This window comes from Bos javanicus, chromosome 24 (genome assembly GCF_032452875.1).
Source record: "Bos javanicus breed banteng chromosome 24, ARS-OSU_banteng_1.0, whole genome shotgun sequence".
NCBI classification, from domain to species: Eukaryota; Metazoa; Chordata; class Mammalia; order Artiodactyla; family Bovidae; genus Bos; species Bos javanicus.
The window spans coordinates 26,465,301-26,537,389 of record NC_083891.1 but is presented as its reverse complement, the minus strand read 5'-3'; positions in this window follow the sequence as shown (position 1 = coordinate 26,537,389).

The window sequence follows — 72,089 nt, the reverse complement described above, 5'->3', positions numbered from 1 at the left end:
TTTTTTTTTTAATAATTGTAAAGCAAAATTGATTTTTTTAACTTCTTTAAGGGTATTTGTTTAATTCAGTTTAAAGTCTCAGTGTTTTAATGATGAATTGGTATCTTTCACCTTGGTTGAAAACTCTAACACACCTAAGTATTGACTACTTCAACCATGTGGTAGTGAATGAGACCTAATTGCAACCTGCTGGCAGCAAGTAAATTGAATGATTGATTTTTTGATAAAGGAATACACCATTTTAAACATCTGAATCTACAAATCCACAGTTATGAAATAACAGCAGTCATTATCTGGCACCAAGCAGAGATTATGAAAGACAAGTGAAGAAAGTTTGTTCTGTTTTCACACTCAGAAATGTGCTTAGCTATTACCACTTATAAAAAGAAAGGGGAATCAATTGGCTTTGGTGGAACATAAAATTTTTAACCTACAGCATTTAAAAAAAAAAGTTTCAAGGCTGAGGTCATGTGAGTGTACTATACCCTTTCCTTTGACTATTTTCTAGGTATAAGTTATAAATAATGAACCTATTGGTGAAGCAAATACTTTTATATATGATCCTAATGTTTCTTTGAAATGAGAGAATCATCTGAAAATGAAGGCACTTCTGCTTCCTGAGATCATTTTGACATATATTTTATTGTCTTGATTTTGGGGTTTTCTGAAACACACACCCTATTCTTGCTTCTTGGAAGTCAACCAGAATGATTTTTGCCTCTGCCCAGGCATTTTGATTTTCAAGGAGCTTTCACTGAGTAGTCCTAATTTCACAACTGGTAAAAGTTACTTCTTCAGTCATTTAAGGTTAGATACCATTTTACTGGGCTTCCCTGGTAGCTCAGATGGTAAAGAATCCCCAGCAATGCAGGAGACACCAGTTCGATTCCTGGGTTAGGAAGATCCCCTGGAAAAGGGATAGGTTACTCACTCCAGTATTCTTGGGCTTCCCTGGTGGCTCAGATGGTAAAGAATCTGCCTGTAATGTGGGAGACCTAGGTTCAATCCCTGCATTAGGAAGATTCCCTGGAGAAGGGCATGACAACCCACTCGTTTTCTTTTTTAAATTAATTTATTTTAATTGGAGGCTAATTACTTTACAGTATTGTAGTGGTTTTGCCATACACTGACATGAATCAGCCATGGGTGTACATGTGTTCCCCATACTGAACCACCTTCCTCCCCATCCCATCCCTCAGGGTCACCCCAGTGAACCAGCCCTGAGTGCCCTGTCTCATGCGTCGAACATGGACTGGCAATCTATTTTACATATGGTAATATACATGTTTCAGTGCTATTCTCTCAAATCATCCCACCCTTGCCTTCTCCCTCAAAGCCCAAAAGTCTATTCTTTACATCTGTGTCTCTTTTGCTGTCTCGCATATAGGGTCATCATTACCACCTTTCTAAATTCCATATATATACATTAATATACTGTATTGGTGTTTTTCTTTCTGGCTTACTTCACTTGTATAATAGGCTCCAGTTTCATCCACCTCATTAGAACTGATTCAAATGCACTCTTTTTAATAGCTAAGTAATATTCCATTGTGTATATGTACCACAGCTTTCTTATCCATTCATCTGCTGATGGACATCTAGGTTGCTTCCATGTCCTGGCTATTGTAAACAGTGCTGCGATGAATATTGGGGTATACATGTCTCTTTCAATTCTGGTTTCCTTGGTGTGTATGTCCAGCAGTGGGATTGCCGGGTCATATGGCAGTTCTATTTCTTGCCTGGAGAATCCACATGGACATGGGAGCCTGGAGGGCTACAGTCCATGGAGTTTCAAAGAGTCAGACAAGACTGAGTGACTCAGCACACAGTACAGTGCCATTTTATTGGATATCCCCATGTCTATGCAGCTGCAAGTAAAAATGTGAAGCAAAATATAAGTATGAACATAAGTAGGTGATAATCAAGCACTTAACCATTTTATATCGCTGTATCTAGGGTCTATATTATAGACTTAGGAAATACAATCTGTAGAAAGTAATTGACAAAAATTGTTGCATTAGCATTTATCCAGGGAACTTATTAGAAGTATATTTATTTTTGAAAAATGAAAAGTAATTATATGTAGAAACTGCATTCATTCATCATTTAGCAAATATTTAAGAAGCTATGATATCATTACATTTGTTGTACTTTGCCAAATCAAAAAGTATAAAGGAAGGCTTCCTGGTGGCTCAGTGGCAGAGAATCTGCCTGCCAATGCAGGGGACACAGGTTCAATCCCTGGTCTGGGATAATCCCACATGCCTCAGGGCAGCTAAGCCCGTGCCCCACAACTCCTAAGCCTGCATTCTAGAGCCCATGAGCTGCAACTACTTTAAGGCCGGGTGCCTAAAGTCCGTGCCCCACAACAAGAGAAACCACTGTAATGAGAAGCCTGTGCACTGCAACTAGAGTAGGCCCCACTCTCTGCAGCTAGAAGAGAAAGGCTACCGGCAGCAACAAAGACCCTGTGCAGCCATAAATAAATACATCTTTTTAAAAGTATAAAAGATGTGTTTCTTGACCTTGAAGCCTAAGAAAGTGAAAGTGAAGTGGCTCAGTCATGTCTGACTCTTTGTGACCCCATGGACCTCTGCTCATGTGATTTTCCAGGCAAGAATACTGGAGTGGGTTGCCATTTCCTTCTCCAGGGGACCGTCCAGACCCAGGGATTGAACCTGGGTCTCCCGCATTGTGGGCAGACTCTTGCCTGTCTGAGCCACCAGGGAAGCCCTTTGAAGTCTAAAGGTTTTTTGTTTGTTTGTTTGTTTTTAAATACTACCTGCTACAGAGACAATGAGAAGGAATAAAGTATAATGAAAAAAAAAAAAAGTAAATGGCATGGCACAAGTAAGTACAATATAATTTAGCTAGGGACAAAATTATTGGCGAAGAATCATGGAGAATTGCATCTTAAATTTGATTTTGTAGTAAAAGTAAGATTTGTAGTAGCCAAGAGAAGGTGCTCATAAAGACCAATATGTGGAAGTGTGTGTGCACGCGCGCGTGTGTGTGCGTGCGTGAACACACATGCGTATGTGCTAGGGATGTTTATGAAGAATCCTGAACGTTTGCTTTTGTGGTTTAAGTTAGACTATGTGTAGAGATGGAGGGGTGATTGGGACACAGGAGGGGGGGAAATGGAGGCAGTAATATTTAAGTACATAAAAAAGTGTTATTGTAAAGCAATAATATTTAAGTACATAAAAAAGTGTTATTGTGAGGCAATAAAGAGAAAGTTTTTTTAGCAACTGGCAAACTAAAGACTTTCAATTAAAGAAAAAAATTAATACTGACCAAGCTAAAAAAAAAAAAATAGGTATAGAATTAGGAAGTCATCTGGTTGCAACCTCTAATCTTGGTTCTTTAAGGAAAGTTGAACAAATTTATTTCCCATTAATGGGGATGTATTCCTTGGCCAATTAGTATGGCAAAGTCTCAAAAGGTGTTTTCTAGGAAAAATAAATGTCTTTTAAGGAAAATATTATGCCATAATACAGATACAAGGAAACTTTATATATAACAGGACAACAGCCAAGTTCAAATAAACTCAGACATTCTAATTTTTTGTTTCATTCAGTTGAGCAGCCCGATCTTCCTGAAAATATTGAAGAATAATCTTTGAAAATAATCTGTCAGGGCTATAAACTAGTAACAGTTAAGAACATTAAACTCAGTGTTTCCCTATTTTGCTTAATTTCTTTTACTTTCTTCTTTTATGTGATTATTCAAAGTTTGTGTTATTTTTGGGTCATTCAGCCCTGCAGGCAACAATTCAGCTCAATTATTTTGCTTTCTGCTGTTGAAATTACCTCTTTTCAGCAATGATGCTTTTTTGAGATGTGAAACTCCCAGATGCTGCAATGATGAACATCATTTAAATACCTGAATAAACAAATTTATCCGAGGGCTATCAATTTTTCTTTTTGAAGCTCTCTGAAACATTTCTTAATGTATCAACCTTTGTTAACAACTTCATCATGTTTCTAATTAACTGCTGTGTCTCCTTCTAGGGTAAAAACTATGCTAACTAAATATTTCCATGGTTAGGAAGGAAGTAGAGGGAATTCTTTTTCAACTTCCTTTTCTAAAGATTAAGAGAAAAAGTCTGAAATAAGTACACATGCTCCATTCTTCTCATGTTTGGCAGTGTACTCTTCATCAATTTGCAGAAGTTACTCCTTGGTACCCAGCTCAATGCCTAGCATATAGCAGACCTTCAGCAACTTTGTTTCTTTGCCCTGTGAATCTTCTTATATAGTCCTCTCTAGAAACTAGCCCCCCTCTCCTTCACGCCTTGGATCCTCCTCTTAAGCATGTTTCTCTTTTCTGTTACATTTCATATTGTAACATCCCCGCTGTAGTCAAGCTCCTTGTTCCAGACAACATGATAATGTGCCTGAATCACCTTGCTGTGACCTCTGCTTCCTTCATTACCCTCCCTCTTTGTGAGGTGTCCTCCAACTGGGAGCACATCTTTCATATACAAACCAAACAATCCAGAGGCCACACCACCATGAATTAACCCTATCAGATTCTCTTCCACTCTGGATTATCATCTGCCTTCCCCAATCACTCAGGGCCAAATTTCAGACAAGAGACAGCCCCTATGCCCCAGAGCCCACTGAAATTATTCAAACGTAGCCAGTCCTAAGCCTTCTTACCTGCCCTTGTCTATTCCTTCTCACAAAACCACATCAAGGCTCTTGCTGATGTTTCTCCCTCTCTCTATATCTTGTGATGGGTCCATTTGATCCTTCATCAAAGGAGTGTTCCCTCTCCTTAGGAACCATGAATAACAAACTGTCTTTTCAGTGATAACCATCCCCTGATCTGTTGGCCTTTCTGTACCTCAAAATTTCCATTAACACACTCTAGTTTAAAACAGTCCCAGCATTTACTTTTTATTTATTTATTTATCTACTTTTTGCTCAGTATCTGCTCAGTTTCATTGAAACCTTCCCATAGTAGAGTATGTTTCTGTCTGTGCCTTGGATCTTCACCAAATCTCCAAACTTACCCTGAGTTCAGGGATTAGACATAAGGGTGAGTTGGCCCACCCTATCCTGATCTTTTCACTATTAAATCTGGTGAAATCCTAGTGCCTTCTGAATTTGGATGGTCTAGAGGCAACTCAAGCTCAATATATACTTCAGTTCAGTTCAGTTCAGTTCAGTTGCTCAGTCGTGTCCGACTCTTTGCGACCCCATGAATCGCAACACGCCAGGCCTCCCTGTCCATCACCAACTCCCGGAGTTCACTCAAACTCACGTTCATCGAGTCAGTGATGCCATCCAGCCATCTCATCCTCTGTCGTCCCCTTCTCCTCCTGTCCCCAATCCCTCAATATATACTTAGGGTTATTCAAAATCTCACTTGAACCTCTCCTCTGTCAGTAATTTATATCTCAGCTCTTAGACTAGGGTAGCAAGAACTATCTGAATATGTTCATTCCACCAATCTGCCATTATCCTAGTTCTAGTCCTATCATATTTTGTTTGGACTATGGCAATGAACCTCTCATTTGTTGTTTTGCCCTTATCATCACATTATTTTTCACATTGACTCCTATGTTTCTGAAATTTGAATGCAAACACAACCTTCAAGATAAAGCCCACAGTCTGTCACTTGACCTTTAATGTCCTTGATGGTCTAAGTATTGCCTAACTCTCAGCTTCACCTGCCATATTTCCCTGTCTTCATTTTCTTCACTAATAATGCTGAATTGCTTATAATTTCCTACCAAGGTGATGGAGTTTTATGCTTCATGCCTCTGTGATTGTCTTCCATCTGCCAACCACCTTCTCCAAAGTGTGGCCTTAGCTGAATCCAGCTCATTCTTTAAGACTTAATTCAAATATCATCTCTTCTAGAAAGACCTTCTCTGAACCTCCCTCACCTGGTGCCGTGCTTTTATAGTAACTACTGCCTTGAAATGCTGTGTGCAGTTTATACACACTCTTGAATATATTTCTTAAAGATTCTCAGCTGTATTGTATGTTTCAAGTTAATAATAATCATCTAGCTGAATATGCCTGGTGGAGTACCAGTAGACTCTGTACCTCAATTCCCTGGTCTCTTGGTACAAAGATTAATCAACATGTAGAGATTTAGTAAAAATATCTCCAATAAAAGACTCATCCTGAATGGCCTATCAGATTCATATTAATAAAAGCAGAAGCTAGTTAAATGCACAATGAGAATTAGGGTTCAAACAATTGGGAAGGTAATATTGATAAAAAATACTTGCAATATAAAATAGTTTCCAGGTTCCCTTTTACATTTATGTTCATCATATAAGTTTTACTTACTTCTATGCCATTCTAAAAATAAGTCTTTGTTCTTGGATTCACCTTTTGCCTTTAGGGTAGCATTTGTTTGTCTTAATGACTGGCTTGTGGACCAATGAATGGTATCTGGCAGTTACTACATTTAAAATGAAACTTTAGTCTCACATTGCTCTCTTCCAAGCTGGCTCTTGCTCACTGTTGAACCCTCACATTTTACTCTGTTCCTCCAGATTCACAGACATCAATATCAAAAAATTGTAGTTTATTTGTAAATTATCTTTTATCTATAAATTATCATTGATTATTTTAGTATATTAGATTAGATATAGTTGATGTTACTTTTATAAACTTATGTATAAATTTACATATATTTTTTATTATAACATTATATATACTCATAAATATTTAATGAGAAAATATATAAATTCTTTTTTCACTGCTTTTCTTTGTTCCATAAAACAAGAAGGAATTACATCAACTAAGATTAGGCAGAGTAAGAGGTTATGAAGATTTAGAAAGTGCACTAATAAGGAAAATATACAGAGTTGCCAAGCATAGCTGAGGACCCAGTATATATTTATATATATATATGTATATGTGTGTTAAAAGAAAGAAATGCATACACACACATGCACACGTACATATATTTAGTATTCTAAATCAATTTAAAAGCAAAGATAAATTTTATATAACAATATAAAATTCATGGAGAGCAATTTTAAAGATGAGTCTCTTTTGGAACCTCTTTTTTAAATAAAAAGAACAGACATTTTGAAAGTAGGTAATGACTGTTCTTTTTTAGATGCACTATTTTATCTCTTACTAAAATAAATTCACAGACTATAGTTCCTGAAACACCCTCTAAAAAAGTTAAATTTACAAATAGTTTTCTGGCACAGTGTTTCTTAGTAATGATTGGTTGCAATGGCCAATTGTTTCTCCATTGCATCCTAGAGTTCCTTAAAACCCTCAAGTGGATACCATCTGGTCCTGGTGATTAATTTACATTTGCTTTATGAACTTTGTGAAAGCACCCTGACTGTGGACCACTATTTGATCTTGTATATCCAATGTGCTCATTTCCTAGAACAAAGCCGATTTGGGAATCTCCCTAATAGTAATATCTTCCTAACTAAAGTATATGGCAAAGATTTACTTCTGTCTATCATGAAAGTGTTAGCTGCTCAGTCGTGTCCAACTTTATGCGACCCCATGGACTGTAGCCTGCCAAGCTCCTCTGTCCATGGGATTCTCCAGGCAAGAATCCTGGAGTGGGTAGCCATTCCCTTCACTAGGAGATCTTCCCTACAGGGATCGAACCTGGGTCTCCTGCATTGCAGGCAGATTCTTTACCATCTGAGCCACCAGGGAAGCCCTCTGTCTCTCATACCTCACATTTTTATCCTGTAGTATATTATTTGTCACAGAGTTGCCCAAAGATCCCAGTGATGATACACCAGCTGGATTTCTTCACTAGATAACAAAGAAATACTTTTTATTGGCTTGGAGTCTTTCATGAAATATCCTTTGTCAAGCCTTCTTATTTATAGTTTACATCAATGAACTTCTCTTTTTTTTCTCATTCTATCTGTGCACTCCTAGCACATATTTGCCAAGCAGTCTATTTTTTGCAAGTACTTGGTATTTTTAATAAATACCCACATTTTTGATGTTCATAAAAATTTGTATATCACTATTAACTAGACACTTTGTACATATTGATTCTGAAAAAGACCTCATACTTTCTTTTCTTGACATGTGAACATCAATTTTTTCCTCTTTAATCAGGTGTTGAACTGAGTTTTTGTAAAAACTATTGCTTAAAAAATTAAAGGCTATTATTATTAAGAAGAAATCTTATTCTTTTCTGTAAGTACATGAAATTCCTGATCTTATCAATTGTTTGCTTAGCTGCACACGCTGTTGAAACAATGAGACAGAAATGGTTTGGGCTTCCTTGTATAAGGAAGTATCCTGCTAAGTCACTTCAGTTGTGTCCACCTCTTTGTGACCCTATGGACTATAGCCTGCCAGGCTCTTCTGTCCATAGGATTCTCCAGGCATGAATACTGGACTAGATTGCTATGCCCTCCACCAGGGGATCTTTTTAACCCAGGGATCAAACCCATGTCTCTGAAGTCTCCTGCATTGGCAGGAGGGTTCTTTACTAGTGCCGCCTAGGAAGCCCATAAGTGAAAGTTACTCAGTCCTGTCTCATTCTGCTACCCCACGGACTATACAGTCCATGGAACTCTCCAGGCCAGAATACTGGAGTCGACAGGTGTTCCCTTCTCCAGGGGATCTTCCCAACTCAGGGATAGAATTCAGGTCTCCCAATTTGCAGGCAGATTCTTTACCAGCTGACCTATAAGGGAAGCCCATAGGACTAACTAAAAAGAAGCTTCTATACAGAGTCTCATATCATTTTTGAAATTCCACTGATTAATGAAAGTGAAGAGGAACTAAAAGGCCTCTTGATGAAAGTGAAAGAGGAGAGTGAAAAACTTGGCTTAAAGCTCAATATTCAGAAAACGAAGATCATGGCATCTGGTCCCATCACTTCATGGGAAATCGATGGGGAAACAGTGGAAACAGTGTCAGACTTTATTTTTCTGGGCTCCAAAATCACTGCAGATGGTGACTGTAGCCATGAAATTAAAAGATGCTTACTCCCTGGAAGGAAAGTTATGTCCAACCTAGATAGCATATTCAAAAGCAGAGACATTACTTTGCCAACAAAGGTCCGTCTAGTCAAGGCTATGGTTTTTCCTGTGGTCATGTATGGATGTGAGAGTTGGACTGTGAAGAAGGCTGAGCGCCAAAGAATTAATGCTTTTGAACTGTGGTGTTAGAGAAGACACTTGAGAGTCCCTTGGACTGCAAGGAGATCCAACCAGTCCATTCTGAAGGAGATCAGCCTGGGATTTCTTTGGAAGGAATGATGCTAAAGCTGAAACTCCAGTACTTTGGCCACCTCACTCGAAGAGTTGACTCATTGGAAAAGACTCTGATGCTGGGAGGGATTGTGGGCAGGAGGAGAAGGGGACGACAGAGGATGAGATGGCTGGATGGCATCACTGACTCGATGGACGTGAGTCTGGGTGAGCTCTGGGAGTTGGTGATGGACAGGGAGGCCTGGCAGGCTGTGATTCACGGGGTTGCAAAGAGTCGGACACGACTGAGTGACTGAACTGAACTGAACTGAGAAAGACTAAATTCAGATTAAATATTTCTATTAATTTGCAGCATATAGGACTAATTCAATAAATTATCTTTCTCTGAAGATCTCAAAACATTTAACAGCTTTATCACTAGAAATCTCATAATCTGAGCTGTGAGCTGGGAAAAGAAAAGGAGTGAGAGAGGTGGGACTGATCAGTATCACTTACCCCATGATTGCTAATTTCTGCTGCTGTCCTTATTCTGCTTGCAGATAGACATTTCAATATTTTCCACATGACACCACAAAGTATTTCCATACAGCAATATCCCACTAAAGCTCTTCACCTGTGCAAAATCCAAAAGTCATTTTACTTACAGCCATAGCTAGTCAGACATTTACAAATATCACAAAAAATAAAACTTTGATAATTGAGCAATTTTAATTCAGTATTCATCAGTGTAGGAATTATTGCTTTCTGTGCATCAACAACCAAATCTAATAAGTAAATGAAATTGGGAGCCATTAATGAACACAAAGGAAGTGTTAGCTGTGGAGGGAATAGTGAAAACTACGATTTGCCATAGTACTCATGTCAGCCAGGTAAATAACTGCTTATCATATTCTCCCTAAGGGATCAATTAAAACTGAATCTCAAATGATGAAATGTATTTTCAGCAATGGAAACAGACTCCTTTTGCCATTGCTCCTATTTTGTTTACATATCAGTTCAGTTCAGTTCAGTTGCTCAGTTGCGTCTGACTTTTTGTGACCCCATGGACAGGAGAATGCCATGCTTCCCTGTCCATCACCAACTCCCGGAGCTTACTCAAACTCATGTCCCATTGAGTCGGTGATGCCATCCAACCATCTCATCCTCTGTCATCCCCTTCTCCTCCCACCTTCAATCTTTCCTAGCATCAGGGTCTTTTCCAATGAGTCAGTTCTTTTCATCAGGTGGCCAAAGTATTGGAGTTTCAGCTTCAGTATCAATCCTTCCAGTGAATATTCAGGACTGATTTCCTTTAGGATGGACTGGTTGGATCACACTGCAGTCCAAGGGACTCTCAAGAGTCTTCTTGAACATCACAATTCAAAAGTATCAATTCTTCAGTGCTCAACTTTTTTTATAGTCTAACTCTTACATCCATACATGATCTCTGGAAAAACCATAGCTTTGACTAGACGAAACTTTGTTGACAAAATAATGTCTCTGTTTTTATATGCTGTCTAGGTTGACCATAGCTTTTCTTCCAAAGAGCAAGTGCCTTTTAATTTCATGGCTACAGTCACCATCTGCAGTGATTTTGGAGCCCCCCAAAATAAAGTCTCTCACTGTTTCCATTGTTTCCCCATCTATTTGCCATGAAGTGATGAGAGTGGATGCCATGATCTTAGTTTTCTGAGCATTGAGTTTTAAGCCAAGTTTTTCACTCTCCTCTTTCACTTTCATCAAGAGGCTCTTTAGTTCTTCTTCACTTTCTGCCATAAGGGTGGTGTCATCTGCATATCCAAGGTTATTGATATTTCTCCCGGCAATCTTGATTCCAGATTGTGCTTCATCCAGCCCAGCATTTCGTATGATGTACTCTTCATATAAGTTAAATAAGCAAGGTGACAATATACAGCCTGTTTGCCTATATTCATCAATATGTTTGCATATATTCATCATTAATTAGCATAATCATATTTTTCAATGTATTGTAATTAAGTAAAACATATTATTCCAAATTAAGAAAAAAATACCAATTACATGCATATGCACACATGCATATTCACAACACACATGTATATTTCACATGACTTTAATAGAACTACAGGTGAATTTTAACCTTGGATTTGTTGCTCACATGATGTGCAGCTTTAGGTAAATTATTTAAATGCTTGAATTTTAGAACTTGGAAAGTAGTTACGATAATTTACCTGAGATTGACGCTACTAACTGATGTTACTAAATTGCATTTACATGTTGGGGATTATGCTTGAAAGAGATAAAGATTGATTTGGTGTAATGACACTTGGCCATCTAGGAAAACAGTCATGGACCTCATTTCTTTCTGCAGACTTGATAACCAACTCTGCACCAATTCTTTTCCTCCTTGTCTTCTGCTTTTATGTTTTGAAGTTACACTCTTGTTTCTGTTCAATCACTATTTACTGTGGCCTACTGCAACCCCAAATTCACCTCTTCTTCCTGATTAAAATTTTACTCTCACCTTCCTCCTCTCATCTTTCTCATCTATGGAGAAGTTCTCATCTACACCTGTTTGGTGATTGTGGCTTCTTTGATCTGTTCCCAATATTAACACCTCTTTTTGAAAACATAAATTCTTTCTTAGTGACTTCTGCATTCACATAGAAAATCTGTTATAACCCACATAATAGTTATACATATTGGATTTTGTTGCCAGAAAGCACCATTTTTCTGCCTAATTCTTAGCAGTTATTGACTTTGTTACCTACCTTATTTTACACTATATATTTTACACAATATATTTTACACTTATTTTACACAATATATTTTAGAATATATTTTCTCAGATTGAGACTTTTGACCACTTATTTTACACAATATATTTTACACAATACTTATTTTACACAATATATTTTAGAATATATTTTCTCAGATTGAGACTTTTGACCACTTGAGATTTTCCTCTCTACCTTTAGTGTTCTATAAATAGTTGCTTTAATAGTGCCACAAATAGTACATGAGACATTTCTTCCTGAACACTTCTTTAGACTCAGCTTCTGTCAGAGGATGTATCAGTCATCTGCATGTGCCTTAACAACCAGCGCTGTGCTTTGATCTTGATGCACACTCAGTAAACTTAAAAAATTCAACTGAATAAGGAACTATTGAGAATTATAGAAGGAATTTCTATTTCCAATGATAACTGCATATGTCTTTCACCCATCCATCCCCATGGCCATTGAAGTGATAGGAATAATGTTTTGAACAATTAATGTATGACAGCCCTGGAAAATAGGAGAATTCCTTTAGCTGATTAAAAATGTGGGGGAATTTCTATTTTCAAAGAGTGATTTCAAAACAATACTGGGAACAGATCAAAGAAGCCACAGTCCCAAAACAGGTTGTAGGTGAGAACTTCTCCATAGATGAATGTCCTTCCTCCTTAGTTAACCTGAAGAAACTCTAATCTCAGAGTCATCTGGTAGGAAGAGTAATAGTGGCTTATGGGACAATCAACAAGTGAAGAGCAAGTATAGAGCAAGCATATATATATTATTGCTCTTTACTTTTTAAATTTTTTGATTGATATATGATTGCAGTTGTAATACATATATGTGTTTAGTGTACCAGAAGAAAATTTTTAAAAAAAACACATTTTAAATATCAAAGAAATAATAATTAATTTATATTAAATTTTTAAAAAAGAAAACAATAATTTTCCTTCTGGATTTGAATTGAAAAAAAAGAACAAGAACGTCCCATCTTCAGTAGGGGCTTCCCTAGTAGTTCAGTTGGTAAAGAATCTTCCTGAAATGCAGGGGATCAGGGTTTGATCCTTGGGTCAGGAAGATCCCCTGGAGGAGGAAATGGCCACCCACTCCAGTGCTCTTGCCTGGAGAATCCCACAGATAGAGGAGCCCATAGGCTACAGTCCCTGGGATCACAAAGAGTTGGATACAACTGTGCAACTAACTTTCAATCTTTAATGTGTAGATTTTATTTTCATTGCTATTTTTTTTTCATAGTGAATATATATTTGACAGACACAGTTTCCTTTTCTGACTTCCCTGCTAATTAAGTAATATGATCCAATGATCAACTGTGTTGGTCTCAATCAATAGAATCTCTATGAGTCCCTAATTTTCAAACCTCTGTGAAGCTAGCAGTCATGGTTTAGACCTGGCTAGCAGAGTACATTGGGAAGCTTGCTGGTAAATTCTGACAAATGGGACAGATGTTCCAGCACAGCCCTGTTTGCCCTTCATCCTGCCCTGAAAATAGATATGATGGCTGGAGCTACAGCAGCAATTTACATACAAGAGGAAATAAACATGAGTGTAAAACAGTACAACTGTCTGTGACATTATTGTGCAGCTGAATGGATGGATGGAGCTTCTCTGATGGCTCAGACAGTAAAGAATCTGCCTGCGATGCAGGAGACCTGGGTTCAATCTCTGGGTTGGGAAGATCCCTTGGAGGACGGCATGGCAACCCAGTCCCAGTATTCTTGCCTGGAGAATACCCATAGACAGAGGAGCCTGGTGGGCTACAGTCCATGGGGTCACAAAGAGTCGGACACAACTGAGCAATTAAGCATACTTGGTTTGTTGTGCAAACCTTACCTCAAGAATATTGGTTAGGTGACAAAATGCAATCCCCACTTGTTTAAATGAATGTTTTCTAGTTATCTGCTTGTTGTATTTTAAATTAATAACTTAAGGAAAAAGTTAACATTTCTAATTCCTCAGTTTTAAAAGTTTAATTGAATGTAAATTATAAAAGTGCCTACAGAGATAAACATTTTAATATGAATATGAAAACTAAACTTAACTTACAAACCAAGAGGGTTGACAATTTTCATGTTAAATTCCTATGAGCTTTTTATTGTTAAAAAATCTCAAAATTAACATTAATGACAAGATTGTGTCAGATTCCTATCAAGCCCATTCAAATGAAATCATTTCATAGCCCTCCACTGAGTCACTAAAATATTCTCAAATTTAAAAGAATGTCAGCTTTTTATCCAGTCAGCCCTAGAAGGAAAGTCTGTGATATGGATATCCTGGACTTTTGAAACTGACAGAAATGCCTAACTAACTGGGCACTGTTATAATGCAAAACACACCCTGTTTTGGTGACTTGGGGTCTGTCTATTCCTGTTTCTGACAAATGCTGGCACTATCAAGAAATAAAGGCTGTCAGTCCTCTTTGATGGGTAATTTTATAAGGGGCTAATTTTTCCACATTGCCTAATGAAATTTTGCTAGCAAATAAGTGCCTGAAACATATGGAGATAATGATCACTAGATTGAAAGGAACTGTTATCTTTAGAAATGTCAGAGTTGAAATTTTAAAGGGATAAAATTTAATATTTATATGTATATATATTTAAATAAATTGCTTTTGTCTAGTCAAACACATGTGTTAAGGCTAAAGAGAGAATCTGTGATAGTATCTACAACTGTTTGATAATTCATTAGCCAGGATCATGTTTGCATATTTTGCTTGCTTTTTTGGTTTACATCTTTCTTGCTCCATCCTGGTCACCTGAGTTTATTATTGGTATCATTTAATAGTAGTACGGTATTATACAGACCTAGATGAAGCTCTTTCTTTGTGTCTATAAAATAATTCAGCCTCACGATTATTATCTGTAGAGTATAATTATTTTATGTACACACTCTATCTCTCCAAATTGATTGTAGGCACTCAAAAGAGAGACTGCATGTTAACTTTATTTTAAAGTTCTGCCAGAAATAACTCAATATATTTATTATTAATGCTGATAATTATGGCATTTAATGATAGAGTAAAAATAGTATGCCTGCATTTTAAAGGCACTTATGAATTGCATACATGATTCACTTTTTGGTTGAGGGTTTGCTTCAATCAATATATTCTGTGTTATCACAGAATGGGAAATATCAGGTAGAAACTGGCTCATGCCAGAGTGTCTAAGTAAGTAAATTAACACTTATATATTCTCACCAAAGCAAGCCTAAGTAAAAAATAGCCTAAGTGGGGAGAGTATTGGTGGTGGTATTTTTAACAATGACCACAAGAGAGTCTCTGATTGGTTGAAAGAATGTTGCTGTTGTATCCCTAAGTTGTGTCTAACTCTTTTGAGACCCCACAGACTGTAGTTCACCAGGCTCCTCAGTCCATAGGATTTTCCAGGCAAAAATGCTGGAGTGGTTACCATTTCTTTCTCCAGGGGATCTTCCCAACCCAGGGATCGAAGCCAAGTCTCCTGCATTGGCAGGCACATTCTTTACTGACGAAAGACTGTAAGGCTAAATAAATAGACAAATAGATAGATAAACTTGCCTTGAAGTCTACAATTTTTTTTCCCAAAGACCAGGATATATACAACATACAAACAGTTGCATGTTGTATACACTCTTATCGATTAGACAAGACTTTCCAATCACACCTGAGTTTAATGTGAGAAAAATCCCAAGTGTCCATAGGTATAGACTTCAGCCCAGCCTTTCACACTTAGACTAGCACTTGCATCTCCTGGTTCCTTTCTTTATTTACCATTTTGTCTCAGACAGCTGATTTTATCCTTCTTGTTTATAAAGGAGGGCTATAAAAACAATGTAAGTAAACTAGACCATGTACACAGGAAACAGCACAGTGCTTTACGATTTGTCTCTCAAGAGACGCAGGAAGAGAGACTTACTATTTTCCCACATTTATTTAATGAAATGTTAGATGACATTTCCTGTTAGATTTGTAGATCAGATTTGGTCTTGGAATCAACATGATATCAAGAGTTAATGTCAGAGTGGGGAACAGTATTTATATGAATTAAAATTCAATGAAATTTCAGCAAAGGCTCAACAATATAACCGTAGTTCTTTTCTTCTCTATCACACAGATCATAAGGCTACCCCTTGGTTAATGTTTTACCTTACCTATAATCTCTAGACTCAAGAATGCAAAGGCATTTTGGTGACAAACCATTTATTTACAAGCAAATGATTATTTCCTTCTATTCATAGTGAACTCATCCTACTTTTGCTTACTCAGAGTAAGCAAAATCAAATTTTATACCATGTGAGCTTTCTTAAAATTTTAAAAATAAGATCTTTTGAGACTTGAATTCTTCCAATAGGACTATTCTGATTTAATCATAAATGTAGTGGTAAAAGGAAAAAAAATATATAGTCAAAGTTTTAGAATTACCTATTATGTTCTAGTCCAAATATGGAAATTTGACTTTTCTTTTTTGAGACTAGGCAAGTACATTTAATTATGTGATTGTGCCTTGTCCCTGTAAATAATGAGTAGGAAAATTCACTTAACCTGGTAAAATGTGAAAACACTGATTGTTTTCTAACAAACCCAGTCCCCAGTAATTATACTCAGTATGTACTAAGCTACAGTTTATATTTTTTCTTTAATGGGAGGTGAGAAATTCATTCTTAGTTCAAATTTTTGTAGCAGACAAACATGGATTTCGTTTATAGCTTCAAATGGTATCTCTTCTTCAAAACCACCCAAATAAATTTGCAGGGAAATAAAGCCAACATCGATAGCATATTTGGCCAAAGTGATGTCAAGAAAATTTGACAAAAACATTAGAAAAATAAAAGTCATAATAAAAACAATGAATTTAAAAATATTTCCTGAAAACATTATGTAGTAAAAGAAGGAGCATAGTAGCCAGAAGCAAGAGCACACAGGAGAAAATATCACTGTAATCCCTTGCTAATTCTCACAGATCTGAACTCTCTGTGGAAACTGAGATATGAAGCTCACTGGCCCTAGGCATATTTATAAAACATCAAAAGTGAAAAAGGTTACACTAAGTTTCAAGAAAGCTTGATCTTTATGTTAAAAAAAAAATGAGAAAGCCTAATCTTTTGCTAGCTCAGTGTAAGATGAGAGTTTTCCAGTCAAATCATGAATGTTAAGAAAATACTTTTCAAAACTGATATAGCATTTTTGAAAGTTTCAATCAGTTCATTCGCTCAGTCGTGTCCAACTCTTTGTGACCCCATGGATTGCAGCAAAACAGGCTTCCCTGTCCATCACCAACTCCCAGAGTTTACTCAAACTCATGTCCATTGAGTCGGTGATGCCATCCAACCATCTCATCCTCTGTCATCCCTTTCTCCTCCCACCTTCAATCTTTCTCAGCATCAGGGTCTTTTCCATTGAGTCTGTTCTTCTCATCAGGTGGCCAACGTATTGGAATTTCAGCTTCAGCATCAGTCCTTCCAATGAACATTCAGGACTGATTTCCCTTAAGGTTGACTGGCTGGATCTCCTTGCAGTCCAAGGGACTCCCAAGAGTCTTCTTCAGCACCACATTTCAAAAGCAACAATTCTTTGGCCCTCAGCTTTCTTTATACTCCAACTCTCACATCCATACATGACAACTGGAAAAACCATAGCCTTGACTAGATTGACCTTTGTTGGAAAAGTATATATAGCAAAACAATATTATTTAGAATATCAAAGAACACATAAAGCTACACTACTAAAATGGCATAGTTTTAACGATAACATATAACAGCTTTTTTATACAATAACATATCAGTTCAGTTCAGTTGCTCAGTCATGTCCGACTCTGTGACCCCATGAATCATAGCACGCCAGGCCTCCTTGTCCATCATCAACTCCCAGAGTTCACTCAGACTCACGTCCATCGAGTCAGTGATGCCATCCAGCCATCTCATCCTCTGTCGTCCCCTTCTCCTCCTGCCCACAATCCCTCCCAGCATCAGAGTCTTTTCCAATGAGTCAACTCTTCTCATGAGGTGGCCAAAGTACTGGAGTTTCAGCTTCAGCATCATTCCTTCCAAAGAAATCCCAGGGCTGATCTCCTTCAGAATGGACTGGTTGGATATCCTTGCAGTCCAAGGGACTCTCAAGAGTCTTCTCCAACATCACAGTGCAAAAGCATCAATTCTTCGGCGCTCAGCCTTCTTCACAGTCCAACTCTCACATCCATACATGACCACAGGAAAAAACATAGCCTTGACTAGATGAACCTTTGTTGGCAAAGTAATGTCTCTGCTTTTGAATATGCTATCTAGGTTGGTCATAACTTTCCTTCCAAGGAGTAAGCGTCTTTTAATTTCATGGCTGCACTGACCATCTGCAATAATTTTGGAGCCCCCCAAAATAAAGTCTGACACTGTTTCCCCATCAATTTCCCATGAAGTGATGGGACCGGATGCCATGATCTTCATTTTCTGAATGTTGAGCTTTAAGCCAACTTTTTCACTCCCCACTTTCACTTTCATCAAGAGGCTTTTTAGTCCCTCTTCACTTTCTGCCGTAAGGGTGGTGTCATCTGCATATCTGAGGTTATTGATATTTCTCCCAACAATCTTGATTCCAGCTTGTGCTTCTTCCAGTCCAGCGTTTCTCATGATGTACTCTGCATGTTAAATAAGCAGGGTGACAATATACAGCATTGATTTACTCCTTTTCCTTTTTGGAACCAGACTGTTGTTCCATGTCCAGTTCTAACTGTTGTTTCCTGACCTGCATGCAAATTTCTCAAGAGGCCGATCATGTGGTTGGGTATTCCCATCTCCTTCAGAATTTTCCAGTTTATTGTGATCCACACAGTCAAAGGCTTTGGCTTGGTCAATAAAGCAGAAATAGATGTTTTTCTGGAACTCTCTTGCTTTTTCTATGATCCAGCGGATGTTGGCAATTTGATCTCTGGTTCCTCTGCCTTTTCTAAAACCAGCTTGAACATCAGGAAGTTCACGATTCACATATTGCTAAAGCCTGGCTTGGAGAATTTTGAGCATTACTTTACTAGCATGTGAGATGAGTGCAATTGCATGGTAGTTTGAGCATTCTTTGGCATTGCCTTTATTTGGGATTGGAATGAAAACTAACTTTTTCCAGTCCTGTGGCCACTGCTGAGTTTTCCAAATTTGCTGGCATATTGAGTGCAGCACTTTCACAGCATCATCTTTCAGGATTTGAAATAGCTCAACTGGAATGCCATCATCTCCACTAGCTTTGTTCATAGTGATGCTTCCTAAGGCCCACTTGACTTCACATTCCAGGATGTCTGGCTCTAGGTCAGTGATCACACCATCGTGATTATCTAGGCCATGAAGATGTTTTTTGTACAGTTCTTCTGTGTATTCTTGCCACCTCTTCTTAATATCTTCTGCTTCTGTTAGGTCCTTACCATTTCTGTCCTTTATCGAGCCCATCATTACATGACATGTTCCCTTGGTATCTCTAATTTTCTTGAAGAGATCTCTAGTCTTTCCATTCTGTTGTTTTCCTCTATTTCTTTGCATTGATCGCTGAAGAAGGCTTTCTTATCTCTTCTTGCTATTCTTTGGAACTCTGCATTCAGATGCTTATATCTTTCCTTTTCTCTTTTGCTTTTCACTTCTCTTCTTTTCACAGCTATTTGTAAGGCCTCCCCAGACAGCCATTTTGTTTTTTTGCATTTTTTTTTCATGGAGATGGTCTTGATCCCTGTCTCCTGTACAATGTCATGAACCTCCATCCATAGTTCATCAGGCACTCTATCTATCAGATCTAGGCCCTTAAATCTATTTCTCACTTCCACTGTATAATCATAAGGGATTTGATTTAGGTCATACCTGAATGGTCTAGTGGTTTTCCCTACTTTCTTCAATTTAAGTCTGAACATATAATAGCAACTAAAAAAAATTTAAAGACTATATTTGATGATTTAGGTTATAAAACAATATCCTAGTGAACAAAATAAGTTATGTAAAAGATTTAACCATTTAGAGTTTTAAAGGATATTTTCCCTATAAGGTTGAATTGTAAAATAAGATATTTAGGATAGATTGAAAACAAAGTCATATAATAAATTTTGATCATTGAAGAAAATATGTGACTATTAAAATCCTAATAATAACCATCTCCCATAGATCTTAATGATAATTTTATACACAATATTATACTTCTGGATTTGGATGGTCATTGGTAAGATATTAAATGATGAAATTTCTACTGAAATTAATTCATCATTGTCTTTCAAATGAACAAAAGCAAAGTCATTTAGAAGATAAAAAGATGCATCATAGAGAGAGAATCATCATGAGTATTTGTTTTTGTTTTTAATTTTTACTTCTATCATGTTAAAGAACAAATAGCAGTTTTTTGTTGTTGTTGTTCCATTATTGTGTCTTATTCTTTGCAATCCCATGGACTGCAGCATGCCAGGCCTCCCTGTCCTTCACCATCTCCCAGAGCTTGCTCAAAATCATGTCCATTGAGTCAGTGATGCCATCCAACCATCTCATCCTCTGTTGTCCCCTTCTCATCCTGCCTTCAATTCTTTCCGGCATCAAGGTCTTTTGAAGGACTGAAATTTAGTCACCTACCACTTTAAATGAAGTATCCCCTTAGATTTTATGGCAATACTTCTCAAACTGAATGCATGTAAGGATCACCTGACTTACTAGATGAAAGTTAAATTTTTAGGTAATACCCCTGAGATATTGATCATTACAGGTCATCTAGAGACCTAGAATCTACAACTTTAACAAGTTCTCCAGGAGTTTGGGTTACAGTTGCATATTGGCTATATGTTTAAGAAACAGTATCCTAGAGACTCAAGTAAAAGCCCACTTCCCATATTTTTCCTCCCTGGTAGTAGAGAGAAGTCTTATACCCTTTTGAAATACAGAGAAAAGACTACTTCATTGTTGACTTAAAGAAAGTCATGGGGAACAGTCCAGCCACTAAAATCTATTCTCTTCTTGGCCCATAGTAATGACAGCTGTGACATGATTGCCCAGTGGGCCACATTTGCAGATAGGTGAGCATGTGATCAAGCTCTCACCAGTAGAAAATGATTAAAAGTTGTATGTCACATTTCTACTCTGTGCATTTAAGAATGGTGTCATGCTGAGACTTCCCTGTGTGGCCCAGTGTTTAAGAATCTGCCTTGCAAAGGAGAACATGGGTTTGACCCCTGGTGAGGGAACTAAGATCCCACATGCCATGGGGCAACTAGCCTTCATGCAGCAACAGCTGAGCCCATATGCCACAATTAGAGATGCCTGTGCATTGCAACAGGAGAAGGAAATGGCAACCCACTCCAGTATTCTTGCCTAGAGAATCCTGTGGATGGAGGAGCCTGGTGGACTGCTGTCCATAGGGAGTTGAAGGCATGCCATGGTGGGCCTGGAGAATCCCAGGGACAGAGGAGCCTGGTGGGCTGCCGCCTAAATGGGGTTGCACAAAGTCAGACAGACTGAAGCAGCTTAGCAGCAGCAGTGGCAGTACATTGCAACAAAATATCCCACATGCCACAACAAAGACCTCATGTGAAGCAACTAAGACCTGACACAACCAGGTAAATAATAAATATGTAAGTAAACATTTCTCCCCTCCTTCATGGGACTTGCAGGGTGATGATTAGAGAATTTAAAAGCCATGTTGCAAAGTAGGAAGAGCTGCCTATCCCCAAATGACTGTCACTTGTTGATGTAGATCTCCATTCCTGAACTAAGTGGGAGGGAAATCAACTCTATGTTTTAAAACCTCTGAAATAATGTTGACTCACTAATTAGTGATACTAGCTACTCTACAAAGTATAAAGAAAAATCTTATTTTTATAATACTTTTATTATTATTAATGTTGTTGCTGCTGTTGTTCACTCACTCATGTGCGATTCTTTGCAGCCCCATGAACTGCAGCAAGCCAGGCTTCCCTATCCTTAAACTATTTCCCAGAGTTTGCTCAGACTCATGTCCATTGAGTTGGTTATGCCATCCAACCATCTCATCCTGTCACCCTCTTCTCTTCCTGCTGTCTGTCTTTCCAGCATCAGGGTCTTTTCCAGTGAGTCAGTTTTTTGCATCAAGTGGCCAAAGTATAGGAGCTTCAGCTTCAGCATCAGTCCTTCCAATGAATATTCAGGACTAATTTCCTTTAGGATTGACTGGTTTGATCTCCTTGTAGTCCAAGGGACTCTCAAGAGTCTTCTCCAACACGACAATTCAGAAGCATCAATTCTTCAGTGCTCAGCTTTGTTTATTGTCCAACTCTCCAATCCATTACATGACTACTGGAAAAATCATAGCTTTGACTAGATGGACCTTTGTCAGTGAAGTGATGTCTACTTTTTAAATAGGTTTATCATAGCTTTCCCTCCAATGGCCAAGCATCTTTTAATTTCCTGGCTGCAGTTACTGTCCTCAGTGATTCTGAAGCCCAACAAAATAAAATCTGTCTAGATGCCAGTCCAGGTTCAATGCACAATACTGGATTCTTGGGGCTAGTGCACTGGGACGACTCAGAGGGATGGTATGGGGAGGGAGGAGGGAGGAGGGTTCAGGATGGGGAGCACATGTATACCTGTGATGGATTCATTTTGATATTTGGCAAAACTAATACAATTATGTAAAGTTTAAAAATAAAATAAAATTTTAAAAAATAAAAAAATAAAAAATAAATAAAATCTGTCACTGTTTCCACTTTTTCCCCATCTACTTGAATTCTAACTCTAGACCAAGCACTAAGCTATTGCTGTAAACATCACCTCATTTCATCATTCAAACCACCTCATAATATGACGCATTTTACCAGTAAGGCAGCTTAAGGCATAAAAAGGTCACAGAACTGATTTCAGGCTATTCATCCAGCAAATGTTAAGTTGGAATCTGCTAGAGTCAGGGTTCCAACCCAAATGTATGTATAGAGATTTTTGCTCTAAACTCTATAAATTCAGGGAAAAAAATATTTGCATTAATTTCCACAGAAAACTTAGGAATTTATTGTATCCATAGACCTAATGATGACATTTGCCAGCATCATATTTAAACTGATAATCTTATAATCCCTAAAAAATGTCTCTTTCAGTAACAAGGAGATTAATATTTCAGGGGCTGAAAAGGAACTTTAACAACAAAACAATGTGAAATAAAGATCCGAGATAAGATATCCCCAAGAGGACTGGTCAACCATAGAATTAAATTAGAGATGGCATGGGGATCAGGCTTCTTAGACTCTGACAAAACAGACTATCAAGACCCCGCAACAAGATCAAGCCACAGTAGGAAAATTAGTTTCTTCTGCTTAGGGCAAGGAAATAAACCGGGATCTGGTCTCAGTAAAACAGCAAACAGTTTTTTTTTAATTCCCTCTTGTTTCTTAATTATATCCTTTTTATGATTCCATTTGTACCTGGCTATAATTTGTTCTTAGGAATGAATGTTGAAAATTATGACAAGAAAATAATTATCCACTCCTTATTAGGCAAGGCTGATAAAACATAAGAAATCCAGTGCCCAGTCCTGTTATTCACAGTAGAGTCCTACAGGGGAGAACTGACAAGCCTGTTGTAGTTTGAAGACATTATGCTGCAGACTACAAGAATTCAGGGCAGCAAAAAATTGCTAATTTTTCCTTGTAAGATCAACTTTTTAAACACTTGCCTGAACTTGAAATTCTGGCGTCCTGAGTATATACTGAGCAATTTCCTTCACCTCTTTTTTCAAGCGATAGAACAAATTGGAGTAAAAGAAAAAAAGCTTCAATAGTCTTATAGGTCAATGAATTGATGGCCCTTCAAACAAATACATTGAAAATACCTATTAATTATTACTTTAGAAGAGCAGTTGAGTAGTCTAGGGAGGACTTCAGGAAGAAATAGTTTTAGCTCACATACTGTTTAACACAGAAGAAGTTCTATACGTCACAGGACTCTTACCTCAGAAGGCATTTCATGGCTCATTCTGTACAAAAATAAGGGTACTTTTGACTATCATGACTGAAGGGCATTGCTGGAATCGGTTGAAGGAGCCATGAATGAGAGACATTTTGCAATGTAAAGGGTAGTTTCTCTACACAGTAAGGAGCTACCTCTGTCCCACAGATTTAATGCGTTACTGGATCTTTATGGGTCAAGTACATGCTTATGACTTTCTGAACTTATTTTTGCATGATTTTAGAAGGCATTAAAGTCTATAGTCATATAGCTGGCAATTTAGGGAAATTTTCAGCACTGTTCTCTTTTGAACATTACTAAGAATTGTTATCATTTAGAAAAATTAAATTACCAATGGTGGTGCTTGATGCAACATTTAAGGATATCTATCAATGTAAATGTGTGGATTTGAATTCATAATAATATATAAATTTATAAGGATAATTATATACACACATATGTATATATGTGTGTGTTTAATTAGTTCTCATTTCAAAATGTCAAATAAAGGGAAAATGTTAGCAATATTTAGTTGAAATTTGAAGTTGAGTTTTATAGCTTTGCCCACTAATCTACTGTCATGTAGTACTCTGCCAATTTTTCTTTTTTTAATTAAACAATGGAATGATCAAAATTAAGTGTACACTTTCCAAAAAAAAAAATGCCATTGTATTTGACAAAATTATACTTTCAAGATTTAAAGTAGTGTCTGAGAGCTATAATCCTGTCCCTGTAATGCTTATAAATATTCCAATCAGAATAATAAAGCACTCACTTCTTAAAAAATAGGAAATTGATGACAAAAATATCAAAAGCTAAAAAATATTGGAGAAATACATTTATCCACTTCAGAAGGTCATTAGTTCAAGAAAAGAGAAAAATCCAAATCAAATTATTTTCTTCTATTGAATTAAGCAGTGAAGATGATTGAAGAAGAATTTATAAGTTAGTGAAAATTAAAAAAAAAAATCCATCTCTGTAATGAACAACAGATAAGCATCGTTTCTTTAGAGGTGAATGGAAGTACCCTGCTTAAAAATAAAGTTCTGTTGCTTGGAGATGCATGGTTTATCACTAATTAAAAAGCCATAGAGGAAATGTGAGTTTCAGAATTGCTAACTTGGCAGCTATGCTCTCAGGTCTGCTGCAGGGGGTGACATTCGCTGGCCCCTCTACCGTCTGGACCCGTCATTGTATTCATAGTGAGGCCGCGCTTTCTGAAGGCTGTTCCAGTGAGTGCAGCGGTGATACCAGCACAAGTCTGTTCTAATAGGGCACTGCTGCTGCTGCTGCTGCTAAGTCGCTTCAGTCGAGTCCGACTCTGTGCGACCCCATAGACGGCAGCCCACTAGGCTCCCCTATCCCTGGGATTCTCCAGGCAAGAACACTGGAGTGGGTTGCCATTTCCTTCTCCAATGCATGAAAGTGAAAAGTCAAAGTGAAGTCGCCAGGTTCCTCTAAAAGGTGACTTTAACTTGAGGATCTCCCATTTGCCTCTTCCAGTTTCTTCTTAAAACTGCTCTGTAGTCCAAGGTTCTTTATTTCCAATCCTCCTTTTCCTCTGTCCTTTCACAGGTGTCAGACCTGTGTTGCAATCTGAAGATACTCTTTATCTTCTGTTTCCTTCCCTTTGTTCTTCACAGGTATTTCCTCAAATAAATTTGTAAATGTCTAATCCTGCCTTAGTTTTCTGAATGTTGAGCTTTAAGCCAACTTTATCACTCTCCACTTTCACTTTCATCAAGAGGCTTTTACTTCCTCTTCACTTTCTGCCATAAGGGAGATATCATCTGCATATCTGAGGTTATTGATATTTCTCCCGGCAATCTTGATTCCAGCTTGTGCTTCTTCCAGCCCAGCGTTTCTCATGATGTACTCTGCATATAAGTTAAATAAACAGGGTGACAATATACAGCCTTGACGTACTCCTTTTCCTATTTGGAACCAGTCTGTTGTTTCATGTCCAGTTCTAACTGTTGCTTCCTGATCTGCATATAGGTTTCTCAAGAGGCAGGTCAGGTGGTCGGGTATTCCCATCTCTTTCAGAATTTTCCACAGTTTATTGTGATCCACACAGTCAAAGGCTTTGGCATAGTCAATAAAGCAGAAATAGATGTTTTTCTGGAACTCTCTTGCTTTTTCCATGATCTAGCAGATGTTGGCAATTTGATCTCTGGTTCCTCTGCCTTTTCTAAAACCAGGTTGAACATCTGGAGGTTCACGGTTCACGTATTGCTGAAGCCTGGCTTGGAGAATTTTGAACATTACTTTACTAGCATGTGAGATGAGTGCAATTGTGCGGTAGTTTGAGCATTCTTTGGCATTGCCTTTCTTTGGGATTGGAATGAAAACTGACCTTTCCAGTCCTGTTCCCACTCCTGAGTTTTCCAAATTTGCTGGCATATCGAGTGCAGCACTTTCACAGCATCATCTTTCAGGATGGGAAATAGATGGAGAGACAGTGGAAACAGTGGCAGACTTTATTTTGGGGGGCTCCAAAATCACTGCAGTTGGTGATTGCAGCCATGAAATTAAAAGACGTTTACTCCTTGGAAGGAAAGTTATGACCAACCTAGATAGCATATTGAAAAGCAGAAATATTACTTTGCCAACAAAGGTCCTTCTAGTCAAGTTTATGGTTTTTCCAGTGGTCATGTATGGATGTGAGGGTTGGACTGTGAAGAAAGCTGAGCACTGAAGAATTGATGCTTTTTTTTTTTGTATGTTTTTTGTTTGTTTGTTTGTTTGTGAATCAGATGTTAGCTTTATTTTTAATTTTTTGAGGTAATTCCATAATATCTTCCTTAGGGGTTGCACCAACATATATTTCTACAATACCCCAGAGCTCCCTTTTCTACAGTCTCAATCACATTTATTTTCTTTTTTTAACAGCCATATTAATAAGGAATCTTATTAGCCTTCAATTTTCCTCCTTCAGTGGTTTGTGGTGATGTTGTCATATACTTTAACCTTACTTTTATTAAAACACACACCATAAATATTATTACTTTTATTTTTTAAATATTTAAGAGTTTTCAAACATAGATAATTGAGGCATTTCCTATTCATTCCCATATTTACCATTTTCAATGTTCTTCTATGAAGGAGCTAAAGATTCCCATGTGTTATTACTTTACTTCTGCCTGAATGACTTTCATTAAATGTTACTTCTAAGGCTAGCATACTGACCACAAATTTGCTCAGGTTTGTGATCTAAAAAAGGTTTTTTCGGTCTCCATTTTATTTAATTTTTTTATTATTTTTTTTACTTTACAATATTGTATTGGTTTTGCCATACATCAACATGCATCCACCATGGGTGTACACGTGTTCCCTATCCTGAACCCCTCTCCCACCTCCCTCCCCATGCTTTTGAACTGTGATGTTGGAGAAGACTCTTAAGAGTCCCTTGGACTGCAAGGAGATCCAACCAGTCCATCCTAAAGGAGATCAGTCCTGGGTGTTCATTGGAAGGATTGATGCTGAAGCTGAAACTCCAATACTTTGGCCACCTCATGTGAAGAGTTGACTCACTGGAAAAGACTCTGATGCTGGGAGGGATTGTGGGCAGGAGGAGAAGGGGACAACAGAGGATGAGATGGCTGGATGGCATCACCGACTCAACGGATGTGAGTTTGAGTGAACTCTGGGAATTGGTGAGGGACAGGGAAACCTGGTGTGCTGCGATTCATGGGGTCACAAAGAGTCGGACATGAATGAGCGACTGAACTGAACTGAACTGAATCCTGCCTTGGTGTCTGCCTCTTGAGGAACCTGAGATGACACCCTAACAATGAGTACTTTATACTTGTGACAATTTTTATAACCTTTATATGTCAGTTTACATAAAAATTTTCCTCTCTCCGACATCATTGCTTATGAAAAAGATGGAGTCCTGGGTATAGTAAGTCAGTAACATAGATTTAAAGTCTCATTTTAAAAGTTGAATTAAGTATTTTAGCATGTATTTCAGTATTCATCAGTTATACTTAACCACCGAGAATTTAAGTTAAAGATTTCATAAACCAAAGAATGTTGCTGTTAGTGACACTCATATAATTAATGTGACCCACTGAATGATTAATTTCACAAACTTATTGAAAAGACAATAAGGAAGAAATGAACAACTGATTTTAAACTTATTCTAAAAGGATTTTGTTCACTAATTGATTCTGTTGTAGAATGCTTTTAATCAAGTAAAAATTGAATAGCAAAGTTAAAATATTGTGAAATGATGTGACATATATTTAATATGCATTTTAAAAGATAAATGAGGTCCTTCTTATGCAATAAAGTAAAAGAATATTAGTAAATTAATTATCAATCATAAACAATTTAAAAAATTCTTACTTGCCAAGAACTTTCAGTTTCTATCTTTGTAGCAGTTAAATATGGATAAGCTCAAGCACACAGAAATGAAACTACACTGCTCTCATTTGTGTTCTATTTAAAAAGATGTAATGCTTAAATTTAAAAATCTGTATGAACATGCAATCCTAGATCGGATGATTAATCCATTTGAAATGGATATGAAACATGCTAGCCAGTAATTCAGGAAGAATTAATTAAAAGATGATTTTGAAGCCAACACATGATTTAATACATCTAATTATGATAAGTTTTGGACCCAATTAAAACTTACATAACTTACTTCTGGAAAGAAACTAAATTTATTATTAGAGCATTTCCAGCTACGTATTTCAATTAAAACAGGTGTTTGAATAGAGTAATACAGTTACTAGAAGGCAACAAAGCCAATTAAAAATAAATAACAGAAATTTCAGTATTAAACAGTGAAAGAACAAAATTCTTTTGTGTAGCAGAGAGACATGAAATTCAGAGATCTCATTGAACTTTTTTAGTAAAGGTGATCTAACATATATTTCGTATTTGCTTACTAACTTGAAAATTATACATTCACATGTTTGTTAGAAGCATCTTTGTCTTTCAGTCTGCAAGGACATAGTCTCAAAACATCTACTGTCTATATCTATAGCATTTCATAGTATTGTCTTTTTCTTTCAAATATCCAATTTTCTTCTATATGATTGCTAAGGTCTTTTTTACAGAAACTAATATTTGTCTCTACAAGAAATTTTTACATTAAAAATTGCTTTTTCTTCCTTTGAGTAATAGATCTACCCGCATTTTAGGTGGTCACATGGTCACATTCCCTCTCTCCTCTGTAGCTAGGTTTGTCCTTATGACTAAGTTTGGTCAATAGCCTAAGAAAGAGCTAATGTCTATAGTTTTGAATCTTTCCTTAGCAATGGAGCCCCATATTCTAGGTGTCTTTTCCCCACTTGCTGGTGGTTAAGAAGTGGGTGGCACTGCTTGCTACAACCTCAAAAGGACATGTTGGCATTGGCCAAGCCATCTGATCTTCCCTGGACTGCTCACCTCTAGACTGCATCACAGGTTAAATCTATTGTACATAAAGCTTCACATTTGAATCCCTTTGTGAGTCTATTTCTTAACAGTACAAACTGTATTTGTTGGGTTTGTTTTCTGTGATACTTGTGACTGCTCTGGTCTGTGTCATAAAATAGAGAAGTGTTTTGCCATAACTTACATCTAAGGACCAGTTTATTTGTGAGAATATTTTCTTCTTCATTGCCTCCAACATCCACAGTCTGTAATTTGTCTTGGCGTATTATTCCAATGCCCATTAATGTCATTTCCTTGTTTCTTTCATCAAATGCAAAACAAAAAAAAGCCATAACCTGGTCTATTTTTACTTTTAGCAACACCAATATTTTTCTGTATTTTTCTATCCTTCTTATATAGATGGTCTCTGAGGTTCTTTTTTTAACTTTTCTTAAAGCAACACTTAATAATTATAACTAAATAATTATAATTAATATTCAATAATTATAACTGAATATGAATTATAATTCATATGAATATGTATGTATATATTTCATATATATCTATATATTATAGCTATTTCATTATATCTTTATATTTCATCATGTCTGAGTAATTTGCATTATCAGTTATTTCTTTATTTGCCTTTATATTTTAGATAAGAAACATACATAAATTTTTCAAAATTCAGTGTTTATTTATGTTATCCATGGACTTTATTCCAGGATAGTAAATGGAGCATGTCTTATAACTAGAATTTTATAATAGTATGTGTATTATTATAAAACATGAGAATAGAGTCCGAAAGTCTTAAAATCATTGCTCTGGCATGAAATCTCCCACTGCTAGCCCAAGTGGCTTATCCAAGACTCTCTTGCAAGTATGCATATCACATTTCTCAGGAAAAACTATGGTAAATACAGTCCATCTGGGCCAGTAGATTGGTGTCTGATGGATTGGAATTCATGACTGGGGTTCACCTAGGCCTTCAATCATTCAGTTCTTAAGTAGCCACATCAGTAAGAAATGTTTCAAGAAAGACTACCTTGGGAGAAACTAGATTTCACTTAAGGCAAAGTAGTAGAAGCAGTATCATGACATGGATGACGTGAAGGAATGTTTTCTAGAGAAAAAGACATACCATGGGGCATAGCAGTGTTAGGGGAAGCACACTGACTGAAACCGCCCACCCTGGCCAGGCACCCTAGTAACCATTTGCATGAGTTGTTTTAGGACAGGCGGTCCTGGTAAGGAACACAGAACTAATAAGCCATCACCAACCGAAAGAGTTCGGGAAAGGTCAAAAGGAGACACCATGTGTCCAACCACCTCCCAGAATCCTTCTCACGGGGATCCACCTTGGCTGAGTGATGCACGCACCCCCAGGAAGGACTCTGAGTCAGAAGTATTAGCTAAAGACAACCCAGAAACGAATCCCATCAACATAAAACCCGAGACTGCGAGCTACACAGCAGAGCAGTCCTCCTGGGTTCCCTTACCCTGCTGCTCTCTGCCCAGGCACCCGTTCCCAATAAAATCTCTTGCTTTGTCAACACATGTATCTCCTCTGACAGTTCATTTCTGAGTGTTAGACAAAAGCCCACTTTCAGGCCCTAGAAGGGGTCACCCTTCCTGCAATAGCAGAACAGAAAGATACAGCATGGAATCTGGAGTCTCATAAATAGTTACAAAGATTAAAAGCTGGAAAAACAAAGGAAGAGGGGAAATTTTTCAGCTGGAGAATAAAAACATAGGAGAGATTTTCATTTAGTTATCTATTAACATGGCTTTCCCTGATGGTTCAGCAGTAAAGAATCTGCCTAAAATACAGGAGACATAAGAAATGTGGGTTCCATCCCTGGGTCAGGAAGATCCCCTGGAGGAGGACATGGCAACCCACTCCAGTATTCTTACCTGGAGAATTCCATAGACAGATGACCGTGGCGGGCTACAGTCCATGGGGTCACAAAAAGTTGGACATGATTGAGTGGCTAAGCATGCATGCATCCATTAATACATTTGACTTCCATCTCTTCCACAGTTTGAAGTAAGCATTAGAGGGAGATTATGAAGCAAAAATACATCATGATCTTAATGCATATTGTAGAATAGTGGTTAGAAATAGGAGCTGAGTTGACTTTGAGGTGATGAGTAGCTATGACTTACTAAGAGACTGTTATGTGATACACGATATCTTGGGGGCTTTCTATATATTTTCTCATTTACTGCCAACATTCATGGAATCATAAACTTTAAATTGTAAACTTTATTTTATGTAAATTATACCTCAATACACGTGATCATCAAGCAAAACAAAACAAAAGAAAAACAAAAACAAAACCTTCCATGTATACTGGCTTAGATAGAATTCTATTATTTGAATCAACTAGAGTTACTCATTTTTCAGTGTGGTTAATTCTTCTGTTGAGAAAAACACATGCGTTTATTTATTTGGGGAAGGAATGACAGCAGGATGAACCATAATCTAGTTGCAAAGTACAGTGAAAACAAGAAATTATTTTGAACATTTGGGAAGAAGGACAGGTACTAAAAAGGGTATGATATAGGTTAATTCTCTACACTTTTTAGTTTACCTAAACCTGTCTCTGAATCGGCCATTCTGAATCAGGAACACTAATTTTGATTCTATTCCCTCTAGGCTTTATTTGCATATGTTTTTTATCTTATACCACATTTAAGTAAATCAGACTAATTACTATACACAAACACATATGAGAAGCAATATTTGGACAGTGATGATCATCTTAAAATGTGACTGTATGAGGTGATTGGAATTTCATTAAAATTAAAAATAGAAGTCCCTGAGGAAGAAAACTTACATGTATATATGAATAAAGTTAATTCTTTAATATTATATTAACTGGGCATGTCTTTATTGTAGCAGGGAAGTGATACAATACAATTTTTGGACCTTTGAATAGTCTTTCAGTGGAATAAAGAGATAGTATTTGGTGCACAGATGGTTTAAAAAGTGTTTGTACATTGTGTAGGCATTAAAGAACTATCATTAAAATATTATTATCATTACCTGAAAGATATTACTACAAACATAATTTCTCTCAATATACAAGATTAAAAGGTCTTATTTTAAGCAAAGTGATATTTAGCAAATATCAGGAATGTACATTTAAATGGAGTGATGGAGGATTAAATAAACATTTACTGGATTCATTTTATGTTTCAAGTACTTACATTATTGGATATTTTACTTCTGCTTTTCAGGGGAAAAAAGGGTAATCAGAAGTTCCTAATGTACTTCAGATAAATTATTTTGATCATTATATAATAATAATAAGCATTCATTTTAGAGCCTCCAAAGTTTGAGTGAAAAGAAAAGTGTCCTTTAAGGAAAACAGTGTTTTGAGGATTTGTGCTCTAAAGGATGGAGAAGGGGAGAAGATTTTGCTACCCCCAAATATGCCTCTTCAGCACAAGGATTATTTTGAGCTGGTTATTTTTAAAGAATTGCAAATGCAGGAGAAAATGTGAAAACCAGTATCCTTTTTTAAGAGAAATTTATATTTATGAGGGAAATCTCCATTGTAAGTGTCTCCCTCTCTGTACCAGAAAGAGGATGACTAATGCTCTAGAAATGTATCAATGGAGAATGCAGGAGTTTAAATCTGCACAACAGCCATACCCTTGTTTAGTGTGCTTTGTCTGGTAACCTCCCATCACTGGCTTCTCCCATCCACAACATCTTTGTTTTTTTAGTTTGGAGATTATATTTAATGTGATGGTTTGGGTCATTTCCAGGAGTTATTCAGTTCTCTTGGATATCTCCTATGCATAAGGCAGGTATACATGTTATTAAACTTCTGTTTGTTTTTCTCCTATTAATCTGCTTTTTATTACAGTGCTGTCTCAACCAAGAACTTAGAAACATAGAGGGAAAATTATTTTTCCTCTTCTACAACTACAGCTGTCTGTTGCTTTATACAGAATTGGTGTAATAATGTTAGAGTCCACTTCTAATTTAGTTTATTCTATTCACATCATCCTTGCCTTGTTCAGAATTTTAAATTATATTCACAAGTTGATTACAGTCATTATATAATTTTCATACTATTTAACTTAAATTAATTAGATAAAATTAATCAAATGCTTACTAGGTACCAAAAGCTCTTGTAAGTAAATACACTCATGACTAAGACAGAAACTTAAGCTGTCCTCATAAACTACATTTACATATTTTTATTTGGTTTCATTTTTCCTGTTTATTACTTTAATACCTTATCTATATTCTCTTCTGTATTGTAAATACCTGAAAACATGGCTCAATCCACTTTATTGACTACTTATATTTAGCACAAAGCACAGGCTTCCCAGGTGATGCTAGCGGTAAAGAACCCAACCACCAATGCAAGACGCAGGAGGCATGGGTTTGATCCCTGGGTTGGAAAGATCCCCTGGAGGAGGAAATGGCAGCCCACTCCAGTATTCTTGCCAGGGAAATCCCAAGGACAGAGGAGCCTGGCAGGCTACAGTGTTCAGTAGTGACTGAACACTCACAGTGCTTGTCACATAATAATTGTTCATCAAACACTTTTAAATAAATGAATGAACAAATAAATTTTTCAAAAAATTAACAATATTGTTAAAAATTAATAAATAACTTAAAAATTCAAAAGGAAATCAACCCAATTTTTTTAATTTGTTTTTTTCCTTCAGCAATAAAGCAAAAACATAATACATGCTGCCTAAACTCTATGATCATAGAGGTTAGATAGACTTAGACCTGATATAGACAGATATAAAAGGGAATAATTGTTCCAAAACATCATAAGTCTCTGAAGAAGAGGATTTAAGGTGATGGCTACCTGATCCCTAATAAAAGAATGCCAGACATACAAGGGAGGAAAAACCATTTCCTCTCTTCCTTCCTTTCTTCCTTCTTCCTTCCTTTCCTTCATTTTCAGAGGTTCAAGAATGATGTCCAAGCAGTCACTAACTTAACTTCCTTTTCCCTCTATTATAATTTAGGATGATGCAGGGTTTATTCCCCCACTCTGACTGGTATATGGTACTGATTTTTCAATAAGTTGGTGAATTTTGAATGGATATCAGTATGAGAAATGCTCCAGATTATGAACGGTATAACAAGTTGTTCAACAGAGCAATTAGTTCTCATCTTAGTCATATGCTCTTTAATTAAGCAAGGACCAAATACTTGTAGGTGTCTGCAGTGATATATTTAGCTACTGTTTATTGGATGTGTGGGATGGCATTGAGCACCATAAATATTCAAAATCACCTATTACAAAACCCCAAATACTCTTCCTGCCTTAGTGATAGGAGAAGAATGTTGGGAAAAATAGGAGGGAGGAAATAATATTAAAAAGTGTGGCAGTCTCAAAATACTGATATTATTTGGTCAAATAGGCTATAGTACATATAGGTGACAGCTATTTTTAACACACAAAAGAGAAATTGTAATAATATACCATAAAATCAAGGATCAGACACATTATTATTTTTTGTCTTCCCAATGATAACTGTTCTACAGATAGAAATAATAAGATACATAATCACAGGGAACATGATTTCATCTAGTATTTATGTGTTCTGTGGCCTTAGAGGACTTATATAATCCCCTTGAGCCTCAATTTCTGCCTACTCTCCATCTTTCATAGTGTTCTTTAGGTTATACAAATTGTTAGCCATAAGCAAAGTTGTTTCTGGCACATGGAAGTATTCTAAAAATATAAAAAGTCATAAAACTCAAAGAAGTTTAAAATTTTGCATGTTCCATGCCCAGTATATATATATATATTTTTTTTTTTAATTTATACCAGCTAAGAAAACAACAAAATAAAATACCTGACATGTCCCAATATTAGAGTATCTTATCAGAAACATTTTAAAGAAAAGCTAAAATATTAAAATATTGAACTTCATCTGATCCCAGAAAGACAGGGATGGTTAAGAAATACCTCACTCTTTTGTGTTTCAGAAAAAGCTTCCCACAGAGAAACTCCCTATGCCATCAGATCAGATCAGATCAGTCGCTCAGTCATGTCCGACTCTTTGCAACCCCATGAATTGCAGCACGCCAGGCCTCCCTGTCCATCACCAACTCCCTGGAGTTCACTCAGACTCACGTCCATCGAGTCAGTGATGCCATCCAGCCATCTCATCCTCTGTCGTCCCCTTCTCCTCCTGCCCCCAATCCCTCCCAGCATCAGAGTCTTTTCCATAAGACTTCTTAATAAGACTCACTGTCCACCCTTTCTCTTGACTCCCATCAAACCTGCAGTTGACTCCCTTATTTACCTGTGAAGAGGCAAATACAAACCTTTCCCATTTTGCCTGAATCTGAAAAGCCAGATGTAGAACTTCCAAATCCTAGATTCTGTCTCGTGAGTGATTAGCTGACATTACAACTGTTTATCCTTCTGAAGCTAGCCAGACACAGGGATAAACATTTTCTGTTCAGCTAACTGACTGAGACATCTTCTGATTGCAAAACAACCCCACCAGTAGATCACCCCACCCATCGTGTCTAGTCCTCCCTATAGAAGTCTAAGGCAAAACCACATAGCTGGGACACTGACTTTCTGGCCTCCCTAATGCAATAGCCTGAATGAAGTCAATTCCTTTACATGCTTGTTTTTTTTTTCCCCCAAAAGAGATTCATCTATATACTAATCAAATATTTATCCAGTACCTAGTCTATGCTATGCAGAGGTTGAAGTTCTGAGATTTTAGTAGTAAAACTGAATTTTGTCCTGGTCTCAAGAAGCTTATATTCTGGTGTGAGGTGAATGAAAATAAGAAGAAAATTAGTAAACACATATTTATAGTTCAGAGAATGATAAGTATTGTGAGAGAACCATACAGCATGGTAAGGAACAGTGCAGAACAAGAATGCTACACAAGGGTATTAATACAGAGAGGAGTCAGAGATGAGATGGCCTGAATGCCTGAAGAGGCTGACATCCTGTGGATATCTGGGGAAAGTGCATTCCAGGCCAAAGGAAAGGTAAATGACAAAGGAGGCCAGTGTGATTGGCACTGCAGACTTTAGAAAGAAAAGTGGGAAATAAGATAAAAGAATTGGGGGCCTAGATCTACTAGGACCTTGATGTAAAGGGGAAGACACCGGTGGGTTTGAACAGAGAAATAAAAAATTTCACTTAAATGTAAAGATTTGTTCCTACTTTCTAGACTATTATGAACAAGAGGAGGAGCTCGGATTCCTTTGTGATGATCAACATGGGGAGAAATGAGGAAGGGAAGCAAATGATTGTGACTTCCTTTGATTTTTGAGGTGAAGTTGATGAGTCCTGGTCAGATTCCAGATTTATTTCCAAGGTAGAGCCCAGAGATTTCACAAAAAGAGAAAAAGAGGTGGGTCTGTGATAACTTGGGGGAGAAAGGGATGGCAACCCACTTCAGTATTCTTGCCTTGAGAATTCCATGGACAGAGGAGGTTGGCGGGCTACAGTCCATGGGGTCGCAAAAGTTGGACACAACTGAACATCTAACAGACACACACACACACATGATAACTTGGTGGCTCAGACAGTAAAGAGTCTGCTTGCAACGTGGGAGACCTGGGTTCAGTCCCTGGGTTGGGAAGATCCCCTGGAGAAGGAAATGGCAAGCATTCCAGTATTCTTGCCTGGAAAATCCCATGGACAGAGGAGCCTGGCAGGCTACAGTCCATGGGGTTGCAAAAAGTCAGACACAACTAAGCAACTTCACCTCACTTCACCTCACTCACTTCATTTTCTATTTTTAGCATTTATAGAAATGGAAGTAACACAGAAGACAATCTTAGGTGTGCAGGGGGCAAAAATCAAGATTTCTTTGGGGGATATATTCAGTTTTGAGATATATATTTGACACTGTAGGGGTTCAAAATAGGCGTCCCCAATTTGTGCCACATTTGCAAGAGAATTATTTTAAGCTAAAGGCACTTTGGGGCTCCACAGGTGGTTCAATCCATATACATACATACACAAACATATAGTCTTTGGAATTTTCCAATAGATACAGAAAAAAAAATGATAATGATGGAGAGAAGGAACTATTTAAGGAGAAAATTCTTTAAATTAATGCAATGTTGATATCTGATACATAAATGGAGGTGCTATCATGAGATTGTGGCAGTCCGCCCATCTATTGTAACATGAGGAAAGACAAAATATATATGTACAGATAAGTTGGTAGACATGTAAATAAAAATATCTGGAGATTTTCCAACTTCTCTATTTAAAAAAAAAAAAAGCCTGGTTAGTAACTGAGAGTGAGGAAGGACGAAACGTTTTAGAGGCTAGAGGAAAGAGGAGCGGATGAGAAAAGTTGAGTGACAGAGTGAACCTACCCAGGAAACAGAGACGATTGCCTGGCAGGACCGAAGTCCCTTTGAGGTTTGTAATCATGAATATAAAGTAAGTCCAGTCAGCACTTTTATGGCTTTTCTCAATCCACTTTTAGTTTTTAGGTGCAGGCAAGGAATATGTGCAGAGTTGCATTTAACCATGTTAAAATTTTGCTAGAAGGAAGATTGTTAATGCCATGATTTAAATGTATTTTTAGAATTTTAGAATTGGAAGAAACTCTAAGAGGTTTTTTTTATTACCTTTGGGAGAAAATACATTTCCGAACACAGTTTCTGAAGCTGGGTGAACTTGTTTCCAAATGCCAGATACATCTATTATTGGACTTAGCAAATTACTTTTTTAAAAAACACTGTAAATTGGAAACAATAACATATTTCTTTCAGAGTAGTTTACAGATTACAATAGGACAAAGAAGAAAAATATAAAGAAAGTACCTATTACAGGATCAGGCACATAACTGGTGTTCAAGACAAGCTAGTTTTCTTCTACCTTTATCGACACTGAAAAATCATAAACTGGGGATGTTTAGAAACATTTTTAGAGTATCAAAAATGTTTACAGCATTTTTCTCTGCTTCTGCTGACTGTTTTAAAATTTTTAATGGCCTAGGCAAAGGAGAAACTTGAGTAGAAAAACTGCAGTTAGCTGCCTCTTCTTAATCACACAAAATTTGCCTTTCCTTAAGGGCAAACAGTGAGATTAATGTCTCTATAGTGATTTGTCCCTTTGCATTTCACTCACTGCATTCTTCTTGACCAATATTTGATAGAAAGCAAAAAGCTTTCTCTGTAGGCAGTTTACCATCAACAGAGAAAATGTCAACTATGAAGGTTTTTTTCAGGAAAAGAGTAAAACTCTTCAGCACCTGAGTTAACTTTAGAATAAATGTTTTAGCATAGGATTTTGGCATATTTAACCAACTCCCCCCCACCCAACCCCAACCCCCCGCCACTCCAGTATTCTTGCCTGGAGAATTCCATGGACAGAGGAAACTGGAGGTCTACAGTCCATGGGGTCACAAAGAGTCAGACACGACTGTGCGACTAACACTATTGGTGATGATCATTTTCCATAGAAAAGACCAGCGCATGCTCAGATCTGCTGATACTTCCATGGGTCTGATATTCAAACCTCAGCTTGAGGACTTAAAATTGCTCTACTTCAATATTCCGGATGTATAAATATGACAATCACCCACTTTGTTTGTTCTTTTCTAATGCTCTACTTCAATTCTACACACAGACCGCTAACTTGTGTTAAAAGTAAGCCCACCTCAGGTCTGGCAAGGCAGCCTTTTCTTCTGAGACCACCTCTTCTTAAGGCATCACTGTCGGTAAAAAAACTAGGCACTATTGTCTCGGTCCTAGGGTTCCTTCTCTCTCTCTCACCTCCGGCACACGACATAATAGTTATGCTAATGTTGTTTTAGTGAGAACACACTGTGTGCAAGTCACCCTTACCCGCTGCTTTTCCTGTGTCATCTACTTATTCCTTCAGTAGAGGCTACTGTTACACCATTTTATAAGCATAGATACCAAAGGAAAGTTAACTTGTCCCTGTCCTCTTGAAGCTAAATTCTAGCAGCAGAGATCATGATGAAATAACTAATTACAAAATTAATCATTAAACAATCATAGCGGTAAGTGCTATGACAAGGTCAGAAACGCTGGGAATATATCACTGTAGGCCTGACTAATCTGGCAAGTCTGGAAAATCAGGGAGAGCTTTCTTAAGGAAATGTTATTTAAACTAAATTCCAGTGAGCTGACATTAACTATGATGATGGGGAAGGAGAAGGAAGGTCATTTCAGGAAAAAAAAAAAAATTTCTTTTGACAACATTGCAGAAAGGACTGAGATAAACACAGAGGGACTGAAGTGCCAAGAAGGAAACGTGGCGTGAGATGAGGCAGGAAGGCAGGCCATCACGCAGCACGTTCAGGCCGCCCTGGAACTTTGTCATTCATCCCGAGAGCAAGGGAAATCGTCCCTGAGAGACCTGGGGAGAGTGAAGGGACGTGTCTGGAGTGAAAGCCTGGAGATCTGCTAGGAGAGATTGTATTCGAAGGCCATGACAGATGATGGCTGCATGGACGAGCATGGTGGCAGATGGGAAGGAAAAAGTAATGGGTGTAAGAGAAATCTGGTAGGAGAAATCAGCTGGATATCATGGCTGAATTAACTATAGGAGTGAGAGTAATGAATGAATGCCAGTCAACTGGATGGAGCACTCCAGTGGCACAGCTTTAGTGCCCTAGAAAAGCTGTGTTTGTTTACCCCACGGGGATATAATGGGTACATTTTAAATGATTATCTTTTATAGAGTTTAAAAATATTGTTCTTTCAGAATGTATTTCAGGGATTTGAAGTATTTCCTTCCATAGTGCAGCTCTGCCACCTAGGATTGGGAGACTGAGGGCAGGTCTAGATTGACAGTGTGAGGACGTTATTGGGAGGACCAAGCTGTTAAGTGGCAAAAGGGTCAGAGATCAAAATCAGGGGTCTGACTGTTTGACAGTGTGGCTTCAGGTATGGAGCAATTGATTTAAAACTCTGTGTTATTGATACTTTGGATAATGGATATCAACGCTATAATAACATGATAAGTGCTATATTGAGTGTCCACTTTCTACAGAGTATACATATAACCTGATTTTGTCAGTCCGTATGCTAGACCTCTGGGTTAATACTCTGTGTGATCAAGTGGCCCTTCCAAAGTTAGAAGGGTGGTAAGTGGTGAAGGTAAGGTATAACTGAAGTATGTGTCACTCCTCAGCCTGGTTCTAAGTCACTCTGCAGCGTATCCAGGCACGAAGGGAAAGTTCCTAAGAGAGGCGCCTCCATTCCCTCCACTGCTGTCCTTTGTGACTTAGAACCGCAGTCTCAATCATGACCCAAGTCTAGCTAAACACCAGAGTGATGTTTTCAAAAATCCTCTTCCTTCCCTTTTGATTAGAGTTTCACATTCTGATGTGTCTCAGAGAAAATGAGTTGAGTCCATTTTCATCTAGTATCAACAGCTCTATGTGGTGAGGAATGGGTGGTGATGGAAGAAGGATTTGAGATAATTATGGTTGAAAAAGCTGGGTGCATTTTGAGTAGGAAGATAGGACTTGTAGAAAGTATCAGGTGTCATATACAAAAGTACCTGACACTAGTTTAACACTTTCAAAAGTACTAAATGAAAGTGCAAGTTATAGTTTGTTTCACAGTTTCTCTCTAAAAAAATCTTTTGTTCACTGTCAAAGAAAAATCTTTAGCTTCTTTTCAGATATGGGACACTGAGATTCTTTCTCTATACTGTATTAGTGTTCAGATATCCATATCTTCCCAACTCCTTTTTATTATTTTTTGATGTAATAACTACAGTCCAATCCTTCCTTTGGGTTCAAGTCTGTTGAACCCACTTTTGCACACAAAACCACCCGTAGCTGTCTGGGTACAAGGTGATTGGTGCAAAAAGACAACTGCTTTTACTGCCCTTCACTGAACTCTCTTGAGTTGTGCATGGCACTGCAGGTAATGAGTTCCATCTGCGTGTCACCATCTTAACCTACAGAGAAATAGCATTCAAATGTTCTAAGTCAAGAACCACCTTTAGAGAAGCTGTAAAAATGTGTAGCTAAAAAAATAATTAAGATGTTTATTTTTGGAGCCCAGCAGCACTGTACATAAACTATCACCTTACCTCATTCTCCACTAAATGAAACTCTTCAGAGGAGCTAATAGAGAAACCCATCCAACTAAATAGCTCGTAATCAAAATCCAAAATAAAGGTTCTTAATATAATTTTCTCCAACCTACCTTATTTAGTGTGTGATTGGTCCAGAGATCTTTATAATGTGGAAGCTAAATCCACTTAGAATTTTCATATACCCCACTAGAATCACAGAATTTCAGAGTTGGAAGTGCAAAAGATGATAAAACGGTTAAAATTAAGTCACTCTTTCAACCTGGGTAAATCAACAGTAGGAGGCTCTGTTTACTCCTGGGGAATAAAGACCTGTAAACATCTTTATAGAGTCATCTTGAGGGACTCATAACTTGACTTAACATGCAGAAAAAAAAATTTATATGTATATACATTTTAAATGTATAATATTATATATACAATATACATATAAATAGTATATATATGGGCTTCAGGGGCTTCCCTGATAGCTCAGTTGGTAAAGAATCTGCCTGCAATGCAGGAGACTCTGGTTTGATTCCTGGGTTGGGAAGATCTGCTGGAGAAGGGATAGGCTACCCACTCCAGTTTTCTTGGGCTTCCCTTGTGGCTCAGCTGGTAAAGAATCTGCCCACAATGCAGGAGACCTGGGTTTGATCCCTGGGTTGGGAAGATCCCCTGGAGAAGGGAAAGGCTACCCACTCCAATATTCTGGCCTGGAGAATTCCATGGGCTGTATAGTCCATGGGGTTGCAAAGAGTTGGACATGACTGAGCAATTTTCAGTAATATATACACATATATATGTATATATATTTATAAGTGTGTAATATTATATATACTACATATAATATACATATAACATTATATAAATATACATCATTTATATATTTTTATATATATTATATATATATATATATATATATATATATATATATATATATATGACTACACAAAGATGATTGGCATTAAGTTGAAAAACATTAGGCCAAAGCATTGGGAAAGACCTCTTTGCAAATAAGCCATTGTAAGCTAACTGTCTCCAAATGGCGCTAGTGGTAAAGAGTCCTCCTGGCAATGCAGTTTAGACCTAAGAAACGTGGGTTCAATCCCTGAGTTAGGAATATCCCCTGGAGGAGGACCTAGGGAACCCACTCCCGTATTCTTGGGTGGAAAATCCCATGGACAGAGGAGCCTGGCAGGCTGCAGTTCATAGTTTTGCACAGATTCGGACACCTCTGAAGTGGTTTAGCAAGCGCGCATAAACTAGGTTTCTAATTTTCCTAAACACTGTTCAGGAGGCAATTTATTTAGATGACAAAAGATATTTGAATCAGATAGAAGAGCGAGAACAATTTAGTACTTGGTACAGTGTAGGTGACTTTTTCACTATATCATCTGAAATGTTTTCATACAGATTTCTTCATGCATCTGTTCAGCATTCTAATGAAGAAGATGAATTGTCCTTGTTTTACAGATGCGGAAACCAAAGCACACAGAAATGTTATGACTTCCCTCATATCAAAAATTCTTTTACAGAGTCTCAGAGCTAAAATCCAGGTATTTTAAGTATCTAGTTTAATACTTTTAGTTGTTAGATTTCACTGTTTCCTGACCTTGGGCCTCACTCAATACCTGAATGTATTATTAGTGTTCTGTGAAGTCTTCCCTAAAGATCTCTGAGAACAGCCCACACTGTTATTTTGCTTTGGGTACAATCTTACTTAGAAGGTGAAGGAATAGTATTTTTCTGCTTTTTAAGAGCTGACTCTTTCTATCTCAAAGTAGGTCAACAAAGAATGTGTAATTTGCCAATATGGGGAAGCAGTTCAAATCACCCACAGTGGACTTGCACTTTGAATTCTGGAATAACTGTTTCACATTGGCCTAGTTCAATTTTATTTTCTCAAATGGCCACAAGCCCCATTGTATAAAATTGGGTTTATTTGGTACCAGGATAAAAGGTCTATAGCAAACATAAAGCAAACTCTCTTTAACCTGACTGCTCAAGCACCAAATAACTTTTAAAGCTGCAGCTATTTTGCATGTATTACATTGTACAGGGAATGAAACACCAACTGATCCAGACAATCACATTATTGAAAATAATAGATTTGCAGCATCTCAGGACCAAAGGATCTTAGAAGTCGTCTATATCAATGCTACTGCCATTACTGGCCGTGTAATATAATCATCTGGGAGATTTAAAAATAAATATTTTCACAGCCTCATTCCACTCAAACTGAATTTAGTCTAGAGTAGAGAGATCATATTAATACTTTTGGTTAAAGCTCTCAGGTGATTTAATATGTAGGCATTTTGAAAGACACATATTTATAGGAACTCTGCCAAATTGAGAGGGAAAAAATAAACAATCATTTTCTAGGGGAAAATTCAGTATTCTTTGGGCTGGAAAAGTATAAATTAGTTCTCTAACAACCGTCATTCCTGAAAGAAGAGACCTCAGAAATCTCAGACCATCAGAGTTTGGAGATTATATCCTCAACCCCAGAATTCTAGCAAATAAAAACTGAAAATTTAACTTAAAATAAGTGTGGTTACAGTTCAATGAGAAGATAGTTTTATTTTTAACAAAATTACAGACCAATGCAAGATTATGTAAAACAAATTTATTAAAGCATCAAAAAAGATGTGCAGTTTTTAAACATCATCATACAATCCTGGATGCTAAACAAAAAAAGTCCTATTTCAATAGGAATTGGTATTTAACTTAAAATAGATACATATGGTTACATAAAGAAATATTTGTAGGTAAGTGAATATACATATACATGGTATATATTTCCCTCTGTCATCTGCGAGATCATGGACACAGTGATATCCCAGTTTCAAAGAGCTCAACTAACATCAAAATTTTGTAGTGCCAGAAAGTAAGTACTAAAAGCAAACAAACAAATTCAAAATAAAACAAAGGTGGAAATACGTCAAAGGAGTATGAAAACCATCTGAAACAGCTCTGTATGGCCAAAGCTGGAATGATTTCAGCAACAAAATAAGTAAAATCATGTTGAATTATAACCCAAATACAGCATAGATATTCATGAATCCATTAGTTATAAATAAATGATGGATCAAGTAAATTAAAAGGAGAAAAAGAGATAAATCTCCAATGCAAAGAAATTCCAAATAATTGATGTAAGTGCTCTGCTTGTAAGGAAATAGGGCATAACCTCATTCCTTAAATGTAAGCTATTAACAATGATTTTCTTCAGAGAATACAATACAAATTTGTTGTTGTTGTTTAGTCACTAAGTCATGTCCTACTCTGTGACTCCATGGACTATAGCCCACCAGCCTCCTCTGTTCATGGGATTCCCAGGCAAGAATACTGGCTGCTGCTGCTGCTGCTAAGTCGCTTCAGTCATGTCCAACTCTGTGCGACCCCAGTGACAGCAGCCCACCAGGCTCCCATGTCCCTGGGATTCTCCAGGCAAGAACAGTGGAGTGGGTTGCCATTTCCTTCTCCAATGCATGAAAGTGAAAAGTGAAAGTGAAGTCGCTCAGTTGTGTCCGACTCTAGTGACCCCATGGAGTGCAGCCTACCAGGCTCCTTTGTCCATGGGATTTCCAGGCAAGAGTACTGGAGTGGGTTGCAATTTCCTTCTCCAGGGGATCTTCCCAACTCAGGGGTCAAACCCACATCAGATAGGGAGAAAAAAGATAAGTTTATAGTGGGTAAAACTGGCAGCGCTACCTAAAGTTGAGTGATGTTTAAGATCAGCAATAAATCATATCAATAGTATGTACCCTTGATATGATGTAAGGAAGATGGCACTTTGCCTCTATGGTTTTCCTCCTTAAAATATATCACACCAGTATAACCATGAGAAAATACCAGACAAATCTCAGTTGAAGGATATTTTATAAAATATCTGACCAGCACTCTGCAAAATTCTCAAGGTCACCAAAAACAAGAAAAGTCTGAGAAACTGTTACAATCAAGAGGGACATGACAAATTGATATAATTAGGTATCTTTAATAGGATCCTAGAAGCGTAAAAGGTCTTTAGGTAATAACTAAAGAAATCTGAATAAAGTACAAATGTTAACTAATAATAATGAAATAATTCATTGTTCATTAATGGTGACAAATGTATCACAAATGTAGTATGTTCATAATAAGAGAAACTAAGAGTGTAGGTCAAGTGGGAACTCTTTCACAGTTTTCACAATAATTCTGCAAATTTAATACTGTTCTAAGATTAAATGCATATTAAAAAAAATTTCCTCTTCCCTTAGGAAAAGATGGATTACCAATCTGTTCTTTGTTCTTGCACACAACTATACATGATTCCTGTTTATCAAAAAAAGTAAAGTTGCCCTAGATATTATCAATAATTCCAAAAACAATCTTCAAGAAGTTTTCCTATGTTAAATCTAGGGCCAGTTATTACAAATATTATCTATGCTATAATGGTTTCACATTACTGGGGAGTAGTTGCATATTCTATGAAGAATAGTTCAAGTTTCCAAGATAGAAAATCTCCACACATTGTTCTCCCCCTAGTAATAAAGCCTATATTTTTTCATGGTCACTAGCTTTGCCAAGCTGTTTTTCTCTTGGATATTCTCCTGGATTTTTTTTTTCCAACAGTGGCTGCTGTTCAAACTTACATAATAGAATTGTCACACTTTATAAACTGTGTTGAATATTCTGATCCCTTTCATTTAAAGAGGTCCTCTATTTCATGCCCAACTAGCTTTGAGGTCCTTCCGAGATAATCAAGTAGTCATTGGCACCTTGCATGTAATAGCCACTGCTGCGTGAAGAGTCCATAAATTCAATTCTCTGCGCAAAAGCCCATGGAAAACAGAGCCTTCTTGCTTAAATCACTGGCAAGCTACTCTATTAGATTTCTGAGGCTGACCCTGATAAACAAAATTTGGGAGGAAATCTTCTATTATTGATTGTACAGTATCAGATGGCTTTGATGTAAATTTTAACAACTGTTTTCTCCATAGAGTAATGTTATACACTGTTTTTTCGGGCTACTTCTTTATTATATTGATGCTATTTTCGTGATTTGGCTTCTTCAGTGATTTGTGATCACAGCTCCTCCAGCTCTAAAAACACCATTGTCCTGAGTCGGTGGGATAATATGATCTACTCCGAGAATTCAGTCTGCACCATTATTCCTGCTACACATCAGATAGCGAGTTGCTGCTGCACATCCTAAACTAGTTACAAGTAAGAATTCCATCTAACTAGTATTGATTGCCATGTATTTATAGCTGACCTGAGGCAGCTTCCAACACCGGTGACGCTCTGTATCTTGCTCTAATTGAAGTCTTCCTATATCCTCCTGAAAATAACTACTACAGACTCAACTTTGCCATTTTCTATAAATCTCACCCTAAAGTCTGTGTGGGGTGTTCATCCAAAATGCTTCAGTTGGAAATATCTTTTAAAATATATATTTCTACTTTATCAGAGCTATACATCCTCTCCATATCATCTTTTCCCATAATGAAACTGCAGGAGAAAAAAAATTTTTATTTTTCTTTTTTTCTGTTTTATAACAGAGAAAGATGACATGGCATCATTAAGTTAGACTAGGCAAACAAGAAACCAACAAAACCCCTTCAAATTGAGGAGTAAATGAAAATAATCATAGCTAATACATATAAATGGGTATTATATCTAATACAAACATATGTAGTATGTAAATTCCTGAGCCACAGAGAAATCACATTATTTTTACTTTTTATTTTTAACAAACCTCTTACAGTTAATGATGAGGATGCATTTTAAATTAAAAGATAGATAGAAGAAATGACAAAAAACAGTACTTATATATTGATTCATTCCTTCTCATTAAACACTGATGATTTTACTTATAGAAGTAGAATTTCTATTCAACATTATACATATTTTACATTCCTTTATCAGCCACAAATTTAATCCTCTTCCTTATCAGTAGCAAAAATAGGGTAAATAAAAAGCAACTCACATTTGCACTTACTGGAGAATCTATTTTTATATATTATTGATTTCTGTTCTATTAAATAATTAACAGTATATCTAAACTACACAAAGCATAGAAGTACTCTTAAATCACTCTAAATTTTCAAGAAATTCTACTGATTATGTGTTAATTATGGTAGTTTTGCTAACACTAATCAGCTTAAATGTTTAGATTTTTCAGTGATTTAAACAGTGACCAGTTCATAGTTCATCTGAATATAGAACAATTCTTTTGTGTCTTTCAACATCTGTTTAGCATTTGTGCAAAACATGCAATTTTCAATATAAGATATTCCTCAAGTTTGCCTTTTATCTGTAAGGTAGGTATATCTTATTATAAAATAAAAATAACACAGATTTTGATATTAAACATCAGGCCTAGCCCATATTTGCTGTGAATCCCAGTACAAGTTGTGTATCTTGCCAAATTCAATTTTCTATTTGTGATGTAAAGGCAAAAAGAAATATCCTTTAAATAAAGCCCTTGTTTAAAGTATAAAATAGGAAAATAAATGTTTGGCCTCTCGGAAAAATAATATATTCAGTTCAGTTCAGTCACTCAGTCGTGCCTGACTCTTTGCAACCCCAATGGACAGCAGCACGCCAGGCCTTCTTGTCCATCACCAACTCTCAGAGTTTACTAAAACTCATGTCCATTGAGTTGGTGATGCCATCCAACCATTTCATCCTCTGTCATCCCCTTCTCCCACCTTCAATCTTCCCAGCATAGGGGTCTTTCCCAATGAGTCGGTTCTTCGCATCAGGTGGCCAAAGTATTGGAGTTTCAGCTTCAGCATCAGTCCTTCCAATGAACACCAAGGACTGATCTCCTTTAGGATGGACTGGTTGGATCTTCTTTCAGTGCAAGGGACTCTCTCAAGAGTCTTCTCAAACACCACGGTTCAAAAGCATCAATTCTTTGGTGCTCAGCTTTCTTTATGGTCCAATTCTCACATCCATACTTGACTACAGGAAAAACCATAGCCTTGACTAGATGGACCTTTGTTGGCAAAGTAATGTCTCTGCTTTTTAATATGCTGTCTAGGTTGGTCATAACTTTTCTCCCAAGGAGTAAGCATCTTTTAATTTCATGGTTGCAATCACCATCTGTAGTGATTTTGGAGCCCCCCAAAAATAAAGTCTGTTACTGTTTCCACTGTTCCCCCATCTATTTGCCATTAAGTGATGGAACCAGATGCCATGATCTTAGTTTTCCGAATGTTGAGTTTTAAGCCAATTTTTTCACTCTTCTCTTTCACTTTCATCAAGAGGCTCTAGTTCTTCTTCACTTTATTCCATAAGGGTGGTGTCATCTGCATATCTGAGGCTACTGATATTTCACCCAACAATCTTGATTCTAGCTTGTGCTTCATCGAGCCCATCATTTCTCATGATGTACTCTGCATATAAGTTAAATAAGCAGGTTGACAATACACAGTCCCCATGGACCTCATGGACTGTAGACTACCAGGCTCCTCCATCCATGGAATTTTCCAGAGTACTAGAGTGGGTTGCCATTTCCTTCTCCAGGGAATCTTTCTGACCCAGGGATCAAACCCAGGTCTCCCGCATTGCAGACAGACACTTTACCATCCGAGCCACCTGGGAAGCAGCAATAATATATTAGATACTAAATATTTCACTTCATTACCTTGTACTAGAAAGGGCCTTGATTAGACTTTCATTCCTTCCTTCATTCAAGAAATACATATAGATCACCTTAGCCCTTTACCTTAGCACTCTCAAAACAAGATATTTAAGTATAATTCTAAAAAATTATGTATAGGATCCATATGAAGAAAACTAAAATTCTGATGAAAGATATCAAGTAAGAACAAGATAAATGGAGAGATATTCCATGTTCATGGATAGAAGCTTCAATAGGGTCATGATGTCAGTTCTTCCTAAGTTGAGTAATAGATTCAGTGCAATCACAATAAAAATCCAAGCACATTATTTTGTGGATATTGGCAAGTTAATTCTCTTACATGGGGAAACAAAAGACCTAGGATAGGCAACTCATACTGAAGAAGAGAAACAAAGTCATTGTACTGGAATTACCCAATTCAAGCCATATCATAAACCAACAGTAATCAAAACACTGATACTGGTGAAAGAATAAGTAACAGACAACTGGAATCAAATAGGGAACCTCAAAATATAGTCAATTGAATGTTGACAAAGGAGCAGAGACAATATAATTAAGGTATATATGTATATAATAAGCATATAAATAGTATTAATATAGAAATTATTTGTTAATAATATAGTTCATTAGTTGAAGTGATAACTACAAATGTAAATAAATCAAACACAATGAAAAAAGGGACACATAAACTAGGTATGAAAGAAGATTTAGCAATATGTAACCCCCAGAGAACTATTTAAAAGAAAAGATAGAAAACTATTTGAAAAGCTGAAAAAAATATAAATTCTAATCAAATAAAATCACTAAAGTAGCAACTTCATTATTAAGGAAAATAGAATAAAAGGTGAAGGAACCATAAGTTATTAGAGAAATAATATACACTGGGAAAAAATATCAAGAGGATATGTCACACTGCAAATATATACATTTACAGTATAGCTTAAATATTAAAGCAATAATTTACAGGATTATCTGGGAGAAGGAGACAAATCAACTACTATAATTAGACATTTCAATGTACTATTTAAGAAATGAACACATTAAAAATTAAAACTAAGCAAATTATTGGAAAGGTGAAAAAATAACAGCTCATAAGTTTAAATTTATATATGTATATGTATCTATGAATATATGTATATGTACATACACACACATGTATACAACTTCTCCTTACACACAAAAAAATCATAGCATGCATAAACATTTTGAGCATTATGGAACATGCCCATAAATAAGTTATGTAGAAAAATTAATTTTAAAAGGCCAGAAATGAGTAAAAAGACCAATAAAAACAGTTTATCAATAACACTGATCTTTGGAAAGATGCAAAATCTAGGCAAGAGAATGAAAAAAAAAAAAACTGATCACCAAAAAGCAGTAAATAAATAAAAATCATAGGGAGAAGGGACAGAAATTATAGGTGAAACAGAGACAAGAGTTACAAAATACTATTACAAACATCTCTATGTCAAGAAATTTTTGAACTATAGGATAAGAATACATTTTGGAGAAAATAGACTTGCCTTGTACCAATAGAAGAAATACATCACATTTTCCATAATAATGAAAAATTTAAGCTCTGACACAACAATATTCTTTAAAGTAACATCAATTTTAAAATGAGACTTCTGAATTTGTTCATGTGTCCTTGTTAAATTAGGAATATATTTGGATTATTGTAAGACAACTAATGAAAATTTGAATGTCCTTATTAACAAAAATAAGACTTGATCCACTTAACTCATTTTATCATGTGTTTCCTGAAGCCAAGAACTATGATCTGTGCATCTCTATGTCCCTAAGGTCGAGATTAGCATACCTGACTATAGAGTAGGTGATCAGTAAATGCTTACTGAGTGGGTGGACATGATCAAGTCTACAGATGGGTAGATACCATTTATAAACAACAGAGTATGATTAGGAAAAATGTCTATCATTGCTCAAAGATATTGATTAAAATGAGATAAAATGAAGGCTTCTTATGTTTGAATGAACAAATAGGTTCTTTTCTGTTTACAGGAAACTTCTAAGTTTGTCTTGTCATTTTAGGATGTCTATATTCAGCCAAGATGTACTATTCAGGCATATACTCAACCCTCCTCTGGCTTCTTTTCTAATAAAGGTACTGACAGGTTATTAGATATTCTGGGTATTATAATTGTTATATAAAGTTAATATTGGATTGGAAAAAAGTTTGAGTTTTTGAATGAACTTTTTTGGTCAACTCATAAATATCACTCTTATTCTCTTTCCAGGTTCATAATTGAGAAAGAAGAAAAGAGAGAGACAGGGAAGGAGAGAGGCAGGGGCAGAAATAAAAAGGCTGAGAGAAAGAAGAGGGTGATGGGAGTCAGATGGAGAGAAAGAGAGACAGGAAAAGAAAGAATGTGGAGGAAGAGCAGACAGAGAGAAACAGGGAAAGATAAGGCATATCTCCTCAAAAGTTGAAGTTCATGGTACCATTTTTATTACTGTTAGATCTGATTGGAGACAAAGCTCTGAACCTTTGGTCAAATAGCTTACCACTTGAATTATACAGATTTACCCACCAGGGTATGGCATGTGAACATAACCTGTCCTTCTGACTTCCACATCATGGGAGCAGGCCAGGACACCCCATCTCTGCAATTATTTTCAAAAGGAATGAGGAAGGAGCTAAACTAAACATATATAGACATTTTTTTCCAAAGAAACTACAGAAAGATATGAGAAGTAAGGAAAGAAGGCAGAGATGGTACCCAAGGCCAATGGAAGTCATTCCAGAAAGCAATGAAGTGAAAGAGAAAGGAGGTTCACCCCATACCTACCAGTGAACATAGAATTTCGGGCACTTGAGTGTCTTATGGGCTTCCCAGGTGGCTCGAGTGGTAAAGAACCTGCTTGCCAATGCAGGAAACTTAAAAGATGTAGGTTTAATCCCTGGGACATAAAGATCCCCTGGAGGAGGGCCTGGTAAATACTAATTTAGGATTCTTATCTTTTCTGTATATACAATGAGGCATTACTCTACGTTTCTAGATCAAAACCATTCAACAAACAAGAATAAACCTCAGAAGAAAAGATATTCTTACCTATCCAGATCCATTAAGTTCCAAAAGCCAATCCTCTGAAACAGAAAAGAAACTAATCAGAGGAGTTGTGGACGGCTAGAGAGCAAAAGTATACTGTATGAATCCTGCAGTTAAATTATGTATGTCAGATTGTTAGCACTGCCAAAAGCGTGTTTCTGGTTAATTAGGAACACAGATCAGGTGGCTGGGTGAGCAGAGTTAGTAATTTCATGCAAAATAACTGAAGTTTAGCAGGGCTGGCTCAGGTTCAGATAGAGACCCCACCTTTACCCCTGTAGCCATCTATAGTTCAGCCTCTTCTCTTAAAACAGAATAAATAATAAAATCTCACAGGGATATTTTCCCTATTTCAAAAATCTGATCACACAGCCTATCCTCAAATACTTACATAACATAAATAGGGTGGTTGTTATTTATAGCATCTTACACAAAATTTTTGAAATATGAAAAACTAGATGGTATGCCCAGCTCAGCTGTTGCTCTTCTGTGAAACTCACTCAGCTTCAGCCTCCTGAACTCTTAAATTGAATTAAATATATTCAGGATTCAAAGGAATCTAAAAATATTGAAGCTATTGATATTACTAAAATTACTCAGGAATAGAGCAATATACCATGGTATTTTTTTTTTAAGTCTGGGCTAGGAGCCAGTCTTAAGTTCATATCCTAATACCCTAATTCTCTCCCTTCCTAATACTGAATACATCACTTTAGGAAATTCACTTAATTTCCTTGTACATCATGTATAAAATGCCTTTAGCTATATTATACAATTATAGGCTAAAATCATATTCACTGAAATCTAAGACATCAGTTCTTTGGAATTTCCTTAAAATCATCATTATTTGTTGGTCTCAATTCATTTCTGTTGTTTACTACAATTGTTTATATTATTTCTATAACTGTATAACCTCCAAAGAGTGCAAATTATAATGGGGACTCTTACTATAAAAAGAGCAAAGGCAAGAATTAGATAAGGCTGGCTTTTCTTGGATGTTCACACCAGGATGTTTTTGAATAAAAATTTATTTATTTTAAAGGCCTAGAGTAGATTCTGACTATAAAACCTTTCAGCCACAAAAATTGAGGAAAGCATGGAGATCTTGGAAACTGGCTAAGGAGCTTCTTTACTAATATTATATTTCAGATTTTGGATCTAGAGACACTGGGGTTCACATATCTAGTAAAACTTGATAAGATTAAAGCAGGCTTTCTTACTGCAACTGTGGATAAGCAGAGTTGTATCTTAGGGGTCATCAGAGTGCATCCATGCATGACTATCGCATTTCAATGGTCATGTAAGCAGTAGCAAATGAAACCCAGATCCCAGAAGTAAGCCATCAAATTCTCTGATAACACAAACATCTATGAACCAAAATGTATTGATCACTAACTTTTACTTTCTGGAAAGCATTTTTTAGAAAGTTTTTACTTAAAGCCTATGTCTCTTTATTTTAAACCAAAATCAACTAGGTAGCTGACTCATTGGAAAAGACCTTGATGCTGGGAAAGAGGGCAAGAGAAGAAGGGGGCAACACAGGGTGAGATGGTTGGATGGCATCATCGACTCAATGGACATGACTTTGAGCAAACTCTGGGAGATAGTGGAGGACAGAGAAGCATGGCGTGCTGCAGTCCATGTGATCGCAAAGAGTCTGACATGACTGAGTGACTGAACAACAGCAAATGATTATCTTGAATCCAAGGATAGAAATAAGTTCACTAAAGTATAGCAACAAAGGAACTGCAAAAATCAGGCATACTGATTAGGTGCCATAAAATAACCAAAAAGGAGGGGGGAAAAAGATTTTTGATAAATATACAGTAAAAAAGTCTTAACAGTTGGAGGCCATTTTTGTAAAGCTAATCAGGCAAGTATAGCTAAATAGCTTCCAAGTTCATTTTGTAATGAAAGTAGACCGGAATAATCACCAAATGTTAAAATTATGCTTTGAATACTGTTCTCCAAAGTCCACAAAAATTGGTGTCAATTTAAAAACTTTAACTCAAAAAAATTTAAATGTAGAACATACAAATAATGGCTTTTACAGGAAGAAGTTTCATTTATGTGAAATGCTTTATTTCCATATAATGCCAGAGAGGTAAGCCATTGTTTCACTCCAGAGCTAACTGAATATCACCTCTTTGATACTGTAACATTAACCATTAGGATTTTAAATGCATTCAAGTCCATATTGCCTTAAGACAAGTAAACATTTGCCTTATGTTCCTTATTTTCTGTCTTCCCCACTAGAGGGATGGAAATTTTTGTCTCTGTTTATTGGTAAATCCATAGCGCATGCCACCACATACTACTTGTGTAGTAATTTTTATATTTGATTTATACTTCATAAGGATGCTGGGAGGGATTGGGGGCAGGAGGAGAAGGGGACGACAGAGGATGAGATGGCTGGATGGCATCACTGACTCAATGGACATGAGTCTGAGTGAACTCCGGGAGTTGGTGATGGACAGGGAGGCCTGACGTGCTGCGATTCATGGGGTCGCAAAGAGTCGGACACGACTGAACGACTGAACTGAACTGAACTGAACTGAAAAGCAGATTTTGTCATACCAGTCTGCAAAACTGATATTAACCCACAGTACTTTTGTTATTTAAGCCTCCATTTTTAACTCATGGGGGCAAGCTTCTTCAATTAAAAATCCACTTCTAACAAAGTTAATAAAATGTAAGTAAATAAAATGACAACTAATGTTAATAGAACTAGTCTTAGTGTGATCTCTAGCATGTTAAATACAAACTGTTCTTCCTCTGCACATCCCTATCCCTGGTAGAACTTCTTTACTTTATTTTGTGTCTGTCTTTGTATTGTTTTGCCTTTCTTCCCTTTAATATTTAAAAGACAACTACATTTTCCTAATGTACAGTTAAATAAAACAAAAAAGATATCTGCTTTCAAACCTATGAACTATATATATGTCTCTTTATGCCAAACACTTGTGCGTTTCTGGACTGCTTTCTAAGACATGTGAAATAGGTGCAGGATAATTCCCAAAATGCAAAGCATAGCAGTACAGGTGTGCTCAGTTGCTTCAGTCATGTCTGACTCTTTGCAACCCCATGAACCGTAGCCCACCAAGATCCTCTGTCCATGGGGATTCTCCAGTGAAAAACACTGGAGTGGGTTCTCATGCCCTCCTTCAGAGGATCTTCATGACCCAGAGATAGAAACCACATCTCTTACGTCCCCTGCAGTGGCAGGAGAGTTCTTTACCACTAGTGCCATCTGGGAAGCCCTACAAAACACTGTAGTAGCCAAAGAATATAAAGTATTTAAAATATTAACTATCACTTATGAAATTCTTATTGAATGCCTGGCTGTGCACGTATATACCTATCTTGTCTAACTCATCTCAGTTATTATGCACACACTCCTGTATTTGTTTTCTATTTTTGCTGCGACAGTTCAGTTCAGTTGCTCTGTCATATCCAACTCTTTGCGACCCCATGGACTGCAGCACACCAGGCTTCCCTGTCCATCACCAACTCGCATTTGCTCAAATTCATGTCCATCGAGTCGGTGATGCCATCCAACCAACCATCTCATCCTCTGTCATCTCCTTCTCTTCCTGCCTTTAATCATTCCCAGCATCAGGGACTTTTCCAGTGAGTCAGTTCTTCACATCAGGTGGCCAAAGTATTGGAGCTTCAGCTTCAGCATCAGTCCTTCCAATGAATATTCAGGACTGATTTCCTTTAGGATGGACTGGCTGGATCTCCTTGCAGTCCAAGGGATTTTCAAGAGTCTTCTCCAACACCACAGTTCAAAAGCATCAATTCTTCAGCGCTCAGCTTTCTTTACAGTCCAACTCTCACAACCATACATGACCACTGGAAAAATAATAGCTTTGACCAGACAGACGTTTGTCAGCAATGTAATGTCTCTGCTTTTTAATATGCTGTCTAGGTTGGTCATAGCTTTTCTTCCAAGGAGCAAGTGTCTGTTAATTTCATGGCTGCAGTCACCATCTGTAGAGATTTTGGAGCCAAAGAAAAAAAAAGTCTGTTACTGTTTCCATTGTTTCCCCATCTATTTGCCATGAAGTGATGGGACCAGATGCCATGATCTTAGTTTTCTGAATGTTGAGTTATAAGCTAGCTTTTTCACTGTAACAAATGACCATAAAAAATTAGTGGCTTAAACAACAGAGTCTATTATCTACAGTTCTATAGCAGTCTGACTCAGGCCTCACTGGGTTTAAATCATGATATTGTCAGAGTTTTGGTCCTGTGGGAAGCTCTAGGGGTGAACAAAAGTTGGAGTTAACTAAATGCAGGCTCAGAGCATGTTTACTCATTCCAAGAAGGGCAGCTTTGGGCCAGTTATGCACAGTGATTTCATACATGAAATGGAGATAATTCCTTCCTTACAGCAATTTTCTGACAAAGAAGCCATCATAAATATAAAGCATCTGTCGCAATGATTGACACATAATGACGAGCTACTCACCTTTTGAACTTCACTTATTATGAGCATCTTGACCAGTAAACTAAATTGCAGATTTGCTGTTTGTAAGGCATGCATCATGGAATAAACCATGCCTCTTTGATCCACAGTTGATTTATCTATGAAGGAGGACTTTAAAAACAATCAATTTGCCCTGAGAATTAAATGAGATACAGAGGATGAAAGCACTTGTAAACTGTTAAGATAATTCATTATGTTATTCTGGGGCCACTAGCTTAAAGATCAGGAATTATTAAATCTGAATTATCAGTTATCTGATAATCTGGTGACCAGTGTTCCACATCTCAGAACACCAAGGGCCAATGATGTGTCTCATTTTCAATTCCAACATTGCAAAACTATTAAAGCTAAACCCAGGAAACATTTCTGAGCCAAAATTCAGAAGTTTTTCCCTAGGCTTCTAACACCAATTGTCCTCCTATGTAATACATTCTAACAACAACAACAAAAATTCTAGGAACTGTTCTCCAAGTGCATTTCTGCAATTTCAAACAGACTCATGCTGCCATCTGCTCCTTCTGATAAGAGACTCATCTGCTGCTGAGGAGGCAGGGAAAAGGCTCACGAAGAAAGAATAATGCTACTCTTCAGCCCCTACAGCATTGCTAGGTGGCTCATGGACATGCACCAGCGAATTAGGGGTCAAACCAACATTTTTAGGATGTATTTGGATGGAATTTGAATTCATTGTGACTGTGCTCTAAACAGCACTACATAACAGCTACTGGTGTAATTTGGACAATGAGCCCAGCATCTGCTACCTTTCAGCAACAAAGCATAACAAGAGAGAAGAGTGATTAAGGGAATTCACCTACCTCGGTGGTTTTCATGATTTTAAAAAGCTGAACTGAGAGATGCTTCTACATAGGAAAAGGAATATGTACGTGTGCTTGTGTATATATGATCTAATAACCATAATAATACAGCTTTCTGAGGGTAATGAAAATTATAAAATTAAACTTGTTTTTATATTTAAGTGAAAATTAAACTTAAATAATCCAAATAAACTCTCCAATTCAAAATAGCAGGACTTTAGTCAATAACATGGCACATTAAATTGTACAACTGATATAATTCCTATTACGTCTACACTGGCTTTATGGTTAGAAAACAAATTAAGATATTTAACCACATACATATGCCTGTATATGTACAGGAAATTCCTGGAGGTACATGCAAAAAAAAAAAAAAAGTGTTAGTAACACATACCACATAACACAATTTTGGTTGGGTGGGAAGTTTGGAGAGGAACATCTTTAACTTTCCATCAATTATCTTCTGATTGTTTTGAAATCCTGAACCTATATTACTTTATAAACACTCATCTAATTAAAAAAGGGAACTGGAAATTAAATCTAATTTGATCTAATCAGTCTAATTTTAAAGAGTAATTTTGCCCTTAGAATCAGGAAATCAAGTTAGTTTTCCTCTTCTACTAACAGTACTGCAATTAATATTGAGGGACTTCATCTAAATGATCTTTGTTTCTCATCAGTGAAATTGGAACAGTATAATTAGATCTAATCCACCTTTCAGAGCTGTATTATATCTAAAATCAGATTTACTGTAATATATGGTATTATTAGTATTATTATGGTAATAAATTGTGGTCCAGTGTCTAACTACCAAGAGATGGAGGTAATTTTATATATACTCAGAAATTTTCCATTTTCTTGAATAATGCAAATAATGCTACTAAGAAAACCAGCTCTTTATTCAAAATATAAAAATTATATTTTAAATGAATGCTATATGCTGACAACATTGAAGAATATTTATACCTTAAAATAGTTATTTCATAAGTTTTCAAAACAGAAAATACTAGATGATTAATATTATTATTCAAAATCCCGTATTTGACATTTCTTTCACTTAGCATTCCTTTTAACTCATTAGAAAAGACTAACCAAGACTGATGATAAAAATATACTTTAGGTCTTTGACTTTCAACTGTTTTACTTTTTCTGCTTCCATAGGGTACATTAATTACAATTCTTGATTTATATTTTTGAAAGTGCTACAAAATACCTTCCAAACTGAAAAGGAAAAATAATCTGTAAACTGGAGAGATAAGTGAAGGTTGCAGTATCCCAATTTTTCTTTTTCTTCCTCCTTAAATTTTTGCTCCAGCTAATTCTGAGCCTTCCTGGGAGTTTGGGGATGATGGGGAGGAGTGAAAATCCGTATGCATGAATGAATAGATAATGCAAAGAATCAGCCAGTTCTGATGTTGGCTTCATGTCTTCAGTTACAGAGAAAAGATGAAAGGGAATATTTATTTGTTTCAAGGTAGAAAAAGACAAAGAATAAATGTAACTATCGGGAAATCTTCACAAAATTTGCAGGATCTATAGTCTTCTGGGGTTCTGTGAGTGCTTATATCCTATTGCTCACATAACACCTGTGCTTCCACAGCAAGTAACAAGACTGTGTGTGTGTGTGTGTGTGTGTGTGTGTGTGTGTGTTTCAATCCCTAAATACTCTGCTATTAGTAGGTGTGTTATGATGCTAAATGAATCAATGCATTTCTGTGATTATTAGGATGGTTATATGCATGCTACGGTTGGATTATTGTATGCCTCAGTAGAAAATGTCAAAATAGAATAATGGAAACAATAATGGCAAAAATAATCCATGTGGGGAAAAGGGCTCCTCTTCTTTGCACAGGTTTTCAGCAACTTAGAGGAACATGCAACATTCTTCCCCAATAGAACATTTTTTTTCTTCCAGCCAATGACAAGCTAATAACAATACAACACCTCGTATATTTCTAATACCTCTTCCCCAAGGAGGCCACAGCATTTTGCAGATATTATCTCATAAATCTCCAGATTTCTGTGCACATTGGAGGAACTATGTATTATTAAAGTCACTTTACTTAGCTGAATCAGGGCACAGAGAGGGAATATGTATTCCAGGGAAAATAACTAGATGGCTATAGGGCGTAAACTTCATCCCATCAAGTCCATGTTTTTGTTGTTACTTAGAGATTTGTTTTCATGTAATGATGATTGTTTTGTTCCTGAGATCCATGGATGAGAAGTGTCAGCATCCTCTGGGAACCTATTAGAAATTAGACTCTCAGGCCACATTTCAGACCCACTGAGCCATAACTTGCATTTACTAAGGTACCTAAATGACTTGTCTGTTCACTGAAGTGTGAGAAGTAAGAGACTTGAGAGATTGTGGCATTAAAAAGACCTAACAACTTTCATGCTTTTTAAAGTTCTTCCTGCACATATGTGGATGGCCGATGCTGGGTAGCTACTCACCAGCTTCATTTCTGTTTCCTTCTGAGAAAACACCCTCGGATTGCATTTTCCACTTTCTCTTGCAGTTAGGAGTGATCACACAGCTGAGCTTTGACCAGTTCCATATGGGTGGACATGATAAGCCCTCTTTTTAGTCTTAGCCCACATGACCCAATGCTCTTTCTCTCTCTTGTTCTTATCTCATTTTAGAGAGTGATCAGGAATGTAGTGAATGCACTGAAGTTAACAGAGGTTTTATTTGTTTGTTTTTAATTTTTATCAGAGTATAGCTGATTTACAATGGTGTGCTAGTTTCAAGTGTACAGCAAAATGAGCAAGTTATATATATATTAAATATATGTATACACATATAGCTCCACTTTTTTTTTAGATTCTTCTCCCATATACATCATTACAGAGTAGTGAGTATAGAGTTCCCTGTAGTATACGTTAGAATTCTTATTAGTTATCTGTTTTAGATATGGGTCTTCCCAAGTGGCACTAGTGGTAATTCCATATATAATAGTGTGTATATGTCAATCCCAAGCTCCCAATTTATCCCTCACCACCTTATCCGCTGGTAACCATGTTTGTTTTCTACATGTGACTCTACTTCTGTTTTGTAAATAAGTTCATCTTTACTCTTTCTTAATATTCCACATACAAGCAATATCATGATATCTGAATTTCTGTGTCTGACTTAAATTCATTCAGTATGACAATCTCTAGATCCATCCATGTTGCTGCAAATGGCATTAATCTTGTTCTTTTTATGGCTGAGTAATATTACATTGTATATATGAACCACATCAGTATCCATTTTTCTGTGGATGAGCATTTAAGTTGCTTTCCTATCCTGGCTATTGTAAATAGTGCTACAATGAACATTGAGGTGCATATCCTTTTCAAATTATGGGTTTCTCCAAGTGTATGCCTACGAGTGAGATTGCTGGGTCATATGCTAGTTCTTCCAAGGAGTAAACGTCTTTTAATTTCATGGCTGCAGTCACCATCTGCAGTGATTTTGGAGCCCCCCAAAAAAAGTCTGACACTGTTTCCACTGTTTCCTAATCTATTTCCTATGAAGTGATGGGACCAGATTCCATGATCTTCATTTTCTGAGTTTTAAGCCAACTTTTTCACTCTCCTCTTGAATACCAGACCACCTGATCTGCCTCTTGAGAAATTTGTATGCAGGTCAGGAAGCAACAGTTAGAACTGGACATGGAACAACAGACTGGTTCCAAATAGGAAAAGGAGTTCATCAAGGCTGTATATTGTCACCCTGTTTATTTAACTTACATGCAGAATACATCATGAGAAACGCTGGACTGGAAGAAACACAAGCTGGAATAAAAATTGCTGGGAGAAATATCAATAACCTCAGATATGCAGATGACACCACCCTTATGGCAGAAAGTGAAGAGGAACTCAAAAGCCTCTTGATGAAAGTGAAAGTGGAGAGTGAAAAAGTTGGCCTAAAGCTCAATATTCAGAAAACGAAGATCATGGCATCCGGTCTCACCACTTCATGGGAAATAGATGGGGAAACAGTGGACACAGTGTCAGACTTTATTTTTCTGGGCTCCAAAATCACTACAGATGGTGACTGCAGCCATGAAATTAAAAGACGCTTACTCCTTGGAAGGAAAGTTATGACCAACCTAGATAGCATATTTAAAAGCAGAGACATTACTTTGCCAACAAAGGTTCGTCTAGTCAAGGCTATGGTTTTTCCTGTGGTCATGTATGGATGTGAGAGTTGGACTGTGAAGAAGGCTGAGCACTGAAGAATTGATGCTTTTGAACTGTGGTGTTGGAGAAGACTCTTGAGAGTCCCTTGGACTGCAGTGAGATCCAACCAGTCCATTCTAAAGGAGATCAGCCCTGGGATTTCTTTGGAAGAAATGATGCTAAAGCTGAAACTCCAATACTTTGGCCACCTCATGCGAAGAGTTGACTCATTGGATAAGACTTTGATGCTGGGAGGGATTGTGGGCAGGAGGAGAAGGGGACGACAGAGGATGAGATGGCTGGATGGCATCACTGACTCGATGGACGTGAGTCTGAGTGAACTCCAGGAGTTGGTGATGGACAGGGAGGCCTGGCGTGCTGCGATTCATGGGGTCGCAAAGAGTCTGACACGACTGAGCGACTGAACTGAACTGAACTGACTGGTGCTAGTTCTATTGGTACCCCACTCCAGTACTCTTGCCTGGAAAATCCCATGGACAGAGGAGCCTGGTAGGCTGCAATCCATGGGGTCACTAAGAGTCGGACACGACTGAGGGACTTCACTTTCACTTTTCATTTTCATGCATTGGAGAAGGAAATGGCAGCCCACTCCAGTGTTCTTGCCTGGAGAATCCCAGGGACGGGGGAGCCTGGTGGGCTGCCGTCTATGGGGTCACATAGAGTCGGACACGACTAAAGTGACATAGCATAGCATAAGGATCCTCCACAGTAGTAGCTGTGCCAATTTGCATTCCCACCAATAGGCTAGGGAGGTTCCTTTTCTCCATACCCTCTCCAGCATTTATTGTTTGAAATTTTTGATGATGGCCATTTTGACCAGTGTGAGGTGATACCTCATTAGACTTTTGTTTGCATTTCCCTAATAATTAGTGATGTTGAGCATCTTTTCATGTGCTTTTTGGTCATCTCTATATCTTCTTCAGAGAAATGTCTGTTTAGCTCTTCCACAGTATTCTTGCCTGGAAGACTCTATGGACAGAGGAGCCTGGGAGGCTACAGTCCATGGGGTCCCAAAGAGTTCGACATTTTTTTTGCATGAGTTGTTTTGATATTGAGCTGCACAAGCTGTTTGTGTATTTTGGAGATTTATCCTTTGACAGTTGCTTGGTTTTCAAATATTTTCTCCCATTCTGAGGGTTCTCTTTTTGTTTTGTTTTTGGTTTCCTTTGCTGTGCAAAAGCCCACAGAGTTTTAAACCACTTGGATCCCTCAGTCCCCTGAATTGCATGAGGGAGTACTAATGCTCTTGTGTTTAGCCATTGAGTTTCAAGGTTTACCTATCTGAGGTAACACTTTAAATATTTTTCAGAGGTAATTATTAAGCTTTAAAAATAGTGTCTTGAATTACGGTATAGTTAAAAGAATCTTAGGTTGAATAATGTTGGGCTAGTTTTATCCCTTTAGCTGCATGAGTGCAGCCTCAACTCCCTTGGATTCATTTTATGTCGTTTCCCTTTCCTCATAACTTCTTTATTCATCTCTCCTTAAAATCTATTATTCATGGCTTCTTAGCTTCTAGAATTCTCCACATTGCTTAATTATTCTCATTTTCAAAGTCAGGGAAAATTTAGAGAGAAATTGCTAGCTATGATCCCAATTTGATAGATTCTAAGTGCCCCCGATCTACATTATTACTTATGCATGGCACCAGGGGAACTATGGCGATTTATAAGCATATTAGTTTCCCTTATTCATTTTTCTTTTTCAGAATATGCTTAATAATTTATGTATCTATTCAGAACATTTGTTTATTTAGTCTTTATTAAGTGGGCCATTTGTGGAAAAATTAGACAGCCCCACTGGCAGAAAAATTACCTCTTCTGACTCACGGAGTTTTAATAAATGATTTATAATTGGCTCTCTGATTTCTTGTTATGACTGGTCTCTGCAAACACACCACACTTTCAGATATAGATACAAACACAGTTTCTATTTTGAATAGATCTCTGCATTTATGTGAATAAAATGATCTAAAATGGAGAATCATTACATATATTTTAAAAAACATTTCTCTGTATAATAAAACCATGAAATGGGCAGTATCTGATTATGTACTGTGCAGCTCAAGTTATTTGTCAGCCATTCAAAAGTACTGACTTCATTTTTTACAGATTTTAAGACTTATTGAGAAGAAGGGAAATGAGACCCTACGAGGAAAAAAAGAAGATTTTCAAAGAAAGAGTTTTGAAGAGTAAAATCAATGCTAGTTTATCTTGTTTTACTTACAAAATATTCATAAACTGAAACATAAAAATTAGTATTGATTAGTAGCCGTAGTTAATGTAAATGATTTGTGCATGCTATTTAAAGTAACTTAATTTAGGACTAATAAAAATAGGAAAATATTGAGGGAAAATATTTTTAATACTACAGAGGTTGCTCAGTTCTTTTCTTTGAATTTTTAATAACATTTTAATCCTTGTGCTGAGATTTTAATTCTGTGATGCCTTGATTTTCTTCATTACAAAATCACTAATAATGATAATAATTGCAAATGGGGTATTTGTATCATTTCACCTGGAGATTACAGGAAATATTCTTATTCAGTTGAAGTGAACTGAATGAAAGTGTTAGTCACTCAGTCCTGTCCGACTCTCTGCAACGCTATGGACTGTAGCCCACCAGGCTCCTCTGTACATGGGATTAAATTCTCCAGGCAACAATACTAGAGTAGGTAGCCAGTTCTTTCTCCAGGGGATCTTCCCGACCCAGGGATCAAACCCATGTCTCCCACATCGCAGGCAGATTCTTTATCTTTTGAGCCATAGTCCGTTGTTATGGGGCAATTCTTAGCAAGCTTTGTTCCAGATCAGTATATTGGTTGCTGAAGGAGTAGATCTGTCTTGTAAAACACGATAAAATTTTAATTGTGATCACCCATTTTAGACAATTATAAAAATATACTTATTGAATATATTCTGCTCTGGGTTCCAGCATCTGAGTTATTTGGGGTTAAGTTTGAGGCTTTTTGTATTTTTCTATTATTTAGAAGTTTAACTCCATCTGAAGACAGAGCAGAAATGTATCTGGCTTTGTTTTAAAAAGTCATTCTCAAAGAATAATAAGACCTATTACTTTGTAAAATGTACCAGTTGTTCATTAGCATCTTTTTCTTAATGTATCCTGCATCCGCTTATACCTTGGACTCTGTAAACACATTGTACCATGGAGCTTCTTTCTCTTTGTCCTTTGTGCACACCTTTCCAAGTTTTGAAAAACCTCAGACAAGTCAAGCCATCCTCTTCAAAGATCCAGAAACTACTTCTTCAGAACCATTACTAGTTCTCCCTGGTTATCCACTGTTACTTGTTCAGCTCTCTGTGATTTCAGGAGCTATGAGTTCCTGAAATCAGGGTCATGGTCACAGGTTATTTGGCACACACAAGGATTTTTCTCTACCATCCCCTATGCCTTGCTCTTCCCTCGACCTTCCTTCACTCATCATTCATTCTGAAAATTTTAACCTGTAGAAATTTTATGACTCTTCCACTAGAAAACCGAATATTTGTACAAGCAGTAAATTCCAATTCCAATTTTAGTAGGTCCACAGACTACTTAAAGTATTTTCATTGGCTTCTGGTTAAAATCCTCTGTTTTAAATGGCTGCTGCTGCTAAGTCGCTTCAGTTGTGTCCGACTCTGTGCGACCCCATAGATAGCAGCCCAATAGGCTCCCCTGTCCCTGGGATTCTCCAGGCAAGAACACTGGAGTGGGTTGCCATTTCCTTCTCCAATGCATGAAAGTGAAAAGTGAAAGTGACGTCGCTCAGTTGTGCCCGACTCTTAGCAACCGCATGGACTACAGCCCACCAGGCTCCTCCGTCCATGGGATTTTCCAGGCAAGAGTACTGGAGTGGGGTGCCATTGCCTTCTCCGTTAAATGGCTAGGCATGGTTATTTAATCAAGTCTTGATTTTTAGTTTCCTTTCAAATTAGAATCAGCACTCGCAGTCTTCCCTTCTTCAAAATATACACAAATTCAGTGAATGGGTAGAACTTGGAACATTCTACTCCAAGATAGAACAGGTTTGGGAATCATTTCCATTTCCAGGCTCCGTGAAGTAGCTTCATTGTCTACTCAAAGCCTGTGTGGACCTGCGTACTCAGTCGTGTCTGACTCTGCATCCCTTTGGACTGTAGCCCACCAGGCTCCTCTGTCCATCAGATTTTTCAGGCAAGAGAACAGGAGTGGGTTGCTATTTCCTTCTCCAGGGGATCTTCCCAACCCAGCAAATGAATCCATGTCTCCTGTGGCTGCAGCATTGCAGGTGGGCTCTTTAACAACTGAGCCACTGAGGAAGCCCTCCATTGCACAAAGCTGATTGGATTTACCCCCTCTTCTGTTGGAATGGTTTTCTCTTCCTAGTATTAAGTTAACCAAAGTTATGGGACGTGTTCTAAGATAGCTACCCTCTTCCTGTATTTTTTCAATTCTCTGGTAAATTATAAGGGAGATGGAAACAGAAAATAAAGAAAACGAACACTCAAAGAGCAATACATTCTTGCCTATCTGTATTTGTCATTCAGCAATCTTGGAACAAAATTTTCTACTTGAGAGGAAACTTAAGAAATTTTAATTAGGATTTTGCAACTTAAATCCGAGATCACCACGGTTAACGATGGTATTGCACTGAAGACTTGACTTTGTCATTGTTGTCTCCCTTCAGCAAGATATTACAAGTAAATAACTCCTTTCATTCATTCTTAAAATGTGGAGACACATCAGGGAAAAAATGAAAGTAGAAAATATTATCCCTCTCTCCTCAGAGAAGTTGAGCAGGCATCTTTGATTTTAATGTCCGGGATTTGACAGAGCTATATTCAAGGAAGGAAAATAAGTGTCTGTGAGTTTCTAAGGGAGAACCCTTTGTAGTGGGCAGTCACTTGTGAATAAATCATTAAGGATGAAACAGATCTCTTTTGGAATTGAAAGTCAAAAAGAGAAAGACTAGGCTCCTGGAAGGAGACTTTTGCAGGAGGCAGGTCACGTGGTCTGGTATTCCCATCTCTTGAAGACTTTTCCACAGTTTGTTGTGATCCACACAGTCAAAGGCTTTGGTGTAGTCAATAAAGAAAAAGTAGATGTTTTTTCTGGAACTCTCTTGCTGTTTCTATTCCTCTGCCTTTTCTAAATCCAGCTTGAACATCTGGAAGATCACGGTTCACATACTGTTGAAACCTAGCTTGGAGAATTTTGAGCATTACTTTGCTAGCATGTGAGATGAATGCAATTGTGCAGTAGTTTTGAACAGTCTTCGGCATTCGCTTTCTTTGGAATAGAATGAAAACTGACCTTCTCCTGTCAGCTGCACTAATGTCCTATGGCTACAGCTGAATTTGCCAAATTTGCTGGTGTATCATATCCTGCTCTTTGTGATCAATTTTCCAGGCCAGAATACTGGAGCGGGTAAAGTGACTTTTTCTTTCTCCAGAGGATCTTCCCAACCAAGGGATTGAACCCAAGTCTCCTGCATTGCAGGCAGATTCTTTACCAGCTGAGCCACAAGGGAAGCCCTTGGACATTTTAGCAATATGAATTCTTCCAATCCATGAACACATATCTTTCCATTTTGCATGTCTTCTTCAGTTTCTCCCATCAGTGTCTTAAACAGTTCTCAGTGTAGCGGTCTTTCTTCCTCAGTTAAGTTTATTCCTAGGTGTTTTGTTCTTTTTGATACAGTTGTAAATGAAATTGTTTTCTTAATTTCTCTTTCTGATAGTTTGCTATTAATGTATAGAAATATCACAGGTTTCTGCATGTTTATTTTGAACAATACTTTGCATTCTCTTAAAACTTAATTATTTACTTTTATGTTATTTATTTATTTATTTTCACACCCAGGCAGCAACACTTCATTTTTTGGTCCTCTGAATCAACAAATACAATCCCTTTTTTTTCACTACCTATTTCCAAGTTATTGAATGCTAGTGCATAGATTAGAACTAAACTGATTATATATATATATATATATATATAAAATTGCAGTAAAATTGCAGTAAAATTGCAATGTGTTTAAATTACAATTTTAGTGGATCTATTCAATCATTTTACATATTCTTATTATTATTGCTTTTTCATTTCTTCCAGGTATTTCAGAAATTCACTCTCTTCTAAAGTCATTTCAATCTCTACAAACTTTGCTTTTAGCAAACAACTTAAATTATAATCTCTCTAATACGCTTTCCTTTATAATTAACAAAATGTATTGTCACCATCCTTATTCCTGCTCCTACTTGAAAATGTAAGAGAATAATGCAACCTGCTTAATAATCACATGATTCATTCACAAATGCCTTTGACATCAAGACCTCCCATCTTTCCTCCTTTCCAGCACTTTGTTCCATCAGTTCTATACCTCTCTAGCTATTCCTTTTGCAACCTGTAAACATATTCAAATCTCTATTTTATTTTCAAAAAACATCTCTCTTAACTATTTGCCCTCTTTATACTCCTGAAAAATCTTTTTGCCTCCTCATACAAATGTCTAAAAGAAGTAAGGACCTTTCCTATTTTCACCCTTTCATCTTACTTTTCCTCAACTCAATCCAGTAATTCACCTTTTATCAACTACCATACTCCCAAAGCAGCACTTCTGAGATTACCAGAGATGTTCTGATTCCCTCTCCCTATGAATATATAACATATTTACCACTTCATGGGAAATAGATGGGGAAACAGTGGAAACAGTGGCTGACTTTATTTTTGGGGGATCCAAAATCACTGCAGATGGTGACTGCAGCCATGAAATTAAAAGACGCTTACTCCTTGGAAGGAAAGTTACGACCAACCGAGATAGCATATTCAAAAGCAGAGACATTACTTTGCCAACAAATGTCTGTCTAGTCAAAGCTATAGTTTTTCCTGTGGTCATGTATGGATGTGAGAGTTGGACTGTGAAGAAGGCTGAGCACCAAAGAATTGATGCTTTTGAACTGTGGTGTTGGAGAAGACTCTTGAGAGTCCCTTGGGCTGCAAGGAGATCCAACCAGTCCATTCTGAAGGAGATCAGCCATGGGATTTCTTTGGAAGGAATGATGCTAAAGCTGAAACTCCAGTACTTTGGCCACCTCATGCGAAGAGTTGACTCATTGGAAAAGACCCTGATGCTGGGAGGAATTGGAGGCAGGAGGAGAAGGGGACGACAGAGGATGAGATGGCTGGATGGCATCACTGACTCGATGGACATGAGTCCGGGAGTTGGTGATGGACAGGGAGGCCTGGCGTGCTGCAATTCATAGGGTCGCAAAGAGTCTGACATGGCTGAGTGACTGAACTGAACTGAACTGAACTTATCCTAACTCTACCAGACATTGCTAATTGCATTTGCTATTTTGTCAACACATTCTAAATACTCTTTATATCTTTGGCTTCTGTGATTCTCTAGTCTTCTGGTTTTCCTTGTACTCCTCCAGTAATTCCTATTCTATGTCTTTAAAAACTTGCCATCTTTATAAATTATTTTTTCTTCCAAGGTTCTTTTTATCACCTACTATCTTTTATTCTATTCATGCTTCCTCCTCTCCTCTTACAGTTTTAATGCCAACCTGTACTGGCTACTGCTAAATCTATATATCCAGGTGGTATTTCCACTCTGTCTTTTGATTTATATAATAAAATCAATTAACATAATTATTAAGGGAGAATGTACTTCAGCCAGATTTTCTACGTTTAAATACTGGTTCCACTACTTAGTAGTTGTGTGACTCTAAGCAGATTATTGAGCATCCCTGAGCCTCTGTTTCCTCATATACAAAATGGAGGAAGGCAATAGTATAGTACCTGTTTTGGTATTTAAATGCATTAATATAAATAAAATGTTTTGACTAACACCTAGCACATTTGAAAATGTTATGTTTGTAAAAGCTAATCTGAGTAATAGCATTTTTATATATGTGTACTAAAATGACTCCTTCAAATTTCAAATGTTTAAACCTCACCTCCATCCTCTTTCCAGCTCAGTCAGCATCCATATACTCACACCAACTAGAAAGTGAGAATCATTCTTCTTTTCTCTCTTGAGTTCACTCCCAGCTCTAATCAATTTCCAGATTTACTGTCTTTATCACATAAATGTTTCTTGGATTTGTGTTCCCTCCCCACTCTTTTTCTATCTGCTTCTTTTTTATTTATTTTGTAAACTTATCTTCATCTAGCCTCAAGCATTTCTCAAGAATTTCCCTACCCCTTCTTCATTTCTAATTCTATCCTGTCCTTAGTCAATTCTAGTCCAAAACACAGCTTTAATCATTTTCTTATGCAGATAGCTTCCCAATTTCTCTTTCTAACCAATAATATTCTTCTGAGGACCAGATTTATAGGTTCACCAGCCCAGTTGACATAGTGATTTAGATGTTCGAAAGGTATCTCAAAATTCTATATTAAATCTGGTCCTTCCTATAGTCTCTTTGTCAATGCCTGGCACCAACATTCATCAATTTCCACATGATGGATGTTTGTTTACCTTTTTTGACACCTCCTTTGCTACAACTTCCTAAAAATCTAATCTATTATCAAGTACTATAATTTTTCCTACTAAATATCTTCTGAATATGTCTGTTTCTCTCCATCTCCATCCCTGCCACGGTATACCAAGCTAACATCACTTTGACAACTTCCTAAAGCATCTCCTTTTGTTCACTCTTTCACTTTTCCGATCCATTCCCCATAGCAGGCTGCCTACAGCCAGGGTTACCAAGCGCCAGTGGTCTTAAAATCTAGTAATGACTCTCCAAAATCCAACTCTGGTCAGATTCCTTACTCTTTCAAATGGCTTGGTATTGAACTTAGAAAAAGAACAAAGCTACTGATATGATGAACAAAACCCATATTCTCTAGGACTTACCTAGCTCTTCAGCCTCATTTTGCCTCTGGTCACATTAGACACTTCTCTCCACCTTACTGTCTATACTACAGTCTTGTTGTTGTAGTTCAGTTACTAAGTTGTGTTCAACCCTTTGTGACCCTATGGACTGCAGCACACCAGGCTTCCCTGTCCTTTACTATCTCCTGAATTTTCTCAAATCCGTATCCATGAATGATGCTATCTAACCATCTCATCCTCTGCCACATCCTTCTCCTCCTGCCCTCAATCTTTCCCAGCATCAGTGTCTTTTCCAATGAGTTGGTTCTTCCCATCAGGTGGCCAAAGTATTGGCGCTTCAGTTTCAGCATCAGTCCTTCCAATGAATAATCAGGGTTGATTTCCTTTAGGATTGACTGGTTTGATCTTGAAGTCCAAAGGGCTTTCAAGAGTCTTCTCCAGCACAATTTGAAAGCATCAATTCTTCAGCACTCAGCCTTCTTTATGGTACAACTCTCACATCTGTACATGTCTACTGGAAAAACGATGGCTTTTTCTGGTGGGTGTTAGATAGCATCACCGACTCAATGAACATGAATTTGAGCATATTCAAACTCTGGGGGATAGTGGGGCTTCTCCAGTGACTCAGATGGTAAAGAATCTACCTGCAATGCAGGAGACCCAGGTTCAATCCCTAGGTCAGGAGGATCCCTGGAGAAGGGAATGGATGCCCACCCCAGTATTCTTGCCTGGAGAATTCCATGGACAGAGAAGCCTGGCAGGCTACAATCCATGGGGTCGCAAAGAGTCAGGTATGACTGAGCAACAAACATGTTCACTTAACATTCCAGGAGATAGTAGAGGACAGAGGAGCCTGGCGTGCTGCAGTCCCTGAGGTCACAAAGAGTCAAATGTGATTTAGTGACTGAACAACAACCTTACCAACCCTCTTCACCATACCTTAGTTGTACCACATCCCCTCCAACTGTAGATCTGTAGATACTTTGCTTTGGATACATCATGGCTGTTAGCACCTCTCTGCCACTTACTCCTCTTACCTTCCACTGCAGTGACTAGTCAGCATATGCCTTGGTCAGCTTCCTACTGGTGTGTCTCACAAACCTAGCACTGGCCCTGTCCTCAGCCAGGTATCTCTCACTTCTTGTCCAGGGCCTTCTCTGATGTCAGTATTTAGATACCCACAGAGAATATTCTGAGATGCATTTCATAAGGTCTCATAGAAGTTGTCCCCAGGAGAATCAATACCCTCCTCCAGGGGATCTTCCCAACCCAGGGATTGAACCCATGTCTCCTGCATTGACAGGCAGGTTCTTTACCACTATCACCATGAGAAGCCCTCCTATGCATATATACCTATGATAATAAAGTCTAATTTATAAATCAGCATAGTAAGAAGTTAGCAACAATAACTAATCATAAAATAGCACAGTTATAAAAATACACTGTGATAAAAGTTATGTGACTATCATCTCTATCCTTAATCAACTTCAACAGTAGGAGAAATGAGGCAATTTCTTCATCTGTGACAACTTCTCCAGTAATTATTATATTTTTCAATCCAAATCTATTCCTATTCCTGAATCTGTATAACTATCCCTTACTTGCAGGCTCTTCTCTGGTGGCTCAGATGGTAAAGAATCTGCCTGTAATACAGGAGACCTGGTTTCGATCACTGGGTCAGGAAGGTCCCTGGAGAAGGGAATGGCTACCCACTCCTGTGTTCTTACCTGGAGAATTTGGCCTCCCCTGCATCAGGTGGAACACATTTTCTGTTCCAGTCTTCCACCCACAAATGCAATGCTCTTTCTATTTTCCCCGAGCACTTACCATGTGCC